This window comes from Chiloscyllium punctatum, chromosome 26 (assembly GCF_047496795.1).
Source record: "Chiloscyllium punctatum isolate Juve2018m chromosome 26, sChiPun1.3, whole genome shotgun sequence".
In the NCBI taxonomy this organism is placed as follows: domain Eukaryota; kingdom Metazoa; phylum Chordata; class Chondrichthyes; order Orectolobiformes; family Hemiscylliidae; genus Chiloscyllium; species Chiloscyllium punctatum.
In genome coordinates, this window is record NC_092764.1 from 19,820,958 (window position 1) to 19,893,046 (window position 72,089).

Consider the following 72,089-nt stretch of genomic DNA (forward strand, 5'->3'; position numbering starts at 1 on the left):
TATTACAAATTTGCTATAACACGTTTGACGAATTGGAGACACTGTTTCTAAAGGGCGAACTTTTAAAGTGTGTATCAGTTATAATGTGATTCCAGTGCCATTAGTAACCCACTTTTGGTAGTGGATATTGAAATCCAGAGAACCTAAAGTTCATAAGAAGAGACCGGATAAATGAAGATGTATTGATTCCAAACTTATGAATGTAAAGATCTGTATTTTATAGCAGGAAACAAAGACGGAGTCACATTATAACCACCAAGCCCTGTTTAGTGCTGGATTTACATCTTCTTCCCATTTTCTTTGTTACTTTACTGATAATTATTCTTCCACTTCTGTTTCAATAACACCTGTTTCTTATTCTATACATTTTGTTGAAAGAATGCACTGATTACAGTAAGAAAAGATTGTTCTGAATAGATATAAAAGATCTGTCCCATCTAGTAAAGTATTTATTCAAACCCACATGTAAAGTTTGTCTTATAGATTAAAAGAACTAGCTTGAATACTTACTCCAATGACCAACAAAATGTAACCACTTAATAAAGCAACCAAACTTCCTGCCATACCAAGGGTAAATAGATAAGTTAGTTATTAGATTAGATTACTTACAGTGTGGAAACAGGCCCTTCAGCCCAACAAGTCCACACCGCCCCGCCGAAGCGCAACCCACCCATACCCCTACATTTACCCCTTACCTAACACTACGGGCAATTTAGCATGGCCAATTCACCTGACCTGCACATCTTTGGACTGTGGGAGGAAACCGGAGCACCCGGAGGAAACCCACGCAGAGAACGTGCAAACTCTACACAGTCAGTCGCCTGAGGCGGGAACTGAACCCGGGTCTCTGGTGCTGTGAGGCAGCAGTGCTAACCACTGTGCCACCGTGCCGCCTTAGACAAGATAAATTGTGTATTTTTGTATCTGATTGACTGGGATATCTTCACGAGACAGGAGTTGGCATTTAACATTTTGTGCTCATAATTTATAATCTTTGGTCAACAGAAGCAGATAGACAATTCCATCCACAGTGACATGTTTTGGTGCTAATTTTGACAATGTGTAATTATTTAAATTGTATGATTGTGAATCAGCAGTCCATTGTGTATCTCCCCTGTTTATTTCTTCCATGGAAGCTAAAGGGCCAGGATGTAAAAAAGCCTGCTTATTTGCTATCATCTGTTTGACTACAAAGACCCAATGGTCCTCTGTGAATTTTATGTAAAAACATGAAAAGAGAAAAATTAATTGGCCGATCAAACCTAAGCTTTCCAGAGACTAGAGTACATTACTGACTCTACACTCTTCATATCCTGAGGAAGGCATTTACAAACATTCTCCCTGACTCTTGGCTCTCCAGAAGGCCATTGAGAAAAACTGAAGAAGACTCCAGTTTTACATCTTACATTTTATAACCTTGGCCAACTGCCATCACTGACTCAATAGTTCCACATATCCAGTAGGTCAAGAATCATCAGATTTTACACAATGTCCATTTATTTCCAATAGAGCTCATCCTTATAAATTTTAGTCCCATTTCTAAGCAGATCCTGGCTCAGCTCATTCTAAATCTGTTAGTGGACAGCATTGCTGCTCATCAGTGTATCCTCATCAATGAATTTGCTTAAATGTGTTTCCAGTTCACATTTCATGTGGAGGAGAAAATATTACCTATTGTAGTTCAGGAAGTTTAAGGACATCACAAGATCATCTGATAGTATAAAAAAAAGAATATCTATGTTTGGAAAATGGAGCAAAGAATGTTGATAATTCATGATACAGCAATTTTTTTAAAAAGTCAAAAACCCTTTAACTACAATAGATGCAAATAATGCATGAACTCTGAAAGAGTCACACTGAACTCAAAATACTAACTCTGTTTCTCTTTCCAATGATGTTGTCAGATCTGTTGAGTTTCTTCAATGTTTTCTGTGACTGGTTCAGATTTCCAGAAATTGCAGTATTTTGCTTTTAATCTTTTAACTAACTGATCTTAGTATTTTGTTGTGCCTGGTTAGTGCCACATTTATAAATTTAAATGAGACATTAGCGTAATCCTTACTACCATGGTCACATTTTGCTGCAAACAATATGCAATAATGTTATTGAGATGGCATATAGAACCAACTATTCTGAACCCTTGCAGAGTCATTCAGTTAACCAGGTCAGCAAGAGACAGAGTTTCATCATTATGGCTCATCATTTATTTTATCTTACCTGGATAATTCAATACTTTTCAGAGGGGTAGGTGGAATTCGATCAAGTGGAAGCCTAAGTCAGTCATTTGCTTGAGGGGAAGAGCTGTTCCTAGCCTCCCAACTCTTTTTCCTATTAGCTGTGTTCCCAATTGCATGAGGTATCTGAACAGCATGGCATTGTGGGCTACTTTGGATGATGATAATGTAGGATTCCAAGTGAATCCCAGGGACAAGCTGATGGTAACTTAATGTTTTGCCAATCTCCTCACTGCACAGGGGAGGCAACAGCCTAGTAGTATTATCACTGGACTGTTAATCTAGAGACCCAGGTAATGTTCTGAGGACTTGGTTCAAATCCTGTCATAGCAGATGTTGGAATTTGAATTCAATGAAAAAAATCTGGCATTAGGAGTCTAATGATGACCGTGAATTGATTGCTGATTGTCAGAAAAACCAATTTGCCTCCTTAATGTCCTTTAGTGAAAGAATCTGCCATCTTTACATGGTCTGGCTCCAGACCCACAGCAATATAGGTTGACTCTTAACTACCCTTAACCACTCTCTGGATAATTAGGGATGGGCAATAAATGCTGGCATAGCTTATATTTCGTGAATGAGTAAAAGAAAGTTTGATCAGGGCTTCTAGTTATCAGATGGGCTAGACTGCTGAGGTATAACCTGTAGGCCTGAAAGATCTTCAATCGATACTTCATATCCCTGTCTCTTCTCCAGATGTTAGGCCATGTCAAGGATGAGGTAGATTTATGCCAGTGTGTTATAAATCAGGGATTGGAAGTCTCAGGCAGCAGCAGCTGGACAGACAAAACATATTTTGGAATTGGTAGGTGAAGTTTTAATCTTTTGTCTTTTCTGAGATTAAGTAAGATCATGGAACTTAGTGAGGATGTCTACCTGCTTTATTCCAATGATTTCACTCCCTTGCCTGGGAAGTGTTTGTTAAGGTCTTCTGCCTTGGGACCCTCCAACCAAACGGGATTAATGTAGATTTCACCAGTTTCCTCATTTCCCGTTCCCCCCACCTTATCCAGAATCAACCTTCTAACTTGGCATCGCCTTCTTGACCTGTCCTACCTGTTCATCTTCCTTCCCATCTATCCACTCCAGCCTCCTCTCCGATCTATCACCTTCACCCACACCTTCATCTACATACCACTTTCCCAGCTACCTTCTCCCCAGCCCCACCCCCTCCCATTTATCTCTCTACCCACTTGGCTCACAAGCCTCGTTCCTGATGAAGGGCTTACGCCTGAAATGTCAATTCTCCTGCTCCTTGGATGTTGCCTGATCTGCTGTACTTTTCCAGCACTACACTCTCGACTCTGATCTCCAGCATCTGCAGTCCTCACTTTCTCCTGGGAAGAGTTTGTTCTCCATCAATATAGTCATATTGAAGATATAAAATACCAACTTAGCCTTCAATGGGGTAGGGAGCCTTAAAATATATTAACATTAATGCAAAATGTTTTGTGTAAGCTAAAGAAAATTGAGAGATTCCATCTTTTAAATCAAGAAACACAGCCATGCAAGACATAGAACAGGTAAGTGATGCTCTGAGAATCCTGTCAACATAGAACAAAGGCGATGTTAAAATTGTGTTGAATTGAACAGTGATACTTTCCATGCAAAATTCTGGAGGAATTTTCAGTTGATCCCCTGCCAGTGAACTCCAGGCCGCTGGAAGTTGTTCATCTAAAACAATTCTTTTTTTGCACAGGTGTTTATCATGTCTGTGGCTGTTCTGTTTACGTAACCCTTGTTAAAGTCGGAGTAGAAAAGAAAAATTACCTACTCCATTATAAACAGAGTGTGTTACATTGAACATTCAAATAAAAGGTCATGAGATGAGTTTGAAAGTAAATATTTTGTTCTGTTAGAATAGAGCCAAGCTCGCTGTAGCCACTTTTCTGTCGCTAAATTTTCTGAAGGACTTTAAATACAAAAATGCTTAGACAAGTAAAAGCCTATGGTCAAGATACTAAATTATATGCGTGATATGCTGGGACTGAACGGATCTGGCGCTGTGTGGGGTCTCGTGTGCAGAATGAATGTTGGCAAATCAGATCTATTTCAAGTAAGGAATTGGCATGTCCAGGTCTATCTCGATCCAATTGCCAACAATTTCCATTTGAATTTTTTACTTTCCTGACAAACAAGCATGAATAGAAGCCTTTTCATGGAAAGACAATCTTTTATTATGACAGCGCTGGAGCCAGGGATTCCGTTAAAGAAGAAGCCTTTCTAAAATAGAGAACATTCTGTACATGCAGGAGAAGAATGACACACATATAAGGTAAGATTTACTGACCTGGTGCTTCCACGGATTAACCCTTAATTCTTCGGCCTGAATGCCAAAAATTACTACAAGAATTAACGAGGGCAAGATTTGCAAATGAAAGAACTGAAAACGGCCAGCAGATAAATCTTCTTTACATTGATTACTTGTCCACAATTTTGTCAGGCAGCCAAATCTGACCACAAAATATTGCAAGGATGGTGAAGATTATACAGAAGGAGATGTTTGTTTATCACTAAACTATAAAGAGAGTGGAATTTCCATACTATTCACATTTTTGTAGTATGAGCAGTATTGTATGAAGAGCAAAACCTCACATAATCCATTGTTGACCTATCTAAAAAAAAACAGAAATTGAATATTTTTATTAGGGCTATAGATGACTTATGGTCATTGAGAGAGAATATTACATGTACTATCTGTGAAAATAGCATACTCAAAGCATTAATACCAAAGCAATAAATTCTCCATTATGTATCTTTGAACGATGTTTATTAAAAGCTGCTGTCTTCAATGATAGTGGAATCTTCAATGCCAGATTTTATATCAATAAAAAAGTGAAATGGTAACAAAGAAGAGTTTTTTGAGTAGTCTGTGCAATATTTATCTCTTGTAACTTGCAAAGATGTGCAAAGGTTCTTAAATTTACAGCACAATATCCATTTGACCTTTTAATGTTGTTTAGCATAGCAAATAAAGTCTAGGTTTAGGTTAACTGCTTCCCAGTGATTCATCTACATTCCTTGAAAGAAATAATCTTAATTTAGCAAGATTGTTGACTGACGTCATTGTAAGTGGGACAGTGCCAAATGATTTTTCTTTAATTTTGTTTGATGCAACAAATCAAACCACTATCCAAAGAAGTACATAACCATGATTAAACCCATTTTACAACTATCTCTGAAAAAGTAAATTGATCTAGAGACCTTGTGTTAAATCTCTGGGTTGGAAATATTAGAGCATCCACTAATAATACTACTCAATGTAACTGCAATTAAAATCAGTCTCCAGTCTAAATGATGTATATCAGAACTCTTCTAATACAATTCTATGCCGATTTATTCAGCTGAGCATTAATATTATTGCTTATTTTATGATGGGTTTACTGACTCCTGTTAAATAAAACAATTTTGTTCTGAGCATACTCAACATGAATGTCTTCACATACTACAATATCAATACAGTCTGCTTTCCATTTTGGCCATTCAAAGTTTCTCTTGACATGACTTTACCAAGTTAAGTACTTTGTTTTAATAGCTGTTCAACTAATAGTTGCAAAGATGATGACTTACCTCTAGGTTACCTATCAGAATAGGGTAAGCAGCTTAGATCCTGTTTCCCTTGGAAAGAGAAAGTAACCTGATCGAGGTCTTTAAGACTATGAAATATTTCCAAAAAGTAAACTCAGAGGAAGTGTTTCCTCTTGTACGGAAGACAAAAACTAGAGACCGTCAATGCAAGATGATCAACAAGAAATCAAGTCGAGAATTCAGAAGAAACCATACCCAGATTGATGAAAATATTGAACTCACAATCTGAAGGAATGGTTGGGGCAAATAATGTGGATATATTTTAGAGAATCTATTTAAACATATGAATGAGAAACAAACAGGGCTTTGCTGTGAAAGTAAGATGAAGCAGAACATGAATAGTCTCTAATGGAAGGAAAACATCAGCACAGAAAGGTTGGAACAAATCACCTGTTTCTGTTCACTAATATGCTTAAAGGAACAGTTATCCAATTAGTTACAAAGTAATTAATTTGCATTCTCATATCTGACACACATCTGCTATGAATTTACAACTGTATTTCATCATCCACTGAACACAGTTTCAGCCAAGATTATAATTGTTGTGTGGGCTGCAATGTGGTGGGAGAATTTCCACCTCCATGCACCTAACCTTTAAAAATGGCCACCTGCACGTCCCCATCACAGTCTCAGAGTGAAGGTGAAGTAAAGATCAGGTTGGTCTGGGAGTCAGACCAGGAAATGGGGGAAGGTTGCCAGTTCCCAAGGACCAAGGACTATATATAAATCCTGTCTCAGGGCTGTGAAAAATTGGATTAAAAAAAAATCTCCAACCTTTCCCCCACATTTTCCTTCATCTGCATCAGCCGTGCCACCAAATTCACTCTTTCTAGACCCATGGTCTGTTATAACACATGCCACCTCTGCCCATCTACTCATATCCCATAGATTCCATGGAACCCATAACCCCATGCCAAATTAATGGTTGTTCCTACCCACCACCCTTTCCTTTTTATCTACCATACCAACTCATCTAACATTCGCCTAAAGCTCTATAGTTACATAATACACTTCATTGAGGAAAGTATTCTAATTTGTAGAACACACTTTGACAATTCTTGACTATTTGACATGTTTAAAAGGTCTTGACATCAATTGATGTATTGATACTTCTTGACAGGTCATAGCTTTGATGGCAGGTTTTTGACATTGAAAGGTTGACAGATCTTGCCATATCTTCGAACTTCCTAACAGACCTTGATACATTGGGCAGTTCTAAGGGATTTAATGATATTTTAGATTTACCTTTCACCTTTTCGAGGAGGTCATGGCATAATAGCAATTTCATTGGGCTAGTAATCCAAACTAATTGTCTGGAAGCATAGGTTTCTATCCTATTCTGGCAGATGGCAAATTTGAAATCACTAAAATTCTAGACTTAAAATGCTAGTCTAATAGAGACCATATGCACATTGTTGTGCATACTCACCTGGTTGGCTGCATACTCACCTGGTTGGCTGATGCCCTTTAGGGAAAAACATCTGCCATCCTTACCAAGCCTAAGCATGACCTTAGATCGAGGACATAATGGGTGACTCTTAAGTGCACTTTGAAATGGTTCAGCAAGCTATTCATTTCAAAGGCATTTAGGCATAGGCAATAAATCCTGCCTTGACCAAAGATATGCACTGCCCATGATTTGTTTTAAAAATGCAGTCTTCTCCACAGTTAACAATTCAAAAGCCACCTGATTTTCCCCTCTTAAAGATCTCTGAGCCCAGACATTTACCCCCAAAAGGTTACCTGCTCATCCTCCAAAGGATGCCAGAACACGTCTCCAAATGCTACTTTACCCTCAAAAACTATGATTAAATAAACAAATAACTTGATCAGTTCTCTCAATTACAGTCTGTGAGACTTTGTATTTTGTGTCAACTTCGCTGTGTTTGCTTCCAAAGCACAGTAACTACATTTCAAAAAGAAGTCTTGGTATGGTCATGTAGTGCTTTCGGAATTTGGCTGGCAATGAGAGGTCATAAGTTCACATCTCATTGTAAAACAGAATTCAACAAATCTTGTCATTTGTGGGCTGGCACCAGAAAGAATACTGCATCGAAAGCTGTCAGTTGGCATAACCAATGCAAATGTTCATTAATGTCCTAGAAAAGCAGGGATTGTAGCACTACTCTTTGGTCTGGACTATGAGTTCTAGTTCCTCCCATTCTGTAGAGTTGGCTTACAATGACCTTCAAAGTGGCCTGTAAAAGGACTCAAATAAAGACAGTCTTTCAATAGGAAGCCCAGGACTATCTCTCCAAGGTAACCAGCAGCAGGTGATAAACAAGGACTCCATTTGCAGAGCAAATAATTATTGTGAAGTATGTTGGAATGCTCTGGGATGTGAAAGATGCTGCGTAATTTATTCACTGCAGCGGCAAGGCCTGTATTTGCCATCCATCCCTAAATACTCTTGAGAAGGTGGTAGTGAACTGTCATCCTGAAATGCTGGAGTCCCTGTGGTTTTGGTACAGCTCCTGTGTTAAAAGGGAGGTGCAGTTTTTAGTCACAGTGACACTGAAGGTTTGTTGGATTATCCTGTGGTGATTTTGATACACTGAGTGGCTTACTAGGCCATTTCAGGGGGTAGCAAGGGTTCAACCACAAGTCTGGAGTAGACACGACTGGGTGAGAGCAGCAGATTTTCTGCCTTAACCAGATGGTGCAATATTCATGAATCTAGCATTTAATTCCAGATTAATTGATCAGCTGAACTTAAACTTCTTCACTCTGGTTTGGTAGTATTTGTACTTATGTCTCCATCATTAGTTCAGAACTTCAGAATACCAATCCAATAACATTCCGGCTGTGTTGTTTGGTAGAAAAAGCCTAATCTAATGCACTCATCCAAATCCACTTTGAGTATGCACATTTTGTGTCATATTGACCTGTGAATTTTTCTGCTGAATCAGAAGGAAATGAGTTGCTTTCTTGAGCTGCTCCAGTCGGTGGGACTGTGCTGTGGTGTTAGGAAGAGAATTCAAATATTTTAATGCAGTGACAGTGAAGGAATGGCAAGATAGTTAGGGTAATATGTGGCGTGAAAACTGAACTTGCAAGTGGTGGTGTTCCTATGCATCTGCTGCCTTTCCAGATGATCATGAGCTCGGAAGGTGCTGTCGAAACAGTCTTAGTGAGTTGCTGAAATAAGTCTGGTGTGTTTCCTGTTCATGTCAAAACTGGTACAAGCAATGAATTATAACCCACAACAGCAGATCAGTGCCAGAGTTACATATTTAAATTTGTATAAATTTATGTAGAATTTCAATTTTTATCAACCTGTGCTCGAACCATAAAGGCGCTCCTGAATGTTACTTTGGGCATAAAATAAATTTGTCAAAATTCAAAATATGTTTATTTTTTCAGTAATCTGTTGAATTGCATATTTAAAAATCTTAAATTTCAATGCAAATATATTACGTGAAAGCAATTGACTTACTTGCTGAATAGTTTTGCAAAAGGATACGTGAATGCATGATTACTGACTGAATGTGAACAGTTAAATAATAACCATAAAGAGCTCACTTTTCAGTATATGTTACAACTTTTTTTTTCTTAGGGAAAGGGAGTGAACTGAAATATGGATTGATAGAATTCTACACAACTGAATAAGGCCATCTGGCCCATTGTATTTGTGTAGACTCTTTAAAGGAGCCAACTACTTAGTTCCATTCTGATAATTTCATTTGCCACAACATTATTTTTTCCCTCTTTTCAATAATTTATCCACTTCCCCTTTAGAATCTCTACTTCTACTATGAATTTCCCAGTCTTAAAAGTTTTGAGACTTCTCTTCTTCCTTTTTAAGCTTCCTTGCATTCATTTAAAAATGAATGTTTTGCTTCAAACAGATGCTTCCCTCTACCATAAGCTGCTCCCAAACCTTTTACTGTGCTACATACAAACATACACATTAAGAACTGGAGGGTCATTTTGTTCCTCAAGCTCATTCCTCCAGCACTCAGTAAGACTATGGTTGATCTGTTGTGATCTTAACTCCACATTCCTGTCCCCCTACATGCCCATCCACAGATAACCTTTAACTCCCTTGTTAGTCAAGAATAGTTCTGTATTGATCTGGACATAGGAAACTGAGATCATGGTCTGCAGTGACTCACCATTTGATTTACTGTGGGAAATCATCTGTGCTCTCTACTTGCTGCCTAAAATGATAACTTAACACTGAAAATTCTGTATGTGTGATATCAGTGACCCTGTGGACACATTTCACCACTTTCTGCACTGTCTCTGATAGAAAAGCAATCTTCATTTTATTTGTCCCAGTTTTGTCTTCTTTCCAAAGACAATAGGTGTGAGAACTGACAAGTGGTGAGCAAAAAGCTTCATGTGCCAGTTTTTTTTACCCATTCTTATAAGAAGCGAGGAAGGGAATGCCAAAATTCCTAGTCACACACGCATGCGTGCAAACTCTCTTCGGAGTCAATCTCTCCCAGTTAACTGTCACAATGATAGATCAGAACACTGAACTATTGCAGACATTTTTAATTTTTAGTTCCAAAATGCATCTTTTTAAAAAGGATTACTGCTATTTAGGGCTGTGGATGTAAATTCAGTATGGACTGGCAAATTCTTATGTGAGATCCTTGGAATTCACAAATATAAAGTGTCAGGAAAGCTTTAAACAGAGAGAGAGAGAGAGAGAGAGAGAACGAAAGAGGAAATTACAAAGGAACAATCTTCCCCTCTCTGTAAAAAGACACCTCTTGCAGATATTTATTGTGTTTTGCTTTTCCAGGTATATACAAAAATGAGTTAAAAACCAACCATAACTCTGGCCTGAATAAGCCAGCAGGAAAAGATCTGTTAAGGGAGAAGGTGTAGTGGTGACCTGTGGTTTATATGCTATCTAGGTTAAAACACCAGTGGCTGTGAATGCTGCAGTCAAAGAACTACACACTAGTCATCCCTGCTCTGCAGGTAAAACGTCTGCCTTACTCCAAGTGCTAGAAGCGAGCTTGCTAGAAAAAAAAGTCAAAAATTGTGGTGCTGGAAAAGCACAGCCAGTCAGGCAGCATCTGAGGAACAGGAGAGTTGACATTTTGAGCATAAGCTGATCATCAGGAATGATTCACATGAGTCTGCTCTACCCTTCAATCCTGGCTGATAAGTTTCTTAACCCCATTCTCCTGCTTTCTCCCCAAAACCCTTGACCCCCTTGACAATCAAGAACCTATCTGTCTCTGTCTTAAATAAAGCTTAATTACATTAGTTCCTTTTCAAACATAAATTCAGTTGGTCTAGGAGAAATGCATCCATGACAGAAGGATCCTTTTTTAGAATAAACTTGTTGCGATCAACTTAGGGGTCAAGAAAAAAGGGGAGCAAATTCATATTTCATCACCTGGGGACTAAACAATTTGTTGTATCCATCTGAAACTATACTAAGTTGGAAATCTCTCCTGGATACTGGTTGCAATGATAAAAATTTAAGTTACTTACTGGCACTAAGACAGGACATGACTGATTCAGAATGGATACTGTGATCATTTGACTAGTCTTAGAAATTCAATTTGAATTTGAATTTGAATTTATTTATTGTCATGTATACTGAGGCACAGTGAAAAGCTTTGTCTTGCGAGCAATACAGGCAGATCACATAGTTAAGTAGCATAGATAGTAAATAATAGGTAAACAGCAGCAAAAACAAAAAACACACGTGTACAGGTGAATGCTAAGAGTTTGGCAGTCCATTCAGTATTCTAACAACAGTAGTGTAGAAACTGTTATGAACCAGCTGGTGCATGTGTTCAGGCTTCTGTACCTTCTCCCTGAGGGTGGAGGTTGTAGAAAACATTGCCAGGGTGGTATGGATATTTAAGAATGCTGGTGGCTTTTCCTTGACAGATGGATTCCATAGATGGGAGGTCCGCCTTTGTGATTGTCCGGGCCGGGTTCACCACTCTCTGTAACCGTCTCCGATCTTGAATGGTACAGTTGCCATACCATGTAGTGATACATCCCAACAGAATTATTTCGATGGCGCATCTATAAAAATTGGCAAGGGTATTCGCCATCATGCCAAATTTCCTCAGCTGCCTGAGGAAGAAGAGACGTTGTTGGGCCTTTGTAACCAGTGCGTCCACATGAAGAGTCCAAGTAAGCTTGTTGTGGATGACCACTCCCAGGGGCTTGACACTCTCCACTCGTTCCACCTCTATGCTGTTAATGTGTATGGGGGCATGAGTAACATCCGGCCAAAAGTCAATAATAAGTTCCTTCGTTTTGCTGGCATTGAGAGCTAGGTTGTTCTCAGTGCACCATTTTTCCAGGTCTTCCATCTCCCATCTGCATTCTGTTTCGTCGCCATCTGAGATTCGACCGACTATGGTGGTGTCATCAGCGAACTTGTAAATGGCATTAGTCTGGTATTTTATGACACAGCTATGGGTATCCAGTGAGTACAGTAGGGGGCTGAGAACGCACCACTGGGGAGCTCCAGTGTTGAGTGTTAGTGAGGACGAAATATTGTCTCCAATTTTCACTGATTGTGGCCTGTGGGTCAGGAAACTGAGGATCCAGTTGCAGAGTGTGGGGCTTAGTCCAAGATCACTAAGTTTAGTAATCAGTCTCGAGGGGCTGAAGTGTTGAAGGCTGAACTATGGTCAATGAGTAGGATTCTTACATAGCTGTTCTTGGTATCAAGATGTTCTAGGGAGGAGTGAAGGGCAAACGATATGGCATCTGATGTGGATCTGTTAGTCCAAAAGGCAAATTAGCATAGGTCCAGAATAGTAGGGAGGCTGGAGTTGATTAATGCCATAACCAGTCTTTCAAAGCACGTTATGACCACCGAAGTTAGGGCCACTGGGCGGTAGTCATTGACTGCATGAGCCTTCTTAGCCACAGGGATGATGTTGGCCCTCTTGAAACACATAGATTTCATGTGAAATTTATCCCTATGATATTAGTTGCATCAAAATGCCAATTCTAATCAATAGACACTGAAATTCAAGGAGGCATCAGAAATTTGCATCTCTAGTTTTACTCACGCTTGCATGATAATTTCTTATTTAAAAATGAAAGAGTGCCTACAATTATCTGGATCAAAATGAATCAATGTCACAGGTACCAGAATGTACAAAGGAACTATATATTTTACAGCTGTATAACTTTGAGGAACAAAGAGGAAGAAAGCAACATGGTTTGATAATAGCAGGGCTACTACAAGTTCTTCCTGTCTATCTCAATCTCTCTCTCAAGTTCCGAAACTAGCCAATGAAGAGGAACCTGGAACACCAGTAACTACTCACTAAGCACGACACGACATATGGAGCTTCACCAGTATAGAGAAAACAAGACAGCAGCAAAGCAAAGCAAATTACTTGAGTAATTTTCTTCTTGAAACCTTAAGTATACTTTACATCTACAACTACATCTGCTTTAATTATCCTTGTTTGTACTAGATATCCATCTCCCCATCCTCTTTCTTTTCAAGCTTTATTGCCTGTGCCTGTATCTGTCAACTAGTACAACCAGAGCTCAGGCAGGGTTCCCCAATTCATCCTGTTTCTAAACTGGATACTTCAAACTGTTAAGCTCCTGTCGTGGAGGGATTATCCAGACCCCCATTACTGCCACGTTCCTTGATTGGTTGAAATAATGTTTATTTTAAAAACAGATCCCTTCCCTTGTGCATATTGTAATGATCCCACCCGACCTTACTATTGTCAAGTCAGATCCTAAAATGAAATCTTGCTTGATAGATCATTTTTTAAAAATTTCATGTGGCAACCATTCACTGAAACATAAAGACACACAATGATGCAGATACAGTTTTAACAACAAACCAAAAGTTTATTCTTAATTACACAAGGAAAATAAAAAAGTTATAAGACAAAGTTATCCATAGATTATGCATTTTGAAAGAGTTCAAAACACTCAGCAAAATAAAGTCCCATTGATTCATCAACACCATTACTTTACATTTATTCAAAAACCATTGACTTAGTTTTAGCCTCAGTTCTGGTCCTGTGAGCTGTGAAGCCTTTTCCTTGAATCCTCACACAACTGAGACTTACAACTTTCAATAACGATTGCAGATTTTTGATTAAATACTCCTGGCCTGGAGATTTTTACAAACTGACCCTTTGCACTCAGGTACCATATTCTTTTTAACGGCGCTCGCATAGTCATTTTGGTAGGAGAACTATTCTTACGTCTGATTTCAGTCAAGTCTCCTTTAAACTGAATTTGGAAGCTTTTATATATCATAACCTAGCTTCTAATAAGCTAATGGCTTAATGGTTTTTTCATCTTCCATTGTAAAACCTTACAATAACAACAAATATCCATGAACACTTCAGGAGGTCTTCTTTCATCTGCTCTCTGATAAATACTGATTTCAAATCATGGTTTTCAAAAGACTCGTCTAGATAATTAATAAATCTCTTTAAGTAAAGGTAGACTAACACCATATATGCCACTACTTTGAAAGTAAAATTCTTTTTATAAGAAAGATAATGTGATAAATTACACTCTATTTCTCACATACCTTTCTCTCAGACCAAATAGATGAATGCTTTAAAAAGGAGCCAATTTATCCAGGCTTTCTTGAATTAACAAACAGAGTGAGTCGATAAATTTCTAAATGTGAGAAGACTTTTACGCATCGATCAGAACTAAAAAGTGAATTCAAAGAGATAAAAATTGAACAAGTATCAAAGTATCTGCAAAGAGTGGACGCTTGAAAATTACAGCCATTGTAGTGCTGGTTGCAAATAATGTTGGGTTAGATGATAGTTGACAATCAATTTCATAATCTTTAATTTTGCAGATAGCTTGAAATTCTATAGTTCTGATTCCTTTCAATTGTGATTGAACTTCAACATTCAGAGTGATAGACAGTTCTGTTTCCTTCTGCTAGGTTGTCAGTTGTCTGCATCACATGTATGACTAGGAGTTGTACTTTGAGTATGACATTCCATCATGCTAATACTTGAACCCTTACTGGTACACCTGAGAATGTTTAGCCCAAAAGTACACTCCAGTTGAGTTGAAGCTGACTCTTTAACCCCTATCCTTGTATGTTCTTCAAAGGTAACAACTCAGTTTGCAGTTTGGGACATAATCCACAATGGCTGGCTTGCAGTTGAACAGTAGTTGCTCAAACCCTTATTATCTTTGTAGTCCCAAGAGATTTTGTTGATGTGCCTCTTCCCCCCAAATCCCTTTGAAGAGCTATTGTTTGAATTTCCTTTTGCATCCATACCATTGACCTCTCTCTCTCCCCAGTCAGACGCATAATTTACTTCTGTAGTCATTTTTGAGTTTTTTTTTTAAAAATCACACACGTTGGAATTAACATTTTAAAATGTCTGCAGTGTCTTACAGTTCTGACCCATTTTCAGAACTGCATTTCATGTTTCTTTTTTTTATTTTCTTGTGTTTGATTTGTAATAAAACTCCACTCTTTCCCTCAACAAAACTTTGGAATTGACTCTCCATTTTTGTTCTGGCTAATGAAGTATAATGGAAGTGTGATAGCAACATAAAAAGGAAAAATATTTGTTGTGACTGAAAAGATGAAAACGATGGCTGCCGATCACCCCTCCTCACATGGTCATTTCAAGGTCTACTGATGTGAATTTCCCCTTTCCCAACATCAGCATAGATTTGGCACTACGTTAAGGGACACTAGACATCTGAATACAGGCAGTTAGTCACATTGAAGAGTTCTCAAAGACAAGAACTTAAAAACACTATTTATCATTCATTTTGTAATATCATTTTACACATTGTGAATAAAAATTAGGACTACAAAACAGGGTTAGATAGAAACCAAACATCATGATGAAATCATTAAGAAGACAATGATTATCTTAAAAATCTTCTCATATCATAGTGGAAATACTTAGCACCCCACACATATGTAATTAGCTTTTCAGGGCCAGAGAAGGTGTTGAATAATAGTTATGAAATTAGTATGCTATTAAAATCCAGTTATGCCTCGTTCGAAAAGGTATAACCTTTTCAAAGGTTTCAGGGAAAAATCTAGAATCACTGACGGCAATCTCTAAATGTCCTTGCTAATCTGGAGTTGTTGGTTTTGGACCAATAGTGTTGGTGCCATAATATGTTCACTGGTTGATTAAAATGACCATTGGAGGTAATGGTTGGACTACTAAATACAACTGTTATTAAAAGATATCATGTGAGTTACAAAGGAGCTATTTTCTTTCAATTTGGAATATGCTTTATAGCTTTCCTTTATGCAGCTACTACAAGCAACTTGAGCAGGGAAAGGTACAAAAGAGCAGTCAGATAGTAGGTTTCCCATACTGACATATCTTTACTGCACTTAAACATCATGTAAACACTGCATATCAGCCTTTCTCGGCATGCCTCTGCAGCGTTTGTGGAACTTGATACAATACAAATGTTATTTGATCATTACCCTCATGTATACTTCGAGAATTTGAAGGGCACAGTTATATCAGCCAACATAAAGTGAGTCCACATAAGCTCATTATAATGTGTGATGACAATATAATAACTTTAAAGTTAAATGTGTTCATTGCATCTACTTAAACTTGGATACTGAAGAGCTGATTTAACTAAGATGCAAAGTGCATTCATTTAAAATGAAACTGCTTTGCAGGATGATGTGTAAGTAATGCAGATCTGAAATTGCTTTATATCTTACTAATTTCAATGACCCTTGTTTATATGCTTAAACTTACCCACATCTAGAGATATATGAAGCAGACAAAACATGGCACAGATTTTCTGCTGGGCAGGTAGTCATTATTCCAAGGTTGTACATGGAGACTCTACAGAATCCCCAATGTAGCAGACTCTGGAAGAATTGCTTGGGAAATTGAGTTTCCTACTGGACAATCCCTCTATACCTGGAACCCTTGAAAAGTCTTCATTTAAACTGGAGACTTCAAAGGGTTTCGTTCACATTAAGTAAAAAAAAAGAACTGCAGATGCTGAAATCAGAAAAAAAGAGATGCAGAAATTGCTGGGAAAACTCAGCAAGTCTGGCAGCATTTGTGGAGATAAAGCAGTTAATGTTTCGGGTCCAGTGACCTTTCTTCAGAACAATGAACTCTGCTTTCTCTCCACAGGTGCTGCCAGACCTGCTGGGTTTTTCCAGCAATTTTGATTTTGTTACATTAAATAAAGAGTTACTCAGGAAAAATTAGACTATTAAATACATGATCCTGAGTAATCTTTTTTAATCTGAGTAACTATTAAACTGACCCCATATTTACCTCATGTACACCCCACCTACACATCCTCCAGAACACTCCCTAGACTATGACCTCATCTCCCCTCTCCACTGCAATAGACTGACTGGAATTGGCACATCCCTGCCTCACACATCACTGCACCTGACCTAACCCAAACATCCTGTGCCCTCACCACCAGTGGATTTGAACACCACAAACCCTGAAACACAAACACCCAGACCACACCTCTGACCACTCCCTCAACTACTATCAGATCCAATATCTTGTATCCACCATGACCTGCCCTAAATTATCTTACCTTATCATCTTGCAACCTGGCACACTACCCACTTGGCATTGTACCCTCTTTTTACTTGGCATCCTACTGTCCAGATACCTTACCTCCTACCCAGATATCACCTTTCTTTGTTTATTCATTCACAGCCAGGTCAGCATTTATTGTCCATCCTTAATTGACCAGGGGGCAGTAGAGAGTCAACCAGATTGCTGAGAGTCTGGTCACATGTAGGCCAGACCAGGTAAGGATGGCAGATTCCTCCCGAAAAGAACATTAAGGAACCAGATGGATTTTTCCAACAATCGACAATGGTGTTCATCAGTCTCTGAATTCCAGATTTTTATTGAAGTCAAGGTCCACCATCTGCCATGGTGGGATATGAACCTGGGTTCCTAAAATATTAACTGGGTCTCTGGATTAACAATCCAGTGATAGTACCAAGAGGTCATAGACTCCCCAAAATTGAAAGGCAGCCTACCACTTACACATCTGGCACTCTGTCCCATACTCATTTGATACTCTGCCAAGGTACCCAGTTCCATTTCTTGCTGACACCCTTCCCAGCTGGCATTTTATCTACTTGACATCCTATTTTCCTAGCACCATATCTTCTCTACCCAACTGACATCCTACCTTCCCAACAGCCTCCCAGTCAGACTCACCTTGTGTACTTATAGCTTGACAGCAACTTTCAAAGGGATTGTCAAGCCATTTACATTTCAGAACATAGCATCTGACTATGTGAAAATGGCGATTGGTTTGCAATATTCTGTACACTGTGAAAGAATTGTCAGAATTGCATTTCTGAGAGGCCACGAGTAGAATCTCCTCTCAGAAATGTGGCACTCCCTTCTTTTGCCAGACATTAGGACTGGAGTGGCAATTGGTGTGAGATGGGCTCTCACTGGGAAATCTGGTCCGTCAAGGTTGTATCACTTTTCCATTGCCTGTTCTTTCCTGAATCAAGTTGCTAATCTAAAAGGAGAGGTGGCAGTTTGAGGGGCACTATTCTGTACTAAGCAACGTTGCTTAGCAAATGTCTACTCAATGTGAGTTAAGAGCATTTGCAGGTTGATAATCAACCTGTATAACTACATATTAAATGCAACTTTTGTGGCTTGTTTATAAATGCTGAGACACATTGTTCTTTCCTCATTAAAGTAGCTACTTTCTCCAAAGTTCCCTGTATTTCTGTCAGTCTGCCAGTGGAAATTTATATCCTAAGGACCTCCCACCTCCCATCCTGCAACCTACCCACCCCCACTCCTTGAGGATCATTTTCACTTTTCTTAACTAGTCATTAAACTGGCAGATGAAATCAATGACTTGAAAATCGAGCACATTCTACAACAGGCAGGTGATCCATTCTGCCAGATTACCACCCAGGTGGTGAAGGTGAAAATTACCTCCTATAAACAATGCAGAAACTGCTGCAGTGAGATTGAAATTGATCTGGGGGCTAACATGTCAAGTCTCTGTGGAGCAGCAATTAGCAAATCAAACTGCATGCTGAACCATATTGCAAAATCAGTAAGTATACTTCAGAGGAAGTTATGCTAACATTGTATAGTGCTCTGGTTATTGAGTCTACGTCTGGTGTCCATGACACAAGGGAAACATTCAAACCCTGAAGACAGTGCAGTGAAGAGCTGTGAGGCCTACTGCCAATAACAGGTTATGAGTGTAGATTAGCGAAACAATAAATTTTCAAACATAAAGGAGCATGAAGAAGAACACAAGATATTAAAAACAAGACAGAAAGAGTAAACCAGAGTATCGAATCATCAATTTATATAGTGGTTACAATCCAGAAGGAGACTGTTCAGTTATCGTATCTGTGCTGTTCCCTGCAAAGGCAACTCAACTATCATTTCTTCAATGTGGTTCAAGCATTTTCTGTTCGGTTAATTATCCAGTTCCCTTTTGACCAACTTATATGTCTTTCACTATATCCTAAAGTAGTGCAATCACTATTTGAGTCATTCATTGCATAAAAGAGCTTTTCCTCATGTTAATATTGGTGTCCTCGGGTTCTCAACATTTCCACCACTTCCATCTTTCTGCCCTGTCATGATTTTGAACAATGCTAGCAACTCTGCTCCAAAGCTTCACTTCTCTGAGGAGAACAACCACAGTTTCTCCGATCTAGCCCAGAACTCCTGTACCACTGTGCACAGCTCATCCCTCATAGCTGGAACCATTCCAGTAAATCTTTGCTGCAACCTCTCTAAAGTCTTGGGTTACCTTGTAAATTATGGTGTCAGAATTGGACACAATACTCAAGTCGAGGTCAAACCAACATTTCAGAACTTCCTTTTTGTGCTCTGCCTCTATTTATAATTCCCAGGATTCCTCCTTAACTATTTTTTTCAAGCTGTCATTTTCAATGATTTGTCTGTATATGTAGCCTAGGTTCTCTATGATCCCACACCTCTTTTAGAATTGTTCCCTTTGTTTTATATTGCCTTCCCTTGTGCTATTTTCTATCATAGTACACAACTTTCCAGTAATGCTTGAATTTTCTTGTGCAAAGTGGTCATTCATTCACACAGCAATCCATTTTCTCTTGAAGCCCATCATTCTATATTCCTCACAGTTCGTGTTCCTTCCAAGTCTTGTTTCAACTATGGATTTTGAACTTGTGCCCTGTACACCCAAATCTGCATAATTCTTCCAGAACAAGAATAGAAGATAATAGAAGATCCTGAGGAACGCCACTGCAAATATTCTTCCTGTCCTAAAGATCACCATTCAACAATACCCCCTATTGTCTGACACTCAGTCCGCATCATATTCATAACTCCAAGATAAACCATAAGTGTAGACAAGACATCAGGTATTCAAACTGATGAGAATTTAACTCTAATTTTCTTCACTCAAAATGAATACTCAATGCTTGAAATCTCCAGCAAGTATATAGACTAGGTTAAAAAAAATATTGGCACATCATTGGAAAGTATAGTGGGGAAACTGTATATTTCTCTTTTAAAAGAATAAATTAAGATGGACAGAATGGTCTTTGTCTATAGTCATCTTGTGATCTTTAATATTTGTATCAATTACAGAATTTGTATCTTGTGAAGTTCAGAGAAAAAAGATAATGGGTGTATTGGTCCAATCAATAATTTGCTTACTGCTCTATTTTGGATTAACTTCATTCAGTCTGTCATTTTCATGCATCCTCCAGCCATAATTGCTCCTCATTCCAAATTTTGATGGCCATGAAACCATAGTACTGGCAAGAGAGTTCAGCAGTTCTCTCAATACTTCCCAAACTAATTTCAGAGATGTGCTGGAAGGAATAGTTTGGATTGAGCTCAGAACTCACTTGATAAGTGAAAATGCAACAATTCACCAATTCGAGGAGGTGATGGCCTAGTGGTATTATTGCTGGACTGTTAATTCAGAGACACAGATAATATTCCAGGGACTTGGGTTGGAATCCACCATGGCAGATGATGGAACTTGAATTCGATAAGTATCTGGAATTAAGAATCTAATGATGACCATGAGTCAATTGTCGGAAAGTCCATCTGGTTCACTAATGTCCGTTAAGGAAGAAAATTGCCATCCTTACTTGGTCTGGCCTACATGTGACTCCCCACCCACTGCAATATGGTTGACTGTTAACTGCCCTCTGGGCAATTAGGGATGGGCAATAAATGCTGCCTAGTCGGCACCACCTTCATTCTGTGAATGAATTAAAAACAAATGCTGGAATTTTTGGTTCCTGACCACAGTGTTTAAACTGATGGGCTTCTGCTTCTGTCTCTTAATAACTTGGTATTTTTCTAAACAGGATACCCCTATTGAACCAAATGCTAACTGCGCAAAGTAATGTCAACTTTAACACAGTGCTTTCGATAAAGGACTTTTTAAATTGCTGCAATACAGCTGAGTCAATGTGGGTGTAAATACCATAATCACAAGGTCAATTTTCTTTTCCTGCAGATTAATGTGTAATTTTAATTCAGTGAATTTTCATAAGACCATAAGACATAGGAGTGGAAGTAAGGCCATTCGGCCCATCGAGTCCACTCCGCCATTCAATCATGGCTGATGCGTATTTCAGCTCCACTTGCCAGCGTTCTCCCCGTAGCCCTTAATTCCTCTAGACAACAAGAACCTATCAATCTCGGCCTTGAAGACATTTAGCGTCCCGGCTTCCACTGCACTCCGTGGCAATGAATTCCACAGGCCCACCACTCTCTGGCTGAAGAAATGTCTCCGCATTTCTGTTCTGAAATGATCCCCTCTAATTCTAAGGCTGTGTCCACGGGTCCTAGTCTCCTCGCCTAACAAAAACAATTTCCTAGCATCCACCTTTTCAAAGCCATGTATTATTTTGTACGTCTCTATTAGATCTCCCCTTAATCTTCTAAACTCCAACGAATACAATCCCAGTATCCTCAGCCGTTCCTCATATGCTAGACCTGTCATTCCAGGGATCATCCGTGTGAATCTCCGCTGGACACGTTCCAGTGCCAGTATGTCCTTCCTGAGGTGTGGGGACCAAAACTGGACACAGTACTCCAAATGGGGCCTAACCAGAGCTTTATAAAGTCTTAGTAGTACATCTCTGCTTTTATATTCCAACCCTCTTGAGATAAGAGACAACATTGCATTCGCTTTCTTAATCACAGACTCAACTTGCATGTTTACCTTTAGAGAATCCTCGACTAGCACTCCCAGATCCCTTTGTGCTTTGGCTTTATTAATTTTCTCACCATTTAGAAAGTAGTCCATGCTTTTATTCTTTTTGCCAAAGTGCAAGACCTCGCACTTGCTCACGTTAAATTCCATCAGCCATTTCCTGGACCACTCTCCCAACCTGTCTAGATCCTTCTGTAGCCTCCCCACTTCCTCAGTACTACCTGCCTGTCCACCTAACTTCGTATCATCGGCAAACTTCGCTAGAATGCCCCCGGTTCCCTCATCCAAATCATTAATATATAATGCGAACAGCTGTGGCCCCAGCACCGAACCCTGCGGGACACCGCTCGTCACCGGCTGCCATTCTGAAAAAGAACCTTTTATCCCAACTCTCTGCCTTCTGTTAGATAGCCAATCCTCAATCCATCCCAGCAGCTCACCTCGAACACCATGGGCCCTCACCTTGCTCAGCAGTCTCCCGTGTGGCACCTTATCAAAGGCCTTTTGAAAGTCCAGATAGACCACATCCACTGGGTTCCCCTGGTCTAACCTACTTGTTACCTCTTCAAAAAATTCCAACAGGTTTGTCAGGCATGACCTCCCTTTACTAAATCCTTGTTGACTTGTTCTAATCAGACTCTGCTCTTCCAAGAATTTAGAAACCTCATCCTTAATGATGGATTCTAGAATTTTACCAACAACTGAGGTTAAGCTGATTGGCCTATAACTTTCCATCTTTTGCCTTGATCCTTTCTTGAACAAGGGGGTTACTACAGCCATCTTCCAATCATCCGGGACCTTTCCTGACTCCAGTGACTCTTGAAAGATCTCAACCAATGCCTCTGCTATTTCCTCAGCAACCTCTCTCAGAACTCTAGGGTGTATCCCATCGGGGCCAGGAGATTTATCAATTTTAAGACTTTTCAGAACAGTTTTTAAACAGCTAAATCTGATGGACAATATCATCCATGATCTTATTGAATGGCAAAGGAGTCTTGGGTGGGACGTTGGATCCTGAATGGTCTCCTACTCTTATTTCTTGTGGTCTTGTGATTAAAAAGTGTGGTCTCAAGTAGTTAATAGGTTAGAATGTCATTCAAATCTGTCAAATTGGGTTAGTGCTGCATTATTGCTTCAAAATACATTTCCACTCACTGAACTACAAACTTGTTTGGCTGGTTGTTACTGACGCTTTAATAGCATTGCCAAATTGTTGATGCATTAGAACTCAATATTAATCTATCTTTCTGTCTGGCTGCATTATCTGGGACTGGTACTGAGAAAGAAAAATCACTACACTTCTTCAGGGCTGATGCCCGAAACGTCGATTCTCCTGTTCCTTGGATGCTGCCTGACCTGCTGCGCTTTTCCAGCAACACATTTTCAGCCAAGTACCTCACAGTCAATGAAGTCTAATCATTGTTATTGTTTAGGAAACATGGCAGTCCATTTCTGCAAAATAATCTTCAACAAACAGCAATGCGATAATGACCGGGCAATATGTTTTTTGTGATGTTGATGGAGGCATCAGTATTGGTCAGGATACCACAAATAGCTTGTCCACTTTTCTCCTACATAGTGGTTTTTGTTTATTCATTCACAGCTTGAGGCCCTCATTTGCTAAGCTAGAATTGATTGCCCACCCCTAATTGCCCTTGAGGTAGTGATGGTTAGCTACTTTTTTGAATTACCACAGTTCTTTGGGTATAAAGGTATTTATTTAAAAGAGAGTTCCAGGATTTTGACTCAGCAACAGTGAAGGAGCAGTCATAGGAACACAGGAACAGGAGTAGGACATTTAGCCTCTCGGGTCTGTTCTATCATTCAATGAAATTATGGCTGGTCTGTGGCCATTTTCCACATACCTGCCTTTGGCCCTTACAGCTTAATACCTTTACTTAACAGGAAAAATCTATCTCAGCTTTAAAATTAACAACTGATGTAACATTCATTGGCATTTGTGGAAGAGGGTGCCAAACATCTCCTGCCCTTTGTGTGTAGAAGCGTTCCAAATGTTTTTCCTGAACAACCTGGCCCTAATTCTCAGACTATGCCCCCTAGTTTGAGAGCGCACCCCCCCCTGCCCCAACCAATATAAATAGTTTATCTCTACCTAGTTAAAAATCACACAACACCAGGTTATAGTCCAACAGGGTTTAATTGGAAGCACACTAGCTTTCGGAGCGACGCTCCTTCATCAGGTGATTGTGGAGGGCTCGATCATAACACAGAATTTATAGCAAAAATTTGCAGTGTGATGTAACTGAAATTATACATTGAAAAATTGATTGTCTGTTAAGCCTTTCTCATAACTCATCTTTTCCAGTTAATATATTGAAGACTTTATTCAGGTTACCCCCAAACTGTTTAAGCTCTGGAGAAAACATACTTAATTTAATTTCTACTTACAACTTAACCCCTAAAGTCCAGCTAATATTCTTGTACACCTGCATTGTACTCCCTCCAAGCCCTTCCTAAGGTGTGGTGCCCAGATCTGCTTACAGTAATCCAAGTGAGGTAACCAGGGTTTTGTATAATTGCAGCAGATCTTCTGCATCCTTATACACCAATCCTCTAGATATAAAGGCCTGCACTCCATTAGTTTTTTGATTACTTTCTGCACCTATCTGTGGCATTTTAAAGATCTATGAACCTGTATCCTCAAACCTCTTTGCATTTAACTTCATACCATCTAAAAACAACCCTAATCAATCCTTTTTTGGTCCCAAATGGATAACCTCTCATATGTTTACATTGAACTCCATCTGCCACAGTTTTGGCCATTCACTTAGCCTATCAAAACCTCTTAATAATTTAATGCTATCACCTATGATGGCATCCAACTTAGTGTCATTGGCAAATACCAAATACAATTCCACATCAGGATAGTGCGTGGCTTGGAAGGGTAATTGCAGATGGTGGTGTTCCCGTTCAATTGCTGCCCTTGTCCTTTTGGTTGGTAGAGATTTGAGAGTTTTCAAAGTGCTATTGAAATCTTTTAAATCCTCTGAGAGCAGATTGGGGGTCAGTTTCACATGACACACGTATGATACATGCAGTATCTCAGGTCTGAACGGGAGTATCAATGTTATTATCTTTGTGCTTATGTCTTGAAATAGTGCTCGAGTTCACAACCTTGTGCCTCGGAAGTAGATATGCCACTAACTAAACTATGGCTGTTCATATATTATCCAGCTCCCTTCTTGCCACTATAGACAACTACAATTGTTGCTAATGGGAATTCAGACAATATGCAGTTTTCTAACGTGCCACAAAGCTGTAATCAGCAATGTGTTTTAAAGTGCTGGTATTTTGGTGCTTCCAATCCACCTGAGTGAAGAAAGTTTCCAGCTGGTTATAGTCACTGATTGTACAGTCAGGATTTACTTTAATTATCAGTGAATTTGTTTAAAGTGTTGATGGTAGCAGCAGATATTACAACAACCTGCCAGAAATATTTTAAAATGCCTGTATTTAAATAGAACCTTTCACAACATCAAGAACAGTGAACCAGAACACATGATCGTGTTCCCTAACTTTGCAACAATAGATCCATTTCAATTTTTGTTTTATTCATTCATGGTACATGGGGTTGTTGGCTCGGCCAGGATTTATTACCCTTCCTTAATTGCCAAGTGAAGAGTCAACCATGTTGGTGTGGGAATAAAATCATATGTTGGTCAGACCAGGTAAAGATGGCAGGTTTCCTTTCCTAAAGCAATTAGTGAACTGGATGGGTTTTACAATAATTGGTAGTAGTTGCATCATTAGTAGTAGGCTAGCCTTGGGCTGTAGGATAAAGGCAAGGGGGCTCATCTTAAAAAAGCCAGAAGGATGAAATATCTGGGGGAGGGTGCCAGACCTGGTGAGGTGACCTTTTTGTGAAGCAAGTCTGTGAGGAAGGCCTCTCCCTCCTTTCCTGAGGCCTATGTCATGTTAACTATTGGACTTTATCCCCATCCTTGATCTCCTTCAAAGTTGCAGCCATTTAATGGCATCAATTTAGGTGAGGTTGGGCAGTGCTCCCTAGATGGTCCTATAAACCTTTGCACATTCAGGGCTAAGTGGGAATATGGCAGGAAGGCCACAAGGGAATTTTACAAGCCTCCCCAACCACAAACCCGCTGGAAGGAGTCTGTAAAACTCTACCCAAAAGCTTCAAATTCTCAATATTTTCTATCCTTCTTTCAGTGTAGCTGGGAGTCCACATCCCTTTCATGTATGATTTCTCACTATGACATTGGATGTATCTTTCACACTTGCAATCCTTTTTCTTATCACTGTCATGCCCTAGTATGTCCTGAACTTCAAACTTTTGTTTTTACATTTTAAAACTGAACATAAAAGGCTGCAAAAGACCATCCAAGGACTCTCTGAGTTCTTTTGTGAATTGAAACCACTCCCCTGTCATAAGAAGGACCAAAGGAATATTCCAGATTAATTCCAGACTAACTAAAATGATCTTATTAAAATTGAATGGACTGTTCAAAATTAAAGGTACTAGCTGTCTCCAGTTCTCAAATAACAGTATAGGATGTTAAAATCAACACTCATAAACACACACAAACACACACACAGAGACACACACAGACATTTATATACACACACACACACACACAGACACTTATACACACACAGACACACACACACACAGACACACACAAACACACACACACGGACACACACAGACATTTATACACACAGACACACACATACATTTATACACACACACACACACACACACAGACACACAGACACACACACACACACGCACACGCGCACACACACACACACCCCTTATTCAGAACATAAGAAATAGGAGTAGGAGTAAGCCATTCAACCTCTCAAGCCTGCCCCACCATTCAACAAGTTTGTGACTGCTCTGTTCCAGGTCTCAACTCCACTTTCATGCTTTCTCATCAAAGTCCTCAACTCCCTGATACTTCAGAAATGGATCTTCCCCATCTTTAAATACTTTCAGTAATCTATCCTCCATAACTCTCTGGGGTAGAGAATTCCAAACATTCACCACCCTCTGGGAAATGAAATTCCTGTGAAATGTAATATTGCTTTGCATCTCAGTTTTAAATGCCTATCCCCTTATTCTGTAAGCAACTCCTCAGTTCAAGAATCCCCCACCAGTGGAAACATCTCCTCAACAACAATCCTGTCAAGATCCCTCAGAACCTTGTAAGTTTCAAGGAGATCACCCCTCATTCTTCTAAACTGTAATGAATAAGGGCTTAACATGTTTTAGTCATTCTTGTAAGGAAAAGGGAAAGAACTTATGAAGGGTCACATGATGAAGGCATCACAGTTTCCAGACTGAGATCTACCTAAACCGTCAAACTATGTGTAAGCATTTTGAGCAACCAAGGTAACTAACAGCAAGACTTTAAAAACAAGAGGTGGACCCACCTAATCTCCACCAGTCAGAGTTCACCTCAGAAACACCTCAGAAATTTCACCACATGAAACATCACAACTTACTGAGAATCCTTTACAAAATTGCTACTTTAACTGTGAAACATCAACTTCTTTCAAGGAGTCATGTGGGACTGGGGTTTATAAAGCAGAGATTGAGTTAATCCTAATTTGTAACCAATTTTGCACATATGAAATTGAGTGTGAGAACAAGTGAATGAGATGTCAGAGTAAATGTAGGTAAGCTTAAATAACTTTGTTTTTAAACATTAAATAATGTGCTGCTGGAATTATTTAATTGTGTTCCCTCACTCCCAGGATAAGAAAGCATGCACTTCTCTCACTGTGTAAAATACTGGCCATGAACACTGAGGGAACATATAAATTCTGTAAATGCAATGACATTCTCAATGTCCCTCTGCCACAAGCACTTTATGGGAAATATGAATATATAACTACAAAGTAATACACGTTGGGATGTTGTGTAAGTGACAGGTGTGGATTGCATGCTTGAGTCAGGCTTGCGTGACTGCAGCCTGTCAGGTGATAAAAGGTGAGGAAAGATGACCACGGCACATTGTGATGGTCTGCAACAATCCAGAAGACAATTGTGGCAGAGTCTGATTGGTTAAGGGGATAAAATGTAGACTTAGTGCAATTGGTTATGCTAATGTATCAAAGATAGGGCATGGCTTTTAGAACAACATAAACACCAGAGTACTCTTGTTGTTCATGGGTTTACAGGGTTGTCTGCTCTGACAACCATAGCTTTTGTTTGCAAATAAAGACTTATCACCTTGAGGAATTCTCTGTGTCTCTTGGTCATTCCTACAAGGTGCTACCAACCACAACAACTTCTCACTTATTCACATATTTGGACTTTACATCACACACAAAAACATCTCAATTTTTTCATCTCTGTCTGGAAAAATAGTTATCCAATCAAAATTTGCAGGAATGGAGGTCCATATAAAGGAAGAAAATACCAGATTTATACATTGTTTTTTATGACCCCAGGATATCCCAAAGCACTTTACAACCAATGAAATACTTTTGACATGGAACCATTTACCGTATGCTTTACTTATTTCAAAATATTTAGGAATGACACGCATAATTGCTGACTCAGCTTCTTTCCGTACTTCAAGTATCGCATATATTGCCTCCAGAACATTGTTCTGGTATATTCTGACATCCAAGAGTCTTTTCAGTGAACAAACATAAGGCATGCAGGATCATTGTGTGATTTTTAGGAATTGTAGTTGTTATCTCTTCAGCTCTCAGAAGCAATACCTTCTGAGGCAAAACACTATCAGATAGAAAAGTTATTTTTTTTTGTACTCAGTTACACAGTGAGTGAGAGTTCAAGATGGCATCCAAAATTGTTTCAGTTGGCATTTTTCCTACTCTTTTATTGTTGGATTGCACTATATTACTGATGCTTGATTCATTGCTTTCATAAATCCTAAGTAGTTCATCACTTGTACTTGTCCCTACTCATGTATGATTGATCTGCCAGTTCCCCACCTGTTTAATTCTAATTTATTGCTGGTTTGTGAGTATGTTATTTGACAAATGAATTCTAGATGTGAAACCAAAGTGTGACACAGGGAGCACAACAGGGCAGGTAAGATGTCTACTGGGCTAGAAGCTTTTTTTTACCACAAATATAAAAACATTTTGTGAGTGCACTTTATTTATGCATATAAAAAAATAGGTTAATTGACTGAGGCTGGCTTTTAAGAAAATTCTGTTAAAAGTTTATGAGAGGATTTAATGGTATTTTCCTTGACAACAAATGTTCTGTCGAGGGTTTATGGCCTACAGTTGCCATAGCAATTCATAAATTCTATGCTGCTGGCTTTTTTCCATTGAGATTTGGAGGTTGTGTTAAGAGTATTGAATGTTTTTGGAGCAGTGAATGCACTTAGCTGTATTTTGGGGGGCAAAAGGAGCAAGTGCAGCATCAGGAAAATCACAAAAGATGTAGATGTTAACTCCTATGGACTTGTCCCCTATGAGTAGGTGTTCACACAGAAGATTTTGAACCAAGTTAAAGCAAGTCATAGATCAGCTCCTGAATTGTTGCTCCTGTGGAGATATAGGGGCATTTGCAGAGAGAGACAAAAAAAGCAGCAGGTGATTTGATTGGCAGGGTCTGGGTTTGGACACTACCCAGAAGGGAGTAACACTAGTTGTTTTACATGGAATCTGTTAATGACTGGAGAAGGGTTGACTTTCTGTGCAGTAGAAGCTGAAAGAGCTAATGATTGGGAAAGCTCATCATGAAGGTAAAACCTGAAGTGATTGGCCTGAATTGATAGGATTGGAGGGAAACTGGCAACTGGCCCTCTAAATTTGGAAGTTGTTGTTCTTAAAAATTTGCTGACTTGGCATTTTTGTTTAACATGTGATGCCTCTAAAGGACTGAAGTGCTTCCTAATATGTGAATAAATCTGCTTACGTCTCAGGGGTGATGTGACCTTACATTTCTTCACTGTCTGAGTAAATGTTCCAGTTGGAATGACTATTGAGAGTAGGATTTCTCTGGACGTTCACGTTCTGTTTTTGTGACAGTGATGAGATCAATTTGCAGCTTCTCTGTGACCACTCAGGGAGAAGGCTGCCATCATCATATGCAGTGGTTCTGACTAGTAAAGTGTCTCTACAATTGTGTTTCAGACCGAATAAGCAACAGAGATTCTCAAATTGCAGACTTGATTTTTCAGCTATAATGATGATTACTTATTTTGAAAAAGTAGTAGTGACTTCTGGCATCTGCACAAGCACAGATAAATATAATCATCCAGAGATTGGTATCAGTGATTCCCCAATCCTCCACATGGTGTGCTATTGAAGTCCTTGCAGATGTGAACTTCTATCTTGATGATATTTTCATTGTTAAAATGCTATGTTTTGTTGAATGAAGAATGGCTTTTGTTTAAAGAATTGTTTCATAATTACAGCTGCCCTGTATTACATGGTCCTGTAAGACTACTTTCTATATTTGTAGAATATAAAATTTCTGCATTCCAGGATAGAAATTCCACAAAAGTAACCTTTTTATCAAAGGTGACATTTCAGCTTCTACCTTAAACTTACATTCATGTTTTAAATAACTCCGCAGGGGCCAGTATCCTGTCACCAAGTTACTTTTCATTTACACGTGCAGAATAATTGACTGAACTAACTCTCTCTGAGCCAACTTTCAGACTGAGCAAGATGTCTGACACTCTATTTTTTAAATTATAGATCATAGAACATTACAGCATGGTAAAGGCCCTTTGGCCTTCAATGTTGCACTGACCTGTGGAACCAATCTGAAGCCTATCTATCCTACACTGTACCATTTTCATCCATATGTTTATCCAATGACCATTTAAATGCCCTTAAATTTGGTGGGCATTTGCCTACTGTTGCAGGCAGTGCATTCCATGCCTCTACTACTCTCTGAATAAAGAAACTCCCTCTGACAGCTGTCTTATATCTATCACTCATCAATTTAAAGTTATTTAAAGCAATTTAAAGCTATCTGTCAGCCAGGACTCCCTGATTGGGTGAGATTAACAGCCCCAGTCAGGGAACTCATAGACTATGAAGTTCACCTTGCTGACCTTGTTACAATCAATACAATGTCCAATTTCTGTTTCTGTAAAATGATAAAATGTGAAGGTTTAAACCTGCTTATTACGGTTTGGTTTGCTGTTTGTGAGAATTCATCAAAATGATTGACTGCTTAGGCTGCTTGATGACATCACTCTTGCTGAATACCACCAGTGAGAAATTAACTTCAGCAAGTAGGAAATCCAGGGCATGAAATTCAATACATTTTTGGTGGGTAGTTTTCCTCTAAGTTAGGGGTGAGACCAATCACTTTGGCACTAACTGAAATATTCAGCCCTGTACTTCTGCAAATTCATGACTGCCTCTATATATTTAAATCCACACCATCTGCAGAAGTCTTGGTAATTTAGCTGTTAGTATATATTTAATAACACTTCACAAGTAAGAATGATCATGAACTCCCTCATTTCCTACAAAAACCTTAAACACAAATTTCTGCTTTATACCACAGTCATCTGTACAGCACTCAATGGCCCAGTGACCTAGATAATTCTGCAAATCTCTTCTAGCATGAGTAGGATCACCAGTTCAAGTATTAGACTTAATTCAGCCGACATGAGTGAATCTTGCTTCTCATCTACTGCCTGTAGCTCCGGACCTACTTTTTCTCATTGCATAGTCTTTCAGATTTGTCCTCTTGGGATAATATAATTGCAATGTGTAGCCTCAACTGAATGTTCAAGGGCTTTATGTTTGGATTATTATTTAAGTCACTTCCTAGAGATCTGTGAAGCTTATGGTTTTCTTCTGTATTCATTCATAAGATGTGGGTTTCATTGTAAGGTCAGCATTCATTGTCCATCACTATTATACTTGAAGGAGAAAGTGAGGACTGCAGATGCTGGAGATCAGAGTCGAAACGTGTGGCACTGGAAAAGCACAGCAAGTCGGGCAGCTCCTCTGTGCTTTGCCAGTTCCACATTTTTTGACAACAACTGCACTTAAACTGACTGGCATTGCTAGAGGAGAAAGTGAGGACTGCAGATGCTGGAGATCAGAGCTGAAAATATGTTGCTGGAAAAGCGCAGCAGGTCAGGCAGCATCCAAGGAGCAGGAGAATCGATGTTTCGGGCATAAGCCCTTCTTCAGGAATGAGGAAAGTGTGTCCAGCAGGCTAAGATAAAAGGTAGGGAGGAGGGACTTGGGGGAGGGGCGTTGGAAATGCGATAGGTGGAAGGAGGTCAAGGTGAGGGTGATAGGCCAGAGTGGGGTGGGGGCGGAGAGGTCAGGAAGAAGATTGCAGGTTAGGAAGGCGGTGCTGAGTTCGAGGGATTTGACTGAGACAAGGTGGGGGGAGGGGAAATGAGGAAATTGGAGAAATCTGAGTTTATCCCTTGTGGTTGGTGAGTTCCTAGGCGGAAGATGAGGCGCTCTTCTTCCAACCATTGTGTTGCTATGGTCTGGTGATGGAGGAGTCCAAGGACCTGCATGTCCTTGGTGGAGTGGGAGGGGGAGTTGAAGTGTTGAGCCACGGGGTGGTTGGGTTGGTTGGTCCGGGTGTCCCAGAGGTGTTCTCTGAAACATTCCGCAAGTAGGCGGCCTGTCTTCCCAATATAGAGGAGGCCACATCGGGTGCAGCGGATGCAATAAATGATGTATGTGGAGGTGCAGGTGAATTTGTGGTGGAGATGGAAGTAACCCTTGGGGCCTTTGAGGACGTAAGGAGGGAGGTGTGGGCACAAGTTTTGCATTTCTTGCGGTTGCAGGGGAAGGTGCCGGGAGTGGACGTTGGGTTGGTGGGGGGTGTGGACCTGACGAGGGAGTCACAGAGGGAGTGGTCTTTTCGGAATGCTGATAGGGGAGGGGAGGGAAATATATCCCTGGTTTGGAGGTGGCGGAAATGACGGTGGATGATACGCTGTATACGGAGGTTGGTGGGGTGGTAGGTGAGGACCAGTGGGGTTCTGTCCTGGTGGCGGTTGGAGGGGTGGGGCCCAAGGGCGGAGGAGCGAGAAGTGGAGGAGATGCGGTGGAGGGCATCGTCGACCAGGTCTGGGGGGAAATTGCGGTCTTTGAAGAAGGAGGCCATCTGGGTTGTACAGTATCCCCCATCACGAAGGACTCAAAGCCCTCCGCTTCTTCCTTTCCCGCTGTACCAACCAGTACCCTTCCACTGACACCCTCCTTCAACTGACTGAACTGGTCCTCACCCTGAACAACTCCTCTTTCCAATTCTCCCACTTCCTTCAAACCAAAGGAGTAGCCATGGGCACCCGCATGGGCCCCAACTATGCCTGCCTCTTCGTAGGATATGTGGAACAGTCCATCTTCCGCAGCTACACTGGCACCAACCCCCACCTTTTCCTCCGCTACATCGAAGACTGTATCAGCGCTGCCTCGTGCTCCCACGAGGAGGTTGAAAAGTTCATCCACTTTACCAACACGTTCCACCCTGACCTCAAATTCACCTGGACCATCTCAGACTCCTCCCACTCCTTCCTAGACCTTTCCATTTCTATCTCGGGCGACCGAATCAACTCGGACATTTACTATAAATTGACCGACTCCCACAGCTACCTAGACTACAATTCCTCCCACCCTGCCCTCCCATATGCCATCCCATATTTCCAATTCATTCGTCTCCGCCGCATCTGCTCCCAGGAGGACCAGTTCCAATACCATACAACCCAGATGGCCTCCTTCTTCAAAGACTGCAATTTCCCCCCAGACGTGGTTGACGATGCCCTCCACCGTATGTCCTCCACTTCCCGCTCCTCCGCCCTTGAGCCCCGCCCCTCCAACCGCCACCAGGACAGAACTCCACTGGTCCTCACCTACCACCCCACCAACCTCCATATACAGCGTATCATCTGCCGTCATTTCTGCCACCACCAAACGGACCCCACCACCAGGGATATATTTCCCTCCCCTCCCCTATCAGCGTTCCGAAAAGACCACTCCCTCCGTGACTCCCTCATCAGGTCCACACCCCCCACCAACCCAACCTCCACTCCCGGCACCTTCCCCTGCAACCGCAAGAAATGCAAAACCTGTGCCCACACCTCCCCCCTTACTTCCCTCCAAGGCCCCAAGGGATACTTCCATATCTGCCACAAATTCACCTGCACCTCCACACACATCATTTATTGCATCCGCTGCACCCGATGTGGCCTCCTCTATATTGGGGAGGCAGGCCGCCTACTTGCGGAATGTTTCAGAGAACACCTCTGAGACACCTGGACCAACCAACCCAACCACCCCGTGGCTCAACACTTCAACTCCCCCTCCCACTCCACCAAGGACATGCAGGTCCTTGGACTCCTCCATCGCCAGACCATAGCAACACGACGGTTGGAGGAAGAGCACCTCATCTTCCGCCTAGAAACCCTCCAACCACAAGGGATGAACTCAGATTTCTCCAGTTTCCTCATTTCCCCTCCCCCCACCTTCTCTCAGTCAAATCCTTCAAACTCAGCACCGCCTTCCTAACCTGCAATCTTCTTCCTGACCTCTCCGCCCCCACCCCACTCCAGCCTATCACCCTCACCTTGACGTCCTTCCACCTATCGCATTTCCAACGCCCCTCCCCCAAGTCCCTCCTCCCTACTTTTTATCTTAGCCTGCTGGACACACTTTCCTCATTCCTGAAGAAGGGTTCATGCCCGAAACATCGATTCTCCTGCTCCTTGGATGCTGCCTGACCTGCTGCGCTTTTCCAGCAACACATTTTCAGCTGGCGTTGCTAGACCATTGCAGAAGGCAGTTAAGTATCAATCACATTGCTATGGCTCTTGAGTCACATCTTGCTCAGCATTGGTAGGAATGGTAGATTTTTGAGATTATAGACTGAGGAGTAACTTTTTTGTGCAAAGGATGGTGCATTGTATGAAATGAGGTGGCAGAGGAAGTGGTGGAGGCTGGTATAATTATAACATTTAAAAACATCTGGATGGCTATATGAATAGGAATGGTTTAGAGGGATATGGGTCAAATACTGGCAAACAGGACCAGATTAATTTAGGATATCTGGTCGGCATGGATCAAAGGGTCTGTTTCCATGCTAGGCAGCTTCCAGTTGTATTTATTCCCCTGTTTTTTTTGAAGAATTGCATGACAGTTGGAATTCTTTTGAATTTATCCCAGTCACCTTCTTTTTTTTGACAAAGCTGCACTTATGTTATAGCACTGTCATTGAATGCAGCCCTAAAATCTGTGTAGCAGATGATGATGACAGTGGCAGAAGGTGAATTACATGTGGCTTGAGCCGTTTTGTTCTGAAATTCATACATTTCTAAAGCAGTCTCAATAATACTGACAGCACTGCAATGTGAATAAACCAGAAGAGAGGTTAGTTTCACCAGAAAATGAAGTGTATATGGTAATCACAGATATCATCAGATGCAGTGGGACACTATCTTGGCTGGCTGCACAGTCTGAACACTCAGTCTATCAGTGCAGGCCAACAATGCATTACTTGCATTTAGTTCCCCATTGAGAAAGGTTGATGGTCATAAATGTGCCTAATCCCAATTTTCCATCCATTTATTCTAATGGATGTAAGATTGTGCATTGGGACTGCAGCTTCGACATTGTCCAGGACCAGAAGTTCAGAATTATTTGCTACTAAATTGGTAATATCCGTCACAAATGGCTGGCAAGAACACAGAAAGCAGGGCTAGCTCATAGGTGCATTACCTAGTGCTGAGATTGGTATGAAATTCCTTTTTTATTTGGGTTGATAAGTTTGGCTCTTAGATGAATCACACTTGCAAAGTTCACAGGATTTCCAATTTATCTTGTTTCACACACCTATATTTCTACATCATAAACAAAATACAGGAACTGTGCAGCATTGCAGCAGTATGCTGTGACTTTGAACAGAGATAAGGGAGCTAGAACGGAAATAGCCAAAAATAACTCCTATTTAATAGATTTTTATGCTCTTGCCTGAATCCTGTAGCATTGAAGAAAAAGCTCTCTCCTTTGGAATTATTCAGTTTATTGCATCTGTAAACCAAAAGGATGACTCATTTAGTGAACTTAAATTGAATATAAGATCTTTTTTCACATTTCATTACAATTTTTTGACATAATAGAGTAATTCAGTAGTATCACCCCAGGACATTGGTTAAACAAATTTTACTGTGAATGTAGGAAAAATTGCTGAGGTTTGTGCTGAGGTTCAGACCCTCCTGAAATTCTTAGTAATATTTCACATTGGTAATTTAATTGCAGTGTCAGTGTGGCTGAGGTCCAATTTTTACAGCTGAATCGTGTGCCACAAGTTTTTACCAAGCCTGCATTCCTTAAAGATTAACTTTAATGTTCCTCCAAGAGCCATATTCATGAAACCTTCATGATTGATAACAATGTTAATTCAGGTTTTTAGAGGATTCTTGTTTTCTCATAATGTATTTATGAGCTAGCATTGTATTGTTTAATATTGCTTTATTCAGATTAGAAAATAATATTGCTGATGGGTTCAGAGGTTTGAAAAGTAGGTCAAAAGTAGTGATTGTGGGAGGGTTACTGACACTTTTACTGTCTTGTATTTGAAATCCAGTGCAGATGCAATGTATTTTATGATTGATTTATGTCTTCGAATGAAAGAACAGAATTATCCCTCTGCCAGAAACCAATATGCAATATCTGGTCCTTGCCAGAATAATAGCAATCTCTCCTCTTAATGGGCAATTAATTCTTAAACTTTCAAAAAAATTCACTTTTCATTAAGCTTCTACATTTTTCTATGGATAATGGGAGAGGACAACTTGCTCCTAGATATTTCAGCATCATTGTTCTACTTGCTATAGTAAGGCTTACTCACTCCCTACAATCTTTGATATCTCGAAACCTTGGCATGTTGGCAAAATCAAGGACTCATCAAATGATGAGTGTAAGCAGATAGATCTTCTATCCACTAATGAAGTTAAAACTAATAGACTGTAATGCATATGAAGGAATATGACAAAATAGAAATGTCAAGGTGGAAAGATTCATAAATGCATCATCCGTCTGAACATAGATCTGTAGTGGTGCTTTAAAACTGGAATTGAAATTCACAGATTTCTTAACTCCTTCTCACACTTTTTTCTTTCTCTTTCTAGTTCTGTTTCTCTTTATTTACTCCCTTATCCTATGTGACACTGCACGATGTGACAATGTCAGAAGCAGAATTTAGGCATCACTTACATTTAATTATATGAGTTTAAAATCTTTCTGAAATTATTATTTTAACATGAGATGTTAATTCAATTTAATTCTTAAACCTGCCTCTCTCTTTCTTTTCATGAATAACATTGTGTATTTGCATTTTGCCACTACTGTTTTATCTATAGTTCTTTTGTTTTATCCCTTTTTCCTATCATTTTCTTTTCAAGCTCCCAGTTAAAATCACCAGCTTTGCCTTATCCATCCCCCTGTTTAATTGCATTGGTTTCTTAGCTCTGTCTGACTCCATTAGTGTTTTAATCTGTAGGATTTTGATTAGGTTACCCAACGCAGATATAGGTGCATTACTGTCAATCACTATTTGGGCATCTCAATAAATGTAATTGCTGCTTCTACAAATTCCCGGGTACTCTTGCACACAGATTTTCAACATTACTCTTTACCTTAGCTATGCTAGAAATGGCAAAGGACTGCCAAAACCAACAGCAAAAATTTATTTTGCTTTACCTACATTAAGGCAAGCTTTCAAGCCGATCTTTGCTTAATTCATAACTTAGTTCAAACTATTGCATGCAAAGTGATATGCTGACTGATGGAAAGGGTCAGTTTGGTAGTGAATTTTTGTAAATGTAAAGAAATAAGTAAATATTGATGCATTCAAATTTTTCTTGATGTATCTCATTTCTACTTTCAATAATCTGATTGTGCTTTCTCAATAATTGCCATATTTTAAGATACATTTAAATGTAACATGTGCTTAATAAATATGATGGTCTTAATTCTAAAGCAAGATGAACAAAACTGGAATAGCACAAGTGTTCCAGAAAAGGAAGGAAGTTCAAGAAAAGGCTAGATGTTTGCAGGATGACTGTCAGCTTGTGTAAGGTTAAAACTTCAGTGTGAACCGAAATAGGAAGGCAAAACTCAGTGGAACTGACCAAAACAAAGAGAAACATGAGAGAGTGAACTGAAAGATGGTAAGTGGTTACTGGAGGTCAATCATTTTAATCCCAGGTCTCCTCTGTGGGAGTTCCTCAGGATAGTGCCTTGGGCACAACATTTTCAGTTACTTCATTAGTGATCATTCCTCCATCATAAAGTCAGGAGTAGAGATGTTCACGGATGATTGCGTAATGTTTAGTACCATTTGCAATACTTTTTACAAAGAGAAAGCCAATGAATTAAATAGCTTTCTAAAGGCTGTCACTAGGAACATTCTTTGTGGATGTTGTGTATTGTTATGTTTGGAGCTGATGTTATTATTGGACAAGTCAGCTCCCAGAACAGGAACCTGGCTTGATAGATCGTATTTTGATTTGTTTTCATTTTAACAAAGTGGTCTTTTGCTGTAACAGGTATGCAGTGCTAAAGATTTTGCTTTCATGAAGTTTATTTTTTTTAAAATGATGATAAAATACAATAAACCACTTGTTTATAAAACAAATTCAAAGACTTATAAACACACATTAAATGTATAACCCAATTCCTCCTAACACATTCCTTTAAAAATTGACCCTTCATATAGTACCCAAAGTACCACTCATACAATCCTTACACCAGAATTCCTATATTTAACACCTCTAACACTCACTTGTGACTTCATCTTTTAGAGGGAACTGCAGATAGTTTCTTCCTAGAGCTATTAAATATCTGAGCTTCAATTTACTTAGCTTCAACTAATCTCTTCAGGGTTTTCCCAAAGCTTCTGGCCTGGAACTAACAACAATTCATCATTCTAAGGTAGCCTAGATCACTATATAGTCAGAATGACACTTCTTCACAACTACAGTTCTAAAGAAGAATTATACAGGATTCAAAGTATTTCAATCAAGGTGCTTCTTTCTCCTTATAACTCAAACCTTCCAGTAACATCTTTGTAACCCTTTTTTGCACTCTTTCCAGTTTAATAATATCCTTCCCATAGCAGGGTGGCCAGAATTGTATGCAGTACTTCAAAGGTGACCTTACCAATGTCTTGTACAACTGTAAATGATGTTCCAACTACTGTGATCAATGCTCTGACTGATGAAGGCAAGTGTAGCAAATGTTTTCTTTACCACCCTGTCTACCTGTGATGACACTTTTAAGGAACTATGTACCTGCACCCCTAGGTCTCTGTGTTCGATAACACTCTCCATGATCTTACCATAAATTATGTAAGTCCTGTGCTAGTTTGTCTTACCAAAATGCAACGCCTCGCATTTATCTAAATTAAACTCCATTTGCCCTTCCTTGGCTCATTAACATAGTTGACCAATATCCTCTTATAATCTGAGCTAACCTTCATTACTGTCCACTATACAACCAATTTTGGTGTCATCCACAACTTACTAACCACATGTCCTATATTCTCATCCAAATCGTTTATATAATCACAAACAACCGTGGACCCATCACCAATCCATGATGCACACTGCTGGTAACAGGCCTCCAGTCTGAAAAATAATGTACTGCCACCACCTTTCATCATCTACTGTCAAGCCAATTGGCTAGATCTTCCTGGATCCCATGTGATCTAACTTCACTAACCAGTCTACCATGTGGAAGCTTGTCAAAGGCCTTGCTCAACTCCATGCAGACAATGTCTCCATCTCTACCTTCCTCTATCTTCTTAGTCACCTCTTCCTATGCACAAAACCATGCTGACTATCCCTAATCAGTCCTTACCTTTCCAAATGCATGGAGATCTAGTCGCTCAGAATCCCCTCTAACAACTTACCCATCTCTGAAGTTAGGCTCACTGGTCTGTAGTTTCCTGGTATTTCCTTGCAGCTTCTATTTAAAAAAATGGCACAACATTAGCAACCCTCCAGTCTTCCAGTACCTCACCTGTGGCTGTTGATGATGCAAATAACACTGTTAGGGCCCTGCAATTTCTTCCCTAGCTTCCCATGATACAATTGATCAGGTCCCAAGGATTTATTTACCTTTACGCATTTTAAAGATGTCCATCACCTTCTCTTCTATAAGTGGAATCTTTTCAAAACATCATTATTTATTTCCCGGAGTTCCTGAACTTCCATATCTACCTCCACAGTAAATATTGATGTGAAATATTCATTTAGGATCTCACCCATCTCCTGTGATCCCACACATAGATGGCCTAATTGACCTTCAAGAGGCTCTATTGTCTTCCTAGTTACTCTTTTGTCCTTAATATACTTGTAGAATCTCATTGGATTCACCTTAACCTTACCTGCCAAAGGTATCTTATGTTCCCTTTTTACCCTCCTGAGTTTCCTCTCAAGAGTACCTACATACTCCTTAAGGCATTCACTTGATCCCAGCTGTCTATTCCTGAAAATATACCTCCTTTTACTTGACCAAAGCCTCAATATCCTTAGTCATCCAGTGTTCCCTACTCCTGCAGCCTTGCCCTTCACACATGCTCTCCCTGTACTCTCATTATCTTGGTCTTGAAGTCTCCCAATTGCATGACATCCCTTTACCTGTGAACGACCTCCCCTACTCAACTTTTGAAAGTTCCTGTCTAATGCCATCAAAATTGACCTTGCCTCAATTTAGAACTTTAACTTGTGGACTAGAGTTATCCTTTTCCAAAACTATTTTAAAACTAATAGAAATATGGTCACTGGTCCTAAAGTGTTTGCCCACTAACACCTCAGTCACTTGTCCTGCTTTATCTTCAAGACATGGTCAAGTTTTGCTCTTTCACTGGTAGGGCCATCTACAAACTGATTGAGAAGGTTTTCTTGAACACACTTACCAAATTCCACCCTATCCAAGCCTTTAACACTATGGCAGTTCTCGTCTATGTTTGGAAAGTTAAAATCCCCCACTATTGCAACCCAGCTATCTGTGATCTCACTACATATTTGTTCCTTAATTTCCCATTGACTACTGGTGGGCCTGAAGTACAATGTCATCAAAGTGATCATCTTCTTCTTATCTCTCAGTTCCACCCATATAGCTTCGCTGGACAATCCCCAAGAAATATCCACTCTAAGTACTGCCAATATGTTTTCCCTAATCAAAAACACAACTCCCTCACCTCTCTGGCTTCCCCTTTAATCCTTCCAATAGCATCTGATCCCTGGAAAATTGAGCTGCCAGTCCTGTCCCTCCCTCAGCCATGTTTCTGTAATAGCTATGATATCCTAGTCCCATATCACCATCCATACCTTGAGTTCTCTGCCTTACATATAAGTCCTCTTGCATCGAAATAAATGTATTTTAATTCATCAGTTTTCCCTTGTTCTCTGCCATGAGTTTGCCTGCCTTGTCCACTCAACTTGCTCTTGCTAACCTTTGTACCAGCCTTAACCTTCTGTCTTGCCTCACTATTATTCAGGGTCTCAACCCCCTGCTAGACTAATTTAAATCCTCCCGGGTACCTCTAGCGAGTCTCTCTGCCAGGATATTTAGCCCCCTCGAATTGAGGTGAAACTCTTCCCCTCTTGTACAGATCACTTCTGCCCCAGAAGATACCCCAATGATCCAAAAATCTGAATCCCTGCCCAGTCCTCCAACTCCTCAGCCTTTCTTTTATCTGTCCTATCCTCCTTTTACCACTCTCACTGGTATCTGGCACTGCGCGTACTGCAGAAATTACCTTAAGGTCCTGTTTTTTAACCTCCTGACTAGTTCCCTATATTCACCCTGCAGGACCTCATCCCTGTTTCTGCCAATGTCGTTGGTACCACTGAATACAAGACCTCCTCTTGCTCACACTCCCCTTTGAGAATTTGCTGCAACCGCTTGAAACATTCTTGATGCTGGCACCAGGGAGGCAACACACCATCCTGGAGTCTTGCTTGCAGCCGCAGAAACACCTGTGTATACCCCTGACTAGAAAGTCCCCAATCACAATTGCTTGCTTGGCCTTTGCTGTTCCCTTTTCAGCAGAGGCATTCCTGGTGCCATAGACCTGGCTGCTGCTGTTATTTTCCCCTGAAATGCTATCCCCCCTGCAATAGGATCCAAAATAGTGCACCTATTGGAGAGGGGATAGCCATAGAAGACACATGCCCTGCCTGTCTACCTCTCCCAGCAGTCACCCATCTATCTGACTGAAAGTGCAGTGTCACCACCTCCCTGAAGCTACTAGCTCTCACACTCTTTGCCTCCTGAGCACTCCTTAGTGCTTCCAACTGTCCCTCCAACCGATCCATGCAGTCTGAGAGGAGCTGCAGCCGGATGCACTTCCTGCACACTAGTCTCTAGGGGCAGTTGACTGCTCCCTGATTTCCCACATCAGACAGAAGGAGCATACCACTCCACTGACTTTCAGATCTAACCAGTTTACTTAATTTGCTCAATTAGATTATGTAGCTATAGCACTATGAGAACTTGTTTAAACTTTCCTTAGGCCTGAAAGAAAAATAACCCTTAAATGTCTACCCTTCCCTTACCCATAGTTTTAAATTTTAAAAATGTGAAAGATTAACATCTCCCACATTTAGCTCAATTACCAGTTGTTGCATACTCTTGCTGGTTGCACACTGTCACAATGTTGTGACACTCCTAGTAGCTGCACACACACATTGTTTTGCCATAATGTCTGCTTTAGAACTTAAAATATGTTTAAATAAACCAATCCACAGAGTGAATCAACTGTCATTAACATGTCTGAAGTTCAGAGTTCTATATACAATTATTTGATTGATTGGAATGATGCAATAGATTTCTGACAATTTTGATGCATAATTCTAATCTAAAACTAAAGTTGAAAATAATAATTAAAATAAAAACAAAGTAAACCATACTACCAGGAAGTCCTCAAGTGAGCATTTATAAATATGGTATTAAATATTTTAATCATGGGGCCGCCATGAACATTTCAGGCACTCGGGTTAAGATGCTAATCTGAAGAACTAGTACAGAGGTATGTTCATTTTATGGCTTTGTTAGATGTCAGTGTCAACTTCAAAAAGGAACTAGATTTATATAAATTGTTATATTATCTTAATTATCTTGCAAAGAGGTACGAAACTTTATATCCGCCTGTCACTCCTCCTTTATTCTGCTGATGTTGGTAGCTACTCCTACCAGGAGATCTATTGTCATAGAATACCATGATATTACACTTTAAAACTGGACAAAAACTGAATAACTTTGTAATTTGAATCCCTAATCTGTCACCTTTTCTGCATTTCTCCCAATATTCATTTATATTGAAGTCATATAATATGCAGCTCTTTAACATTGTCCATCCAATACCAAAATTATCTCTGTATTAAGCAATCATGAATCTCTTAATCATTTTATGACACTCCTGTAATTATATCAAATGTATTCATCCATAGGATGAAATGCTGTGCAAAGCAGAGACTGGCATGAATTCCCTCTTTAGGTTCTGTCATGACATTGGCACTGAAAATTGGGAATGCATTTCAGCATTTGCTCAGCATTCTCCTTTTCTAATGTCACTGTAGAGAAATTCAGCACAAAATATCTACTCCTAGGATACCCTCCACCACCAATATTAAACAGAAACAAGGATACCGGGTGGCTGACACTAACAGGTAAGTATAATGCTTTAAGTCATTTAATTGAGGAGTTCAGCTGTGTTGCCTAATTTGCAACAGAAAGCTAATGACTTAAATCACTCGAACTAACACTGTCTGTATACGTTGCAATGAAGGACAAAGTGAGAACTACAGATGCTGGAGAGTCAGAGTCAAAAGGTGTGGCACTGAAAAAGCACAGCAGGTCAGGCAGCATCCGAGTAACAGGAGAGCCTCCAATTACATTCATTTCTTTGTACAGAGCAAGACATTCGATTCTGCCCAACAATCGTGGTGAGGTTTAATGCAATGTTTTCAAAACCTCAGGCAGGGCATTTCAGGGGTTAAATTACAGGATTTCAAATGAGTTTGATTGGAACTGAATGTCAGTAAGTTTGGGTAGGAAATAGATGTAGACTTCTTTTGTGGGAGTGGGGCAGTTAGCTGTACAACTGATAAGGCAGAGAAGGAGTCTCAATGTCAGACCGGCAAAAGTAAAGAATTGTAATCTCCTGTGAAGTTTACTGGGATTTGTTGACCCATTGTGTCATTCAGTTGTCTAAGTTGATGGATTTGAAATTTGTGACAGAAGATCTTACCATTCTATCATATAACTTGTTTACTACTAAATCAAAGTAAAATATGAAACAATTGGTAAAATGTACACTTTCTCCAATTTTGATAAATTTAATTGAAATTAATGGCGATTAAATTAAAATTCCAGGATTGCAATAAAATAATGGATGATTTAAATTTTCCAACATTGGTACACTATACAGCAGTTCTCTCTCTGACATGCAGTTATTTGTTAACGCTTGATGCCAAGATGTGAATATTTACCAGTTGAAAACAGGTGTTCACATATTGGAAAAGCAAAACAAATAATACATTACTTGATTCATGCATTAATATAGACTTGGCACAGTCCTCTCTAAAAGCAGAAAGATAATCAAATGCTTGAGTGGATGGTGTGTGATCTCAGCCAGGGAAGCAAGTATTTGGGTAGAGCTCAGTTGTGCCCAATTTATGCAGTATCCTTAATTCGTGCATGGAATGAATTGTCAGGGGAAGTGGTGGAGGCTGACACAATTACAACATTTAAAAGACATCTGGATGGGTTTTTGAATAGGAAGGTTTTAGAGGGATAGTGGCCAAATGCTGGCAAATGGGACTAGATTAATTTCAAATAGCTGGTTTGCATGGACAAGTTGGACTGAAGGGTCTACTCAGTCCTGAACATCTCTATGAATCTAAACTGGTGGGAATAGCTGCGAATTCTGCCTATTTCTAATCCATCTGATGCAGCATTCAGCAGCAAGCTTGAGTTTATCTAAGAATCTTCCTCCCTCTATGCCACCTAAGAGGAGCTAACTTTTTGGTGGAGCCTGTGACCATGCATGGGTCTCACACTGTGCTCTTGGAAAACCAGAGGTGAACCCAAGATAAAAATAAAGACCCAGAGAGAATTGAGTGCCATTGGAGTGGCACCTATTTGATTCCTGACAAACATTTGAGGTACAAAAGAGAAAAAGGTGGAAACACGCAGCCAGTCACGGCATGTTGATGAAGAGTGAGCCAGAATTAATGTGCTGAATTTTATGACTTGGGGTCATGTCAAAGATCCACCCTTTTCTGTTTGAATAGAATTAAGACAAGAGGCCATTTATATCTTATAAAGATGTTTTTTGCTTACAGTTTAGCTGTTATTGTAATTTTAAGCACAAGCAGCTGAGTTTCTTATGCCGTGGAAGTCTGGTAGATAAGAGAGGCGAAAAAGACATTTTTTTAAAAATTGTTTGTGTGACATGGGTTTCACTGGATCACCAGCATTTATAGCCTATCCATAGTTGCTCTCAAGAAGGTGGGGATGAGCTGTCTTCATGAACCGCTGTGGTCCATGTGCTGTAGGTAGATCCTTAGCCCTTAGGGATGGAATTCCAAGATTTTGACCAAGCAACAGTGAAGGCACATTGCTATATTTCCAAGTCAAAATGGTGGGTGGCTTGGGGGGGGGATCCTCCAGGTGATGTTCCCATGCATCTGCTGACCTTGTGGTTTTGGATAGGAGTGGTAGAATTGAACGGTGCAATGTAAGCATCTATGATGAATTTTTAGTGGATCATGTAGATAGTACACGCTGCAGCTACTGAGCATCGGTGGTGGAGGGAGTGGATATGTGTGGATGTAGTGACAATCAAGTGGGCTGCTTTGTCCTGGATGGTGTCAAACTTCTTGCGTTGTCTGAGCTGCATCCATCCAGGCAAGTGGGGAGTATTCCACCACATGCCTGATGTGTGCCTTGAAGGCAGTGGGCAAGCTTTAGGGAATCAGAGGTGGGTCATTCTCCACAGTAATATTAGCCTTTGGTCTGCTCTTGGAGCCAAAGTATTTATATGGCAAGTCTAGTTGAGTTTCTGGTCCCCAAGATGTTGTTCGTAGGGGATTCAGTGATGGTAACACCACTGAAAGTCAAGGTGTAATGGTTAGTTTGGAGATAATCATGTCTTGATATTTGTGGAGCACAAATGTTATTTGCCACTTGTCAGCCCATGCCTGGCTATTGATAAAACAACTGCAGATGCTGGAATCCAAAGTAGACAGGCAGGATGCTGGAAGAACACAGCAAGCCAGGCAGCATCAGGAGGTGGAGAAGTCCATGTTTCGGGTGTAACCCTTCCTCCAAGGGAGGCAGGGAACGTCTTCAAAGTGGGCACCCTTTGGAGAGACTTTGCAGTAGAATATACTTGGTTAGAGACAAAACAACTGCAGATGCTGGAATCCAAAGTAGTAAGGCCGACTTCTCCACTTCCTGATGCTGCCTGGCTTACTGTGTTCTTTCAGCTTCCTGCCTGTCTACCATGCCTGGATATTATCCAAATCTTGTCACATTTGAACATGGATTGCTGTGAGGACATGGTCAGATATCTTCACCATATTCATGGGTCCAAGAAATTTCCAGGCCAACAATTTAAACAAATACAAATTCAAATTACAGTTGCTAAGAATGATTAATTTGAGAACAATCATTTCAAACAAAATCTGAGCTACATTGTAATAGTATTGAGTAAGGCATCATTAATATTAGCGTAAACTATAAAATCCGACTCATTTTGCTATCAGTTATGAAGTCAGCAGAGGTTAAACCCTGTATTCCTTCCTTATTAAAATTATTCTCACTTATCTTCAAAATATGCAGAAGGTTTTTTATTTCTAATTTTAACTTTATTTGTTTTACCACCATTCAGCGATTCAAAGATTAAGCAGGGATTTCACAGATACGTTAAATCTAGTTAAACGTTTCCTTTAGTTCACAAAAGCTGTGACTCCAAGTCATAAAATCCTGCGTCAATCAGACTTTTTGAAATCACGTATTTTCCTATGACAGAAATCAGATGTGTGTTTGAGGAATGTGGAAGGGAATCATATCCTGACCACTGTTCCTTCCTCCACTAGACAATTTGGCTGAAGTGAGACATAGCTAAGGGGTGGTTCTCTCATGGTCAGCTGGACCTTTTTCGGGATGGTTATTACAAATAGCAACTGGATTTGAACAGAACACACACCTCTCAGTGAATGGCAAAAAATTGGGGAGAAAATTAAATGGGGGAGTCCCCGCACCAGGAAATTGATATGTAATGGCAGTGAAACATGAATACTTGCAAAAACTTGGCTTACAATCATAGTTATCTTAATGATCTCTGTTGGGATGTGAATTTCCTCAGAGCTTCTCAAACTCCACTGATGTAATTTCAGTGAAAGGTGGATGGTTGCCCTTTTCACACATGTCATTACAAGTGTCAGAGAGTCTGAAGAAAGTTCCTCACCCTTTCATAGGGTCCTGACAGTGTGAAAACAGGCCATACAGCCCATTGAGTCCACACCAACACTCTGAAGAGCATTCCATCCAGACCAACCCTGCTTCCCTGTATCACTGCATTTCCCATGGTTAACCCAACTAACTTGCACATCCCTGGACACAATGGGCAATATACCATGGCCAATCCACCTAACATGCATGTCTTTGGACTGTGGGAGGAAACCAGATTAAAACCTACGCAGACAGACAGTCACCAGAGGCTGGAATCAAACCCCAGTTCTTTGCTCTGTGAGGTAGCAGTGCTAATCACTGAGCCACTGTGCTGCCCAAGGAGGAGCTATGTCCCTGGGTTGTCTCAAACGATCAACCTTCTGGTTAATAGGTGAATGTGCTAACCTATTGCACCATAGAGATGACACCAGCAATAATTTCATAGTCTTTTTGTTTTTTTCTTTCAAACTCAAAAGCTAATCATAAAGATAGTAGCAAAAACGAACCATTAAACATAAAGGTAATAGTTGACGAAAAATGTAAGGAAAAAGGTTAATGCAATCATAATACGCTGTGATCTCTGGCTTTCCATCTGATGTCTTGTGACATCCTTTTAAATGCCAACTTTGTGTTGGGAAGATGGATGGGGCACCCACTGCTTTCATTGTTTAGTAAACTTCTAGATCTCTTGTAATGTTGCTCGTAAATCGGGAAATAATCTACTCTGTTCTAATTTACATATTTAATGGCATAATGCCGATGGTGGAGAATTCTGATGTTTGTCATATGCTCAAGAGTCTCCAGGGAGCTGAAAAAATTGTTTAGACTGTGGATACTCTTCATCTCTTTCTCATGAGAGAGTAACTTAACTACCAGAAGGCACCATTCTGGAAAGGGAATTGAAGCTTGCACTAGGAATAGCAGCCCTGAAAGTCTGAAGCAGCTGAATTCTATTTAAATTGCTGGCTAAAACCTGTTAATGAGATGACACAATATTTTAATAAGTTCACCCACTTCTAACAGCAACCAGCTATTTCGCAGTAAATAAGTCATCATCTGAACTCAAGATAGATCACATTTTATTTTGTGGGAGGTTGAGGAAACTCCCTGGTAATTTTGAACATGGTACACCATGCTGCCATTCTATGCAGGTGGTGAAGGCAGGAAATGTTGAAGATGGTGCCAATGAAGTGGCTGCATTTTTTCTGGATGTTGTCAAGCTTCTTGAGTATTGTTGGAGCTGCATTTGTTCGGGAAAGTGGGGACCATTCCATTATACACCTCCACTGAGTCTTTCTAGGTTGTAGATAGGCATTGTAAAGACAGGAGATGCATTAGCAATGAACTCTTAGCCTCTGACCTGCTGTGAAGCCATGTCAATTATATAGCTGTTTCAGTTCCGTTTCTGGTCAATGTTAACCCTCAAGATGTTGAAAGTGATGGTTCTACGCAAATGCTTCTTGCCACATATCAGCCTAGGCATGGATGTTGTACTACAGCACAGACTGCCTTAGTATCTGAGGAGACATGAATGCTACTGAAAATTATGCAGTCATCTGCAAACATCCCCACTTCTGGCCATATGATGGAGGGAAGGTCATTCATGAAGCAGCTGGAGGTTACAATGGCAGATGGAGTTTAATTTAGATAAATGTGAGGTGCTGCATTTTGGGAAAGCAAATCTTAGTGGGACTTATACACTTAATGGTAAGGTCCTAGGGAGTATTGCTGAACAATGAGACCTTGGAGTGCAGGTTCATAGCTCCTTGAAAGTGGAGTCGCAGGTAGATAGGATAGTGAAGAAGGCGTTATGTATGTTTTCCTTTATTGATCAGAGTATTGAGTATAGGAGTTGGGAGGTCATGTTGCGGCTGTACAGGACATTGGTTAGGCCACCTTTGGAATATTGCATGCAATTCTAGTCTCCTTTCTATTGGAAAGATGTTGTGAAACTTGAAAGGGTTTAGAAAAGATTTATAAGGATGTTGCCAAGGTTGGAGGATTTGAGCTATAGGGAGAGGTTGAATAGGCTAGGGCTGTTTCCAGCAAACACAATTAATGTATTTGTGCTAAATATGACTCTAACCAGCAGAGGTTATTTTTGTCTGAAGCCCATTGTCCCCCAGTTTCTCCAGGGCTCTTTGATACCATATGCAGTTAAATGATGCCTTGGTGTCAAGAGCAAACATTGTCATCTCACCTCTGATTCAGTGCAATTACCAATTAGATTACCTGCAGTGTGGAAACAGGCCCTTCGGCCCAACCAGTCCACACCGATCCTCCAAAGAGTAACCCACCCAGACCCATTTCCCTCTGACTAATGCACCTAATAGTATGAGCAACTTAGCATGGCCAATTCACCTGGCTCACACATCTTTAGATTGGGGGAGGAAACCAGAGCACCCGGAGGGAACCCACACAAACACGGGGAGAATGTGCAAACTCCACACAGTCAGTCACCCGAGGCTGGAATCAAACCTGTGATCCTGGTGCTGTGAGGCAGCAGTGCTAACCACTGAGCCACCGTGCCACACCCTGCTCTTAAGATCAGACTTGTGACTGAAAACCAAACTTGCAATCTGGCCTATCTGTCAATATTTTGATGATTGAGCACCCTTGCTTTTGCATTTCCTACAAATTAGCCTCCACAACCCTGCCTCATTATTTGCTGCTAATGTGGAGATATGTAGTTGCATACATCCCCTTAAGACTATAAGATCTAATTGCTCTGAAGTTTCTCCAACTGAGATCATCATCAGGTTTCCTAGTGATTGATGCTCTAAACTGAAAGCATTTGTAAATCTATGACTTCTCGACGAGCTCAGAACATTTACATATCTTTCTTTTTCGTATACTTTTTACAAGTCTTGTCAATGTAAATATGACACATGATGGTTGAAGTGTGACTGATTTATACTGGGTGCAAGACTTGAAAGAGAGAAATTGTTAACTGTCACTGCATTATTGTTGAGTTGTGAAATTGGTCATTTTAAATGTATTATACTCGGGTTTGTAAGAACATTTCAACTTGTAGTTTCTAAATTCGCAAAGCAATTCTTGAACAACATTCATTTTCTATTTTGACTACTTTGGTAAAAGCCTGATCAGTGCCAAATCATTGACTGTTCCTGGGAATCCTAGCCTCAGGGCTCACAACTAGCCAAAGTCTTAAAAGATTTGATGCCCAGGAGATCAGAGGTTGAAGGATCCTTTGTTCTGGAGTAGCCTGCAGATAAATGGAAAATGTAAAGCAGAAGGAAATTAGACATTGAACCAAGAGAGCATAAGTGAATCCCAAGAGAAATACACAGCATGAAAATTGGGTTCTTTAAATTAGTGCATCAGTTCATCTCTGCACTAATGGCATTTTAAAATTAACTTTTAAAAAAAACATATAATCATGCATATGCCTTAGAAGGCAAAATCTAAGCTTTATTGGTTCTAAGGAAATGAATATGAAACAAATGGTTCAACAAAGTATGTACACAAATGCTTTCGTGCATTGCATAATTTAACCTCACCCGTATAACTCTGCAGTGAATTCCAATCTAAGAGAAATGAACTTGATTCAGCAGTTTCATCTTCTTGAAAGCAACATTGAAACTTGGCATTGTTACCAGTTCACTGCAGGAGGGTTGCTCTTCTCAGAATTTAGGCTGTTGGCAAGAAGGTGGCAACATTTTCTGGCAAGGCTACAGATCTGCATTATACCTCACTTAGCAAGGCTTAACATCTGTCTCTGTGCATAAAATAGAAATAAATTTCAATTCTCCAGTCTCATGTAGCTTTACATAATGAAAAAAAGGCCACACATTATTCACCCATGTTTGAGGTAACAACTCATATTACTGGTGTGCCTCCAGAAAAGGATTACTTAAAAATGCGCATATGCATGTCAAGTTTTCTACTATTATTTAAATACAATGCTGCACCAAAATGAACTCAGCAATGACAAATCTTGCATCTTGGAGAGTTATAATATTACAATAAAGCAAAATGTTGGGTTAGGTGTCCCAAATGTTGACTGGAAGATTGTTTTAACTGGCTTATACAGTGTTGACAAATTTTCTTTCCTCTCTTGGATAATTCAAAACACTGTGATGATCAGTGTCCACCTATTCTAAGCCCACACCCCCGAGTAATTGCAAATTGTTCCTAACATCAATGTATGTAAAAGTTAATGCCCAGTTTCCAACATGGAGGTCATTTGGAGCAAGCAGCTGGCTGAATCTGAGAAGTCCCCACAGTTGGTAACAAAAACAGAAGTTGCTGGAAAAGCTCAGCAGGTCTCGCAGCATATGTAAAAAGAAATGAAAGTTAGCATTTCATGTCTGGTGACCCTTCCGCAGAACTGAGGAAAGGTCACTGGATCTGAAATGTTAACTTTGATTTCTTTTCACAGGTGCTGCCAGACCTGCTGAGCTTTTCCAGCAACTTCAGTTTTTGTTTCTGATTTACAGCACCTGCAGTTCCTTCAGTTTTTATTCCTCACATATGATACCCAATTCTAGCACAAATCTCACCAAAGCCCATGTCTCTCAGACCCCTATCAGGTTTTACCCACAGGAGTTAATTTGTTTTAAATGGATCCCTTTTTGAAATACAACATAGTTTTCAAGCAAACTATGTTAGAATTGCTTTAATTGAACAGAATCACAGATTTGTTACAATGCAGAAACCATCCATTTTTGACCATCATGTCTGGTCTGACTCTCCGAATGAGCAACTCACCTAATGTCTTTTTTCTAGCTTCTCTTGGTAAACCTGTACATCCTTCCTTTATGGGTTACAATATGATTTCTTCTTGAAAGCTTCAACTGAACATGACACCATCCACCACACTCTTCACTTTAAACAATCACTGTGTGAAATCATTTTTCCTCATGTCATCTTTCCTTGATTTACCAATTACTTTAAATCTGCGCTTTCTCTATCGCAATCCTTTCAACGGTTTCTTCCTATCTACTTTGGCTAGATGCTGCATGGTTTTCAATACCTCTGTCCAATCTCCTCTCAAACTTCAGTCCTCCAACAAAAAAAAGCTCCAACTTCTTTAAACCATCTTCTTAACTTAAATTGTTCATTGCTGGTACCATTATCAAGAGGCTTCATCCAAAAGAACTATTCTTGACCATTTTATGCATTGTCAACTTTTTTTTAATAGACCAATGTCCATGATTCACAAAATAAATCTTTAGACTGCCCTACCTAGAGTTTTATGCATAAATTCATCAAGGATTTAACAAGTATTTTTAGATTAAATTAGATTCCCTACAGTATGGAAACAGTCCTTTCATCCCAACAAGTCCAGATTGACCCTCTGAAGAGTAACCTCCCAGACCCATTCCCCTCCACTATATTTACCCTAACTCATGCACCCAATGCTATGGGAACTTTAGCATGGCCAATTCACTGGACCTGCACATCTTTGGATTGTGGGAGGAAACCCACGCAGACACAGGGAGAATGTGCAAACTCCATATAGTCACCAAGGCAAGAATTGAATCCAGGTCCTTGGCACTGTGAGGCAGCAGTGCTAACAACTGAGTTATATGAAAAGATAATTGGGATGAGGAGACTATTTTCACTAAAGCAGAGAGCATTAAAAGGCAATTTACTGGTGCTTTTAAAATTTATTAATGGTTTCAAGGGGACAGTTGGCTGGCCAGCTGGTTTACAATGTAGGGTGATGTAAACAGTGTGAGTTCAATTCGCATGCCAGCTGGGTTTATCGTGAAGGGTTTTCCTTCTTTACTTCTTCCCCTAGCCTGAGGTGGGGTGACTCTCATGGTAAGCCATCACCAGTTATCTCTCTCTAATGAAATGGCAGTGCTATGGTTTGGTAAAACCATGGTAATTTTACCATTTTTTATGGCTTCAAGTAAGTATATAAGGAAGGATTATTTATTCTGGTTGAGAAATCATTGATGATGGGTCATCAGGGAGTATGAGCGGCTTCCAATTGCTCCAGAAGACAGCCAGTATATAGATAATGATGGGCCAATTGGTCTCTTTTATGCAAACTCCTTTGGTTCTGTAAATGAAACAACTGTGACATTGGGCTGCAGAGTACTTTATCTGTGCGGAACACTCATTTGTTGTGAGTAAAACTGGTATGAGAGGTAAAGAGTATGTGGAAAAACAACAGCTTTTAGGAGCAGCAGGGTGCATTTCAATAAAGTTATAACATAGTACAATGAATAAAAAAAAATTTAAAAATTTGAAGTGCATATTTAAATTATGAAAGACCTTACCAGATGGCTTGACAAGGTTTTGCCAGATGTTTCGCCAGAAAGCTGACCACAAAGACCTGTTGTGGGGTTTTAGCCTTACTAACATCACTAATAAGATTTACTGGCACATAGCAACAATGACATTAATAAACATTTAGACAGCCAATCAGATTGAAGTATTCACACACACAGCAAACCAGGAAGTTAAAAGCACTTAATATCTCCCACCTTTTCATTTTTCTTTCAGATACACAAATGAAATGTTTTTGATTGGTCAAAATTAAAATAAACATAAATAAAAATTAATGCAAATTATTTGATTAAAGTGTCTATTTTTCATCATTATGGTGTAATTTGAAATTCAACAAATATAAAGTTAGATTCTCTATTGAAGGATTCCTCACATCATACTGATGTAAGAACACTGTTACAGTTCAAATCAATAACATGAACCTTTTGGAAGAGTTTTTACAGTGAGACGGTCAGTAAAATAGCAGATTCTTTCATCAAATTTTGCTCGTAATGAAAATTGCAATGTGTAGAAACCTCCACAAGTCACCTTATGGAGAAATTACATCCAGCTTCCACTTTATTGTTGACATACAGTCTCAAAGTTGCCATCTGTTTCAGTGGAATACTGACTGTTAATGCTAACAATTTTAGAGACTAACAATTTTGCCATAATTACCACCACATAATCTGGGCCATTAATTCAGTGGATGAAGAGAATGAATGGGCTGAATAGCCTTCACAATCTTTATGAATAAACGTAGTAATACACAATATTTTTTCAGATACCTTCTTTATGGAAAATATTTCAAGAATATGCAAACTCAAGCAGTTCTAAAATACACTAAGTTGACTTGTGTACCATACAAAATGAGTTTTCAGTCTTTTGCTGTAACTGCAATGAAAGGAGTGGAGGAAATAAAATGCTGTACTTTACAGTTTAGTACGCACTCCTCATTTTCCATATCATGAAAACATGACATTTAATCTTTCCACTGAGCTTAGTAAATATAAAGTTCTTCAAATTTCTGTATTCAGTCAATTTACTCTGTGATTCAGTATGGCTGTGGCTCTTGATGCCAAGAAAGACAAATTTAAAGCAGATGTAGGGGGAAACTAACTGAAAACATTTTTACTGTTCAGGTACTGTTTATGTTGGAACTATAAGCTTCAAGCATGGAATACTGCAATAAAGTTAAGCAAAATGCAACCAATTTGTCCACATTCATTCATTAAATAATGTCAAGAAAGACTACTTACAAATTTTATGAAAAAATGTATTTGAAATGCATTTTAAAATCCTGAACAATAAACTGACAATTGAACATGAAAATAAATAAAGTTTGAAATGATAAATGCCCTCAGTGCTATAAAAGAAAAATTGGGAGGAGATTTTGCTCCTGTGTTAGGCCAACATGAAACATCTGTTGTGTGAGTAATTTTGTGACCAGCTAAGGTTCACCAATAGAATAGGCGTGACGTTTAATACAGACACTTTTGCAAAGGTACGCTCATTACTTGGTTGCCATTCATCATGTTGTAAAGTATGAAAATGCCAAAGGCACCTTAAGCCCAATGATGAACTATCTATATTAATCTTTTGTGCCACTTAGACTGCCTACACTCACCCTCTACACAAAGGACTATAGAGCTCTGCATTAATCACATATTTTAAAAATTAAACTTATAAAAGGGTTAAAACCAGAGATGTCAGAGAGTTTTGTGCTTATGTCACAAGTATGAACAGTCTCCAGATTTTCTTTACTTTAAATTGTGTATTACCATGTCATGCTGCCTTTAAATGAATGATTAGACCACAGTAATCCCAGGAATTTGACATTTCATTTTGTCATTTCATTCATATTTTGACATTCTTAATTTTCCTTTGAGGCAAATGTGTGGTTTTGGATGCAGAAACAGTAATTTAATGAAGTTTAAGAAGAAATGCAAACAACTGCTATCAAAAGACCATTAGTGCAGATCCCGTTAACTCAAAAGGATGAACATTGCTTTAAATCAGCTTTGCAATGTTACCCAATAGCTCAGCAAACATGTGAATTGAGCAGACCTGGAAGGTTCAGTTTCAGCTGATCAGTGCTGAGTGTAGCAAAGTCAGCTTTCTATGGAAGGTTTCTAGGTTTAGGCGGGTTCATGGTTTAGAATACTAATCAGATTCTTGTTCCTCTACTACCCAACAATTACTGTCAGAAGTTTGTTACACAGATATTTGGGGAGGGCAGAGCAAAGGTAATTTTTGTTTTCTATTACAATTGATTAGATTACTCACAATAATGTTGTCAAGGTTCACATTTTCAGAATGGCCCCTGGGGCAAGCTGACAAAAGACTACTTGCCCTGATTAATTGAATTGCAGTACAGGGCCAATGTCTTCAATAAAGGAAGGAAAATAATTGGTGAAAAAAGTTCAAATTTAGCTATTCAAGTGCCTGTTGGATTTGTAAAAATCACATAATTACACAAAATGTGTAAATTGAGATTAAGATTGATTGTTCTCTTCTATCTGGGTGAAAGTGTAATTAAACTAAGAGAACTTAAAATGTAAATTTAATTCTGAGGAAAGCTTATTATAATGGTCTATGATCATATCATTCCAACAACTGTTTGTCAAATTCTCCAATAATTAATTTCAAATCGTTGCCTTGGGTTTTCAGTAATAATCTTACTATTATCAACAGTTTCTGTAAATGTCATTGTTCATTTGTACCTTCGAGTGCACAGAGACTTAAATATTGACAACATGTGCCATGTAGATATTCTCAGACAAAAAGAAAGTATAATACATATAAAGAAAAGACAAGGAAATAATTTGAAAATGTAAAACTGATCTAGATATTCAGATCATATAAATATACAATATTATATAAGATTAAAATATTATCCAAATTCTTGCTAAAATGATTACTTTTTAAATCATTCCCAGTGACACCATTATTTATATTACATTTAATGATCACTGCAAATGAACTTCATAAAATATTCTATCAGTTTTAGCAAATACATTGTCTAGCATTAGATTGTATTGAATTTGAATTGAATTCAATTTATTGTCATGTGTACCGAGGCATAGTGAAAAGCTTTTTCTTGTGAGCAATACAGACAGTTCACATCGTTAAATAGTGAAGATAAGTAAATAATAGGTAACCAGTAGCAAAAGTCAAAACACAGGTACAGGCAAATGCTCAGGGTTTGTGAGTCCATTCAGTATTCTAACAGTAGGGTAGAAACTGTTTCAAAACCGACTGGTGCGTGTGTTCAGGCTTCTGTACCTTCTCCCCGATGGTAGAGGCTGTAGAAAAACATTGCCAGGTGGGATGGATCTTTGAGAATGCTGGCAGCCTTTCCTTGACAGTGGACCTGGTAGATGAATTCTATAGATGGGAGATTGGCCATTGTGATTTTTCGGACTGAGTTCACCATTCTCTGTAACCATTTCCAATCTCGAATGGTACACTTGCCTTACCAGGTAGTGATATATCCAGTCAGAATTCTCTTGATGGCACACCTATGAAAGTTGGCAAGAGTATTAGATTGGTAATTTTTTCCAATATTTATCCTTTATGACTTTTAAGATTTCCTAAGTATTTCCAGTTGGGAAAGTGAGAAGTGTAGACCTAAAATCATCCCCTGGACTGTGGCTTCTTTTGTGGGTAAGTGCTACTGAGCCCAGTCAATAATATCAGTTTCACCTTTCTAATTATAATAGGTTTCAATATGAATGAGAAGAAAAATTTATGAAATGTCAGTGCTAGGTTCAATGAGGAGGCAAGCCATACAACTTAAATATGCGACAGTAAGAAAGTTGCTTAACCATAACGTCACCACTGCATTGGATCTCACATATTTTTGTTTCCATATTTTGGAAAGACCCATAGGAAATTTTTAAATGCAAGCTTGGCAGGTGGAAAACAGTTCATGATAAATAGCAAAACTTCAATTATTGCAAGCTCGTTAGGTTGCAATAAATGAATTCCAGATTAAATTGATGTTGTAATTATCAACTTATTTTTTGTTTCAGGTGAGGACATAGAAAAATTGGGTTGCATTTAGTGAATGAAACAGATGCAACTTCCTTAGTCTTTTGGACAGAAAATGAAAACACACCTGACAAACCAAAGGAGGTTTAGAATATAACCTGTGCACCAATTAAAACAATATTATTTCAGATTTTGTCATCAGAATATTTTGATGGAAAGGCAACATTTTGCACTATATCCCACATAATGGGCATACTTGTTAAAAGTGGTCTGGACTTTCTTCCAGTACTAACTTCTTTCTATGAAATACCCGATGTTGAGAAAAGCTTGGGAAATTGGAGATATCTTCATTAAATAGAGGAGATTATGCCATGATTTAAAAGGCATGTTTAAAATTTATTTAGGAATTGGACAGAAATGATGGTTTTAATTGCTTATGTTGCTCCAAGACAAGGTGATATTGATATGAAATTCAAACATAAACTTATGGAGAAGATTGAATGTGTTACAAATGAAACAGTTGGGCATGTCAATATTAAAGAATGAACGAGACAGATATTTGAAGACAATGAAAGAAGAAAAGTACAAAGCAAGAAAAGGTAGAAATAAGACTTGAATTTTAGTAGCACCGATCACATCCTCAGGACATCTTTTGTTTGGAATATTAACAGAAAAATACAACTTTGGACACTATTGTGTTGCAGAGACAGTACCAGGTATATTTCTGTCTATTTGTTATTTCACAACTCAAAGTTGAAAAGTGAAGCTGTGGTATTCACGTAATGGCTACCCAAGTGCAGGTAACTTTTGAACTTCATACTTTTGTGAGACAAGCTGACACCAGGACCTTTTGGGTTGAAAAGTTGCTGAGCAACAGACCTTTAGATTTTGAAGTTGCAGTTTGTCACAGATCTATAGAGGAGGAGTTGGACACAGATCTCAAGAGATTCTAGCAAGGCCTCTGTGACGGTGAAAAAAGGAAATACTCAAAGAGTCTGACAAGAAGAATTTCCAACTCAAACAAAGACCGAGGTCTAATCTTCCAGCTACTGAATTAAGAATCTTTATTGATCTGCAGTTGAACTTTGGGACACCTGATCCTGCACTTGTAGATGAAACCCTTGAACACAGAATTTGTTCCTTTTGGCCTTTTCCATGCATGACATTTCTACAGAAATCAAGATTAGAGTGGTGCTGGAAAAGCACAGCAGTTCAGGTAGCATCAGAGGAGCAGGAAAATCGACGTTTCAGGCAAAATTCTTCCTGATGAAGGGCTTTTGCCCGAAACGTCAATTTTCCTGCATCTTGGATGCTGCCTGACCTGCTGTGCTTTTCCAGCACCACTCTAATCTTGACTCTGATCTCCAGCATCTGCAATCCTTACTTTTGCTAGTTGATTTCTACAGAAATATCTATTTCATTAATCCTGTTTGTGAATGAGTATGTATATGTCTGGGATATAGTAGTTTAAGTTTGCATCGTGATGGCTAGTAATCCATTTTTCCACCGGGTGATTCAGTTGGTCATTTATATACTTATGATAGCTCATGGAATACTGGCACTGGATTACCAGTGCACTTTTCCAATTAAGGTCATTGCCATGCCTCAAAGTTCATTATAGCTAAGTTTGAAGTGTTGTCACTCTACTAACATGGGAAATGCCAATTTGTACAATCCAGGCTTCCATAACAACAATGTGATAATGACAAATAAACTGTTTTAAGTTGTGACATGAGGTCATTTACATCCAACAGTCAGGGCAGATGAATTTTCATTTAATCCAAGACAATAGCTTCAACCATAAAACATGGTGCCACTGGGCTGGACAAAGTTAAAAATCACACAACACCAGGTTATAGTCTAATAGGAATATTTGGAAGTACATGCTTTCAGAGCACTGTTCCTTCGTCAGATAGCTAGTGCTGTGAAAGCGTGTACTTCCAAATAAACCTGTTGGACTATAACTGGTGTTGTGTAATTTTTAACCATAAAACACTTCATGCTGGTGTGCAAGATAAACACCAACATGAACGAATTAGGCTAAACTGCCTCTTTCCATGCAGAAATTTAAATCCTACACGATGTAGTTCTAAGAATATATCAAAGCATTATCAAAATTTTCACAGGTGCTCCTCCTGAATATTGATGAGGGAATGATTGGAGAATTGATTCTTTCCCCTATCTGAGGCCAAAATATGCAATGCTTTCAAGGTGGAGTTAGATATAGTTCTTAGAGCTGAAGGGGTGAAAGGGTATGGGGAGGAACCATGCTAAATTGCCCGTAGTGTTAGGTGAAAGTTGTAAATGTAGGGGAATGGTTCTGGGTGGGTCAGTGTGGACTTGTTGGGCCGAAGGGCCTGTTTCCACACTGTAAGTAATCTAATCTAATCTAATCAGGAACAGGATACTGAGTTGGTTGATCAGCCATGATTATATTGTATGGTAGAATAGGCTCGAAGGGCAGAATAGCCTGTTCCTGCTCTTATTTAGGAAATTAATATTGCACTGATTCATAACTGGAAAAGCTGGAGAGCTGGACTCCCTGTCTCTGGAGACTTTGGGCATAAAGGCTGAACACATAGTGTTGCTGAACACAGGAAGGCAGAGGCCATCTCAGTGGGCTACACAATGCCACAAACTACCTCCAGCACTGCTTAAGTGGTACTGTCTGATGTGACATGTTGTTTGTGACATGTGTGAAGGTCCATTCATTACTCCTGAATCCCCACTGCCTGTCCATTATCTACATGGCACAAGTCAGGAGTATGATGAAATACCCATCACTTGCCTGGATGTGTGTAGCTCTAACAACATGCAATTAGCCAACACTATATCCCAGGATAAAGCAGTTGTTTGATTAACACACTAATACCTTCAGCATTCACTCCCTCCACCAGTGACACACAGTGGCAGCATTGTGTACTACCTGCAAAACACACAAAACCAATCACCAATCCTCCTTGGACACCATCTTCCAAACTTGCAATCTGTATCACCCAAATACACACAAGCAGCAGGTTCATGGGAACATCACCACTTCCAAGTTCTCCTTGAGGGCCCACATTATTCTAACTTGGAACTATGTTGCTGTTTCCTCATTAAGATTGCAGGATAATCCTGGAATTCTCCCTTTAACAGCACTGCGAATTTTTTGCCACCACCTCCATACACTGAAACAATTCAAACAGTCAACTTACTGGCACCAACACAAGGGTGATTAGGGATGGGCAATAAAAAAAACACCATCTGCAGCTTGTTCAGTGTATCAGTTAACAGGCCGAGATTGAGTTGGGAGTTAAAAAGGGAGGCAGGGCCAACATTCTGCCTTTTCGAGATGCTGTGGGCTCTGTCAAAGCCAATCACAAAATGTGGAAAATCATCACCTCTGTAGAGTTCCTGTGATGAATTTTATCACCAGACCCTTGAGGATTACATGAAAACATTACTCTTTTGGCCTCAAATAAAAAATCAATTCCTCTGGAAATTGACCTCCTTGATCTTCTGCCTGGATTTCCTTCTCTGCCTTTGTTTATTTCTATGTGAGAGTTGGTTCTCCTTTCCACCCCACTACTGAAGTGGTGCAGGCTGGTACAATTACAGCATTTAAAAGGCATCTGGATGAGTATATGAATAGGAAGGGTTTAGAAAGATATGGGCCAAGTGCTGGCAAATGGGACTAGATTAGACTGGGATATCTGGTCGGCATGGACGAGTTGGACTGAAGGGTCTGTTTCCGTGCTATACATCTCTATGACTCTATGACTCTATGATACTTCCTATTGGCTGTAATTGGGAAGTAGGAGCCAATTCTGTACCTTGGTACACCAATCATGCAGCACCTGCATACATTCAGTTTCAGTACAGGCAAACTGCAACAGCTCCCTGCCACTGACTGTCAATCATTTTAAAATGGTTAGACTAACTTTGCTGAAAGAAGTTTGGCTGCACCATCTGTGCTCCACTGCTGAGTGGAGTGCTCTGGCAACTCAGATCATTACTACCATCTGGTAATGGGGGAGATGACTCAAATCGTTGACTACCTGCCTTAACCTCAATGAGCTGGAGGCATATCATGAATCACCTCTGGACCCAAAAAACAACAATGTTTTACTCTTGCCATTAAGAAACTAGCTGGTGCTGAGGTAGCATTAATCAGCTTCTTGATGACAAAGAGGTAAAAACAATGACTGCAGATGCTGGAAACCAGATTCTGGATTAGTGGTGCTGGAAAAGCACAGCATTTCAGGCAGCATCCAAGGAGCTTCAAAATCGACGTTTCGGGCAAAAGCCCTTCATCCGGAATAAAGGCAGTGAGCCTGAAGCGTGGAGAGATAAGCTAGAGGAGGGTGGGGGTGGGGAGAAAGTAGCATAAAGTACAATGGGTGAGTGGGGGAGGACATGAAGGTGATAGGTCAGGGAGGAGAGGGTGGAGTGGATAGGCGGAAAAGGAGATCGGCTTGTAGGACAAGTCCGGACAAGTCATGGGGACAGTTACTGAGCTGGAAGTTTAGAACTAGGGTGAGGTGGGGGAAGGGGAAATTAGGAAACTGTTGAAGTCCACATTGATGCCCTGGGGTTGAAGTGTTCCGAGGCGGAAGATGAGGCGTTCTTCCTCCAGGCATCTGGTGGTGAGGGAGCGGCGGTGAAAGAGGCCCAGGACCTCCATGTCCTCGGCAGAGTGGGAGGGGGAGTTGAAATGTTGGGCCACGGGGCGGTGTGGTTGATTGGTGCGGGTGTCCCGGAGATGTTCCCTAAAGCGCTCTGCTAGGAGGTGCCCAGTCTCCCCAATATAGAGGAGACCGCATCGGGAGCAACGGATACAATAAATGATATTAGTGGATGTGCAAGTAAAGCTTTGATGGATGTGGAAGGCTCCTTTAGGGCCTTGGATAGAGGTGAGGGAGGAGGTGTGGGCACAGGTTTTACAGTGACTGCGGTGGCAGGGGAAAGTGCCAGGATGAGAGGGTGGGTTGTAGGGGGGCGTGGACCTGACCAGGTAGTCACAGAGGGAACGGTCTTTGCGGAAGGCAGAAAGGGGTGGGGAGGAAAATATATTCCTGGTGGTGGGGTCTGTTTGGAGGTGGCGGAAGTGTCGACGGATGATTTGGTTTATCCGAAGGTTGGTAGGGTGGAAGGTGAGCACCAGGGGCGTTCTGTCCTTGTTACGGTTGGAGGGGTGGGGTCTGAGTTCCTCGTCTTCCAGCACCACTAATCCAGATTCTTGATGACAAAGACTCTTGATGCAGTTGACCTTAGCAACTGTGACACTTGGCTGGCGTTTTATTTTGGTTTGTTCTGCAGATCACATTCATTATTGAAAGCCTTCAATTATAACTCCCACAGTAAATCAACACCAAGAGATTTCCATAAGAGGCAGCTGCTATGTAATGCCAGCTCAACTCCCAGGAGCCAAGTTGAAAGCTTACCCATTATAGAAGACATAGTGAAATCCAAATGTGAGTGCTGTTAGCTGGTACCCAGAACTGGTTGTAAGGCTTCCTCTTATGAAGCTGGAAAGCAGGTTTCTCTAAATTGCATTTGATTACCTGTTAGCAATTTGTTTGGACATTATTATTATATATGGCAGATACATTTTTTCCAGTGTGGTCATTAGATTTTCTTTCGACCTGTAGAGAAACATTTAGAAGTGTATTATGTTGCTTAGCTTTAGGAACCATTATTCCTGGCTCTCCTCCAGTGTAGGAGTGGATAGTTGCAATTATATAAGATTTAAGTGGACCAAACCATGGACATCGCACAGCCTCATGTCTGATGTGGCTCAGGCCCCAGCAGAGCCTTATGTCAGAATAACAGGTACAGCTGAAGTACAGCTGCAATCTGAAAGACCAATGTTAGGTGCTGCATTCATTCTGATATTGGAGAAAAGCATGAAAAAGGCTTCAAGGTTTGAAATTTGATTGGAATTCCCATGAAGTGAGTTTAACCAACCTTCAGGATCTTCCTTGCATTGCTCCCAAAATTTATCATACACTGTGACAGTGTATGCTATTGTAAGGCTATGACAAGCCTATGGAGTCAATTTCCTTTGGGTTTCTCTCATTTCCTTCTCCAATATTTCAGTACAACACCTGGATCTTTCTTTCAGCAGTCAGACATAACTTCTTGAATAAAATAGAAAAGGCTAATCTTGCCTGATGCATAGACCACAGAGTTTTCAAGCAGATCCTTTCACATGCATGTACTTTTTCTGGATGCAATGAAACCTTTGCTTAAAGTGCATGTATTTGATAAAGCTTTCAACTATGTTGTTCCACTGCGTCACTTACCATTTCATTTGTGTTTATCAACAGCTGAGCTCTATGCCAAAAAGATTGATTTAAATATCATAGGCCTGGATTTGGCTACTGTGCCAGGAGCTATGCCATCCAGAAAGAAAAAAAAATTGGTTATTTGTGATTATTTTATCCACTGCTATTATACAGGTAGTATAAAATGTAATGTTAGTGTATTTTCTGTGGAGAGCAGATCATACATTTCAAAATAGAATAATGGACTTTTGTTTCCGGTGCCTTTCTACAGGTTAACTACAATGTGGAAGAATTTTTTTAATATGTAAACCACAGCTTTGAATGCTAGAATTTGAGACTGCATTCTATAGAGATAACAATCATCTAATGGTAGAAGTAGCAGATTTGCTTCTGATATACTTTGTGCTTTTCCTCTACACCCTCAACATTTAGTGATTGGGATCAGAAGAGAAGTAGTTGACCATTCTATCACAGATTAAGGAATTTCAAAGTCTCACATTACTTACTCATTGCTTCATATGCATTCCTGGAGCTGCATCATACAGACAGATTGCTTTTCAACAAGCAAGAACAAATTCCATTTATGCACCACATTTAACGCACCAGATTATGCACCAGATTCAAAGTCCCAAGGCCCTTCACGGGAGCATAATTAAAAACATTTGATATTGCACCATTTTAGGTTCAAAAACCCTACTGAATGTATCAAGATGACCTTTAACCAAGAAGAAATACACTAGAGAAAATCTGTAATTTCTTTATATTTTTTCTAGAGTGTGTACTTTTTTGAGAATGTTTCAAAAGGGCATTTATAAATTTATATGAATTGTACAAGTATGAATTCTAAATTCCTTCTCACCTGGATACCCCAGACCTGAAAGCAATACCACTAGAAAGGAAGTTAAGACAGAGGCCATGTGGTCAGCAGATGCCAGGCAATCTTCAGACTCAAGGGGAAAGATTCAGACACAAATGATTGCTCAAGCTGGAGAGCTGGAGTATTAAAACAATAAGTATACAGATGCGGGCAAAAAGCAAAAAGAGACAGAGTTGTAGTTAGGAACACAGTGAATTCTTGAGAGGAGAAGAAACAAATCTCTTTAATCAAGACAACCCAGATTTTCTCTGTTCTGACTGGTCCATTGGCAAGGGATCCCTTTTTTGTACAATTCTGGATAGGATACCTACAAATGGATTTGTTTCCAGTTAAAGAGGAATGAATTGGCTCCCCTGTTTACACAGCTCTCCCTTGCTTAGTCTCAAAAGGTTAATTGATAATTGATACCTTTTCCCAGCTCAATAATACTTATATTTTATAAGGAGCCAGTCTAACTGGGGTGTCTTGAATTGAAGCAGGACTGAGTTTATTAGTTACTATAAGGAGAGTAGAGACAATAAAACATGGCACACATATATATAGATTAGAAAAGTGAAGTAAGTTCAAAATAAAAAAAATAAACAAGTCAGTTTCTGGCTTGTCTGTGAAATGTTGCAGCCGGTAAGGTGGATAATTCTGGCAGTGCTGACCTTGACAATTGAGTTGTTGTTTGAAGATTCTTGGCTCTGTAGTTAGCCAATGGGAGTTTGTCCAGTTTCCTTCAGCTGTGGCTTTGATGTGTTTTCAGCAGTCAGAGAAATACCTTTTATTAACTTTTTACCTGCATGCACTGTGGTGTTTCATAGATGTTCTCAGCTGTGTCGCTTCATAGCACACTTTATCATAGTGTGTCGCATATCATAAGCTAGCACACTAGCAAGCCAACATTCTAGCACACTAGCACATAAAATCAAGTGTCCCTGATGTTTTTAACCCCCTTTCGCTTGTGTGCCTGGAAGGGGATAAACAAAAACTTTTTTTTGCTTGAAACTGTCTTTTCTTCAACTCATACCATGTTCTCCATCTGGAACAATTCTGTTCCTTGACATTTTTTTCAGTGTTAGTGTTAGAAGTTCTTTTGACACCCTTCTGGTATGAGACTCCATGATTCCTCTTGGGACACTATGTAAAACACAAAGGGTTTTTGGGCAGCCACTGATTTTACTTCCCCAGCCATTTTTACCTTGTACCTATTTCTACTGATCTCTTGCTGAAATTACAGCAAAATATTAGGAGAGTATCTCTCCTGCTCTATAATTCTATCTCACAAACTTCAAACATTGGACATGTTCTATTTGTGAATTTTCTGAAGGCCTTTTGATCTTGTTAGCTAGTTTAGATGTTTTTAAAGCCAAGTCCTATGGTATGAACACATTGTTGAAACATACAGGCAAGAATTAGTCATTTTACAAACAAAGGTATAAATTGCATAAAGTGTTATTTGTTGCAATTACCAACTATGTGCCTTGCTTCAAAAAATGAGCATCCTTCTCACAAGGGGATCCAGGACCGGATTGATCACAACTGCGTCCCAATAAATGAACAAATGAATGAATATATTTTGTATTATGTGAGCTATGTGAGAATTTGCCTTTCCCATTAATAGCAACTTGCACTGCAGATGTGATTGTACTTTTATTCAGCAACAACTTCACCTGGCAGAAGATCACCTCTTTCTTTAAATTCAAAACCCTTGGATAACTTTTTTCTAATTAAAATCGTCTGATTGTACAATACTTGTAAATCCAATTAAATGATCAAATTTTCACAACCTGTCACTGAATGAAATCCTTATGGCAACAACTGAGAATTGGAAATTCTCAAGCCTCAAAAGTAGAAAACAAATTTCAATTACAAGCAATTGTGACTTGCAAAACAATTCTAGAACCTCTTGGGGTAAATATGGAGAATTAAATAACCATTTGAAATTGTGTAAATCATCTTGGGGCAGTCACCAAAATCAAGTATTGTGAATAAGAATAGTTGCAATGTGGGAATAATTCTTCAGACATAAATGGCTTTAATGTTAAATGGTAACAGTTAAACTGAACTGATTAACAGGATTTGCATTCAATGCACCATCATTACAGACCACATATTTCAATTAAGCAAAAAGACTGAGAGCTGATTTATCAACTAGAATTTGGCATAACTAATTAAACCCTGTGATGTGGTGAGAATTGCTAAATATGAGTTGCACGCTTATTAAGCAAGTCAGCAAAATCTGGTTTTATTAAATGAACCAAAAGTATTAACTAATCCAAAAGCTAAAAATGTTTAAAGGAATCTCAATGTTCATAAAAATGTTCATAAAATGGGTTATTTCTAATTTATCAAAAATAGAAACAAGTTTGGTTTAGGTTAAGAAAGGTGACTATCATCTTGCTTCATTTTCATCTTTTGATTTTTTCATTTTAAAAAAATGACTGCCCAAAAATTGTGAGTTTCTTTAGGGTACTTTAACAATAAGCATTAACACAACTGTTAGGAGTAACTGTTACAATCCAACAATCACATTCAAAAACTCGGCATTACTTTATTGAGAAACAAGGCAATTGAGTAATTGTAAATCGTGAAAATGTAATCTGCCTCCAGATCAATGATTGAGCAGAGTATCACAACACAGATCACACACTGCTGTCACACATTTGTGCTACTGTCTTGGTCAATAGGTGGAAATCCAAGTGTACCTTATTCAAAGGAAAGCATTATAATAGCATTGATCTTGTTAAGTTTGATCACATGGTTATGTTGTCCCAAAACGGCGCAAGCAGTGATACTGACCATTACACTGTGATCTTGTCTACTGGTGCCTTCCAGGACTGGATCCATTAAAGGTTATGGATTTGATTTGTGGACAACAATTCAAAATGGCTTTATCTCAGATTATTCTCATGCAATGTGGCCAGATACTGTGTGCTACCTAGCCATTGATGCCTTGTCCTCACCCCTGATCCCCCAACATAACTTCTCCAGAGGCCTAATGACCATAATTGTCCTTCCTCAACATAGTGTGCAAATTAAGCAATACCAAAATTCATTCAAAACTGTCTCCATCCCCAGAGCCTGAGCACTTTTCCTTACATGGAATTGTACCACTTACATCATCCTGAAAGCTTGTCCATCCTCGATTTCGTAATGCCCCATTTTCTTTGACGGGGTAGCTTAAAGGCTGGTGGAAGCACTATCTCCCACAATGCTGTCTGGAATTCCATAATAACATTGGATAAAGATCTATCCAAAGTCCAACCTTATTTGCTGGACACCAGTGGAGTTACGACAGGACTCCATCAAGGGTCCTATACTGAAGTTGGAAAATAGGATTGTTCATATTAAAATATTCTTTGGATCACATTTACATCTATGAAATGCAACGCAAATTGTCTTGACAAGATATCTCAAATTTTAGTGTTATAAAGTGCTGTACAAACAATTGCTTTCTAAACTTTTTATGTTTGGACTATTTGTGAAAAATAAGTTCAAAAATCCATTTAAACACAACAGCTGACAATTCCATGGCAACTTTAACATAAGAAGGCATTCGTTTTTTTAAAGCTTGTAAGGAGCAAAGGATTTCTTTGTGCACATGAGATCCTCAGTCAATGAAAAAACATGTCCATATGTTACAATATCTGGACAAAATCTTGGCTGGGACACATAAATAGCCAGCAACCATCACACCACACAAGTTCCAAACAATGTCCATTTCCAACAGGAGAAAATCCAGCCATTTCCTTTGGCAGTAAATGTCCATCCCCAACAGGAGAAAATCCAGCCACCATTGATGAATCATCATTAATCAGAACCATTAAGTAACCAATTATATAAAAACAGGGGCTATAATGGCAGATTAGAAGCTCGGTCTTTTTTTAAAACCTTCAGCAATATCTGCTCCAGTGTCCAAAATTCTTTGATCCCACTCTCTATTTTGTTTGCTTTCTCTTTTCCACTCATTCGCTCAGATATTATCACCCAGAGGGGGATAGGTCATACAAGAGAGGAAGCACCATTTTTTAATTAACCGGTATGTATGGGACCAGAAGTTTGCCAGTTGATCAAATATTCTAGTAAATTAAAAGATACACATAACCACAGGAAACCCTGACCAAGCAAAGCTTTGAGACATCAACATCCCTCAAAAAAACTATATAAAAACATCAACATACCTCCTAAAATCAACATTAAAACACACAGTAAGCAAAGAAATGCAATGCAGGTGGTATACATATCACTGTTAAACTTTATTTACAGCATAAAAATTTGGACAAAACAGTAGATCTCAGTATTTGAGGTATAATTTTTGTTGGTTTCTCAAGACTGCTACTGGATAGGTGCCACTTAAAATAAAAATTGCTGTAGTTTGAGAAGAAAGCGTTAAGTAATCACAGAGAATAGGCAGAAATTAAGAAAATAGTGCTAACTTGGCTAACAATATTGCTTGCACACTGGGTGAAGCTATGTATTCTAGCTCTTAAGCTGAAAGTTCTGGACAGATCTTTTATAGTTCCATTGTTCCTTATGTTCTTATAGTCAATGGCATTATCCATATTGAATGAGGAAGGAGGGAGTATTGACTCTGAACTTGGTATTAATTCTATCGCACAAAGCAACAGATCTCTTGTTCATCTTGGTAATGGAGTTTTTCCTATATGTCTTAATGAATGACTCATTCACCTGCCAAAGAAATGATCTCCTGAATTTTACCAAGGGATCCCTTGGGGGAATGATGTCCTCCAGAAGATAATTAAGTGCTGACTATATTTCCTGGAAGTACAATTGTAATGTTAGGTATGGCAACTAGCCTAATAGCCTGTAGGAAATCAGATTTTCCAAATGTCTAGAGCATTTCTGGTCTGCTTGTCTCACTTAATAAGTAAAGGCTGGCTCAAGAACAGAAGAAAAAGTGCTGGCAGGTTCAATAAGAAATGAAAAAGTACTCAAAGATTATCATTTAAATCAACCAGGGGCAAGGAAAGTAAAAAAAATGACACCACTAATTATTGCAAAAAAGTAAAAATTGGCATTTTTGATATAACTGGCTCTCCATGGAAAAGTGCAATTCTCCTGTCACTGATTGAGACAATCCAGAGCTGTGGTTGTGAGTGGTAATGAATAAATTACAACACTGGCACCTATGGGAAAAAAATGTGCAAAACTGAGAACCATTTTCCTAATTAAGTTGTAATTAGAGGATTGGCCAATTTGTTATGAAATTGAACTTTCTTACTGACTGAAAATATCACAGGATACTGACGTATGTTCATTTGATTTCTGATAAACACAACATTGCCAAGAAATGTTATGCTTGAATCAGGATTTTGCTTAAACCTGGATTTCTACAAACGGTAGATAAATGCATTTTGGCAAATCCTTGTGCCACAGCCCATTAAAACATGCATTCTGCAATTCAATCAAAAATGAAAACAGAAAAATACTGGACCAAGGCATATATTTTGCACAAATGTGATTACATTTCTGGAGTGTGCTGTGGCCTTTGGTTGAAATTTGGCAGTAGGTTGACTGTATTTAATGTCCAGAACTTCAGAAAATTGGATAAGTAGGGAACATTTTATGCCTGGATCGTGACTTTTAAGGCAAGTGTTATGCTTGGTTAAGGAACTTTATGTCTCAAGATTGAATGAGAAGTAATTTAGCTGACATGAATTCTCTCAAGGAGAGGAAGTATGCAAATACCGAAAAAGACGCTCTTTCTACCAACCTTAATTCATGATCAAGTGGACATAAAAGGATCCATGGCACTTTTTAAATGACACAAGAAACATCCTCTGCAGTCTGAGTTGATATTTATCCCTGAACCATCATTATCAAATCAAAATTGTCTACTCATTTACCTCATTGCAACTTGAGAAAAATATCTATACATAAACTGGCTCTTGTACTTATTGACATCACAATCAGTACACCTCATGGGCTAAGAGGTGGAATCTATGAACGGTGTTACATAATCCCAAGTGCATTTTTAAATTTTCAAAGTCACTTTTCTCATCTTTTTTTTCTTAAGTCACCAGAAAATATAATAGCCAAGAAAATTTTCAGGCCTACTGAAGCTTCAGCTAAGTTTCTGCAAAAGCCACCCACAATACGCTGTCTTGGAAGTAAATCACCATTACATCAGGGTCATTGGGTCAAACTCCTGGCGCACTCTCCCTGATGGCATTTAAGGTACTTTAGCCAAATAGGTTGCAGCATTTCACGAAGCAGCTCACACTCTGAAGGACCATTAGGAATGGCAATATATATTGGCCCATCCAGTGAAGCCCTCAACCCTGAATGAATTTTAAAAAGGAGATAGTAGCACATCCCTCCAATCTTATCAGTATCACAAGTTTCCTGAATGTACATAAGGACCATATGCTTAACAAATTCTTACATATCACAAGCACTTTCTTTTTTTTAAATTTTTCCTTTTTTCCCCATTTAGATTTTTTCCAGCCTTTCAAATTCAATATTGAATTCCGTAACTTCAGAAACTGACCACATGATGTCTGTTCTCCATTTTCCTTACATTCTACACTGCAGCCACCAACAACTCATCCCCTAAATCCCCCGATGGCCTTGTCTTGTTTGTGTCTTGTTTACCCATTATTTCACTGCTTACTTTACGCCCATTTTACATCTCTAAGTCTCTTCCACCACATTGCCAACCACTTTGACTTTTACACTGGATGTCCACATCTTCTGTTCCCCTTTCCCCTGCTGCACGTCTGTGAGAAGTATGAAGAAATAACATTTTCTAACTACCTTACAGTTCAGAAGAAAAGTCATACTGGACTCAAAATGTTTCTTTCTTCAAAGATGTTGCCAAACCTGCTAAAATTCTCCACTAGTCTCTGTACTTGTTTCAGTGTTTCAGCATTCACAATATTTTGCTTTTATATTTCTTGGTGAGCTCTTCAGCACTGGATCTACTGGCTTTATGACACTTGCTCTGATGAATCATTAAACCATTTCCTTGAGAGTTCTGAAGAGATGCAGCATACTGCTCCTCTGCTGATCCTCTGAATTTCCAGCCTATCTAGAGGCTTCTCTGCATCCTTGCAACCCAGTGGCAACATGACATGTCTCCTTTTGTCTAATCAATGGCCCCCGGGATTGGCACCTCTGAAATAGAGAGCCTTTTCCTTGGTAAGATGCAACATTTTCCCTGAGCCTGAATGGTCCAAGCTGATTTTCCCTCTAAATACAGTGCATTGCTGCAGTTTACATTTGAGAGACACTGAGCATTTTCGAAGGGAAGTCTGTCTGGAGCATATGATTATTTCAAAATAGTATTCGGTCCCAGTGGTA